We start from the raw sequence: 72089 nt of genomic DNA, 5'->3' as shown, positions 1-72089 counted from the left end.
CACATCTTAAAAGTTTGAAAGCCGATGTAGCAATGCTGCAGGAGACTCACTTGAGGGTGAAGGACCAGGTGAGACTTAAAAGGGCTGGGTTAGTCAAGTGTTTCACTCTGGATTTGATGGAAGGTTTCGAGGGGTAGCGGTGCTGGTCAGCAAAAGGGTACGCTTCCAGATGGAGAAGGTGGTGGCAGATCAGGGGGGTAGATATGTGATTGTGACAGGGGCATTGGAGGGGAGATTAGTGGCGCTGTTAAGTGTATACGGTCCCAATTGGGATGATGTGGGATTCGCGAGGAAGGTGGTTGGGACTATTCCCGACTTAGACACGCATGAGCTGATTGTGGGGGGGGACTGGAACCTGGTGCAGGAGCCAAGGTTGGACAGATCACGGCCGCGCTCGCTGGTCCCATCAGGGGGGGGCGAAGGCGCTGGCTGGGCTAATGGTGGAAATGGGAGGGGTGGACCCTTGGAGGTTCCTGCACCCAAGGGAACGGGAGTATTCGTTTTTCTCAGCGGTCCATAAGGTATACTCGCGGATCGACATTTTTGTGGTGGGGAAGGCTTTGCTGGCTGGAGTCAAGGGGTCGGAATACTCTGCAATTGCAGTGTCAGATCACGCTCCGCATTGGGTGGATATGGTGCTAGAGAAGGGGACAGCGCAGAGACCGGGGTGGAAACTGGAAGTGGGGCTTTTGGGGAACCAAGTATTCTGTGAGAAAATTGTAAAGGTAATTAAGGAATATGTAGGCTTCAATTGTACGGGTGAGGTGTCGAAGGCAGTCATCTGGGAGGCTCTAAAGGCGGTGGTGAGAGGTGAGGTAATTTTGTTTAAGGCCAGGGTGGACAAAGAGGAGAGGTTGGAGCGGCAGAGGGTAATAGATGAGATGTTGGAGGTAGATAGGAGGTATGCAGAGGATGGGGACCCGGCAAAGCTGGAAAAGAGGAAGGAACTACAGGCGAGCTTCGACAGACTGTCCACCAGGAAGGCGGTGCGCCAACTGAGACGAGCAAGGGGTGCAGTTTATGAACATGGAGATAAGGCGTATGTTAGCAGGTCAGCTCCGGAGGGAGGCAGCGGCAAGGGAAATTCTTCAGGTGAAGGATAGGGCAGGGAAGTTGGTGGTGGCCCCAGTGCTGATTAACAAGGTTTTTGAGGAGTTTTATGAGAGGTTGTACAAGTCAGAGCCACTCGGAGGAGACCGTGAGATGCAGGAATTTCTCGGTGGGTTGGAGTACCCGAGGCTAGGGGAGGGGGACAGGGCTACATTAGAAGGAGCAATAGTGGAGCAGGAGATAAAGGATGCGATTGGGAGGATGCAGTCGGGGAAGGTGGCAGGGCCGGATGGGTTTCCGGTGGAATATTATAAAAAATTTAAGGCTAGGTTGGCACCCCTGATGGCGGGGATGTTTGAGGAGGCGATAGGGAAGGGGGTGTTGCCGCAAACCTTGGGGCAGGCATCGATTTCCCTGTTACTAAAAAAAGATAAGGATCCGACGGAGTGTGGGTCGTATCGGCCCACATCACTTCTGAATGTGGATGTAAAAGTGTTGGCGAAGGTACTGGTGGGTAGGCTGGAGGAGTGCCTCCCGAAGGTGATAGGGGAGGATCAGACGGGGTTCGTGAGAGGGAGGCAGCTGTTTTCGAACATTAGGAGGGTTTTGAACATTGTTATGGCACCGGCGGAAAGAAAGGAAACAGAGGTAGTTGTGGCATTGGACGCAGAGAAGGCGTTTGATCGGGTAGAATGGGGGTACCTGATGGCAGTGCTGGAGCGGTTTGGGATTGGACCAAGGTTTGTGAACTGGGTAAAACTATTATATAAGGAGCCGAAGGAGAGTGTCCGCACAAATAATATCAGTTTGAGATATTTCTCTCTCCACCGTGGGACTAGACAGGGATGTCCTATGTCCCCCCTGCTGTTTGCACTTGCGATTGAGCCGTTGGCCATCGCATTGAGAAGTTCGGGAGCATGGAAGGGAATAGTGCGGGGGGGGGGGGGGGATAGAGCATAGGGTGTCCTTATATGCCGACGACTTGCTGCTGTATGTGTCGGAGCCGAGTGCGTCGATAGGAGGAATATTGGAGCTACTGCGGGTATTTGGGTCTTTCTCGGGGTACAAGTTGAACCTGGACAAGAGTGAGTACTTTGTGGTGTCTCGGCCAGGGGTGGGGGCACGGGTGGGGGGGCTGCCATTCCGTAGAGCAGGGACTCATTTTAGGTATCTGGGGGTGCAGGTTGCCCAGGAGTGGGGGAGGCTTCGCAGGTACAACATTTCTAGTTTGGTGGGGAGAGTGAAAGCCGATCTGGCAAGGTGGGACGGCCTTCCTCTGTCACTGGCAGGTCGGGTACAGGTGGTTAAAATGAATGTGTTGCCGTGATTCCTGTTTATTTTTCAATGCCTACCGATTTTCCTGCCAAAGACTTTTTTCAGGGAGATTGAGGGAAGGATTACCTCATTCATATGGGGAGGGAAGGTGGCCAGAGTGAGAAAGGTGTTGCTACAGAGGGGAAGGCAGGCAGGGGGTTTGGGTCTCCCGAACTTGTTGTACTACTACATATCATTACATTCTCCTCACCAGGTTATATCCCTTACAGTTTCATTAAAACTTTTTGTCATTCACCCTTTTCCCACCCACTCACATCCCCATCCCCAACTCCAGATTCTTCCCCAAGGTCTCTCGCATCCTCTCCTCATTTTGTCCCTTAATTCTTCTTCGTAATTTCATTTGTTACCTCGACTGTTTTAGCCAGTTCTGCTTTGAATTCACCCTCACCCTGATCTTGCTTAATCTCAACCTTTGTGTTCTTGGGCATTGCATTACTGATGGCTTCTTTTCATCCCTGATCCCAAAGTCTGTTGAGGCTGCCTCTGTGCACATATGATGCTCCAAGTCTAATTGCTGCTCTTTAATCCCGTGCCTGGAGATGCACAAGGCAGGCGAAGCACATGTTTACATCTGTTTCTCAAGCTAGGTTTTCCTGGAACAGGTTATAGGTTGAGAGGTCGGGAGGTAGGTTTAGCTCAGTTGGCTGGGCTGCTGATTCATGATGCAGAGCGAGGCCAGCAATGCAGGGTTCAATTCCCACACCGACTGAGGTTATTCATGAAGGTCCCGCCTTCTCAACCTTGCCCCTCGCCTGAGGTGAGGCGCAGCTTATGGTCCAGCACCAGGGACCCGGGGTTGGATTCCTGCCTGGGGTGACGGTCCGTGTGGAGTTTGGATTTACTCCCAGTGTCGGTGTGGGTTTCCTCCGGGTGCTCCAGTTTCCTCCCAATGTCTAAAGATGTGCAGGTTAGGTAGATTTGCGATGCTAAATTGCCCGTTAGTGTCCAAAAGGTTAGGTGGGGTAACTGGGATAGGGTGGAGGCGTGGCTTAAGTAGGGCCGGTGCAGACTCGATGGGCCAAATGGCCTCCTTTTGCACTGTAAATTCTATTATGTCTATGAACTGGACTAGCAATATTATTAATGTGGCTACCAGAGCCGGTCAAAGGCGAAGTATCCTGCGGTGAGTAACTCACCTCCTGACCCCCGCAAAGCCTGTCCACCATCTACAAGGCACAAGTCAGGAGTGTAATGGAATACTCTCCACTTGCCTGGATGAGTGCAGCTCCTACAACACTCAAGAAGCTCAACACCATCCAGAACAAAGCAGCCCGCTTGATTGCTCCCCCTTCCACAAACATTCAATCCCTCCACCACCGATGAACAGTAGCAGCCATGTGTACCATCTACAAGATGCACTACAGTAACTCACCAAGGTTCCTTAGGCAGCACCTTCCATATCCGCGACAACTACCATCTAGAAGGACAAAAGTAGTAGATACCTGGGAACCCCACCATCTGGAGGTTCCCCTCCAAGTCACTCACCACTCTGACTTGGAAATATATCACCGTTCCTTCACTGTCGCTGAGGCAACATCCTGGAACTCCCTCCCTAACAGCACTGTGAGTGTACCTACACCTCAAGAACTGCAGTAGTTCAAGAAGGCAACTCACCACCACCTTCAGATGGACAATTAGGGATGGGCAATAATAATAATAATTTTTGTTGTCACAAGTGGGCTTACATTAACACTGCAATTAAGTTACTGTGAAAGTCCCCTAGCCGCCACACTCCGGTGCCTGTTCTGGTACAAGGAGGGAGAATTCAGAATGTCCAAATTACCTAACAAGCACGGGCGGGATTCTCTGATCCTGGGGCTAAGTGTTGACGGCGTCGTAAACGCCGGAGCGTTTTACGAGGGCATCAACTGGCCCCTAGGATCAGCGATCCTGCGCCGCACAAGGGGTCAGCACGGCACTGGAGAGCCTCACGCTGCTCCAGCTGCCGATACGGGCGTCAGAACAGGCGAGTTCGCGCATGCACGTGTGTTGCCTTCTCCCCGCCGGCCCCGATGCAACATAGCGGAGAGCTACAGGGGCCAGGCGCGGAGGAACATAGGCCCCCACCGGGATAAGCCCGCCCGTCGATCGGTAGGCCCCGATTGTGGGCCAGCCACCATGGAGGTCCCGCCGGGGTCGGAGCCCCCCCCCCCCCCCCCCCCACCAGGCCACCCCCCCCCCCCCCCACGACATGAACGGCGAGGTCTCGTAGGACCATACGATAACAGCGCCAGCGGGACTCGGCCCAACTCGGCGGGCTTCGGCCCATCGTGCGGGGAGAATCGCCGGGGGGGGGCCGCGTTGACCGGCATTGGAGCGGTGTCGCGTGAATCGCGACCCCCCCCACCAGCGATTCTCCGACCCGGCGCGGGGTCGGAGAATCCCGCCCCATGTCTTTCGGGATTGGTGGGAGCAACCTGGAGCACCCGGAGGAAACCCACGCAGACTCAGGCAGTGACCCAAGCCGGGAATCCAACCTGGGACCCTGAAGCTGTGAAGCCACAGTGTTAACCACTGTAAAATACTTACCTAACCAGCGACGCCCATATCCCATTAATGAATAAATAAAAACTATCCCTACTGACCTCCTTTCCTGGAGGCCCTGGCTTGTACAAATCTCTGACACATGCTTCTCTGTTGCTCAATGTCCCTCTTGTCATGGACTTGCACTAGACTCCTTGGCTTCCAACATATTAACATGAAAATCCTTACCCTCGTCTTTCATTACTTATATATCGTGCAATCCCCCGAACCTCTGACCCCCCCTATTCTGTGTGTTGATCCTCCCATCATCCTGCATCTGTGCCTTCAAACATTGGATCCTCCTCTGAAATTTTTCTAATACAGGTAGCTGGAGGAAACCTGAGCTGCAAACAATGGTTCGTTTGAGGTTGCGCGGTTGTTTGAAGGCAAGTAGTGGGGGTGTGGGGATGACCTTGGCAAGATGTTCATCGTCATCAATGACGTGTTGAAGGCTGTGAAGAAGATGACGTAGTTTCTCCGCTCCGGGGAAGTACTGGACGACGAAGGGTATTCTGTCGGTTGTGTCCCATGTTTGTCTTCTGAGGAGGTCGGTGTGGTTTTTCGCTGTGGCGCGTTGGAACTGTCGATCGATGAGTCGAGTGCCATATCCCGTTCGTACGAGGGCATCTTTCAACGTCAGTAGATTTCTGTTACGCTCCTCCTCGTCTGAGCAGATCCTGTGTATACGGAGCGCTTGTCCATAGGGGATGGCTTCTTTAATGTGTTTAGGGTGGAAACTGGAGAAGTGGAGCATCATGAGGTTATCCGTGGGTTTGAGGTAAAGCGAAGTGCTGAGGTGACCGTCCTTGATGGAGACGAGTGTGTCCAAGAATGCAACTGATTTTGGAGAGTAGTCCATGGTGAGTCTGATGGTTGGATGGAACTTATTGATGTCATCGTGTAGTCGTTGCAGTGATTCTTCGCCGTGGGTCCAAAGGAAAAAAATGTCATCGATGTATCTGGTGTATAACGTCGGTTGAAGGTCCTGTGCGGTGAGTAGGTCCTGTTCAAACTTGTGCATGAAGATGTTGGCATATTGGGGTGCGAATTTGGTCCCCATGGCTGTTCCGTGCGTCTGGATGAAGAACTTGTTGTCGAAGGTGAAGACGTTGTGATCCAGAATGAAGCGGATGAGTTGCAGAATTGCGTCTGGAGATTGGCAGTTGTCGGTGTTGAGTACTGAGGCTGTTGCAGCAATGCCGTCGTCATGGGGGATGCTGGTGTAGAGTGCCGAGACGTCCATTGTGACGAGGAATGTTCCTGGTTCAACTGGTCCATGGGTGCTGAGTTTCTGTAGGAAGTCCGTCGTGTCGTGACAGAAGCTGGGCGTACCTTGTACGATGGGTTTCAAGATGCCCTCGATGTAGCCAGAGAGGTTCTCACACAGGGTCCCATTGCCTGAAACGATAGGGCGGCCTGGTGTGTTGGCCTTATGTATTTTCGGGAGGCAGTAGAGATCTCCAATGCGGGGAGTACGTGGGATGAGAGCACGTAGAGTACTCTGAAGATCTGGATCCAAGGTCTTGATCAGTCTGTTAAGTTGGCGGATGTGTTCCTTGGTCGGATCTGCGGGTAACTATCTGTAGTGTGGACAGGATCTCCAGGAAGATCGCGCATATAGACACTGACATTAAGTTTCTACAAAGATGCAAGAAAGCAGACAAGATCCCGAAAGGGCTACAGATCACAAACCCACTCAAGTCGACCTACAACACAGACTACGCTGAGAGACTCTGCCGTCGCACCTCTCTCACACTCCTCAACCACCTCGTACGCCAGCTCTACAGCAGACGACGCAACCTGGAAACCAAGATAGAGGCCATATTCTCGACTTGCGCTCAGGACGCAGCAGACCAGCTGCGGAACGCCGCCAAACAGATGAGACAACAATACTATGCCACCTATATGCACACCAAGAACAGAAAGCTTGAGAAACTTGGCATCACCACCGGCAGCAACCAAGCCACCCCCGGTGTCACAGTAGAAAACAATACAGGGAAATCTATTGTCAACTTGACAGACTACACCCTTCAACCAGACAAAATCGAAGTCCTCAGCAGAGGGCTTAATTTCTGCACCACCACCAAAATGGACCCCATCAGTCTCGCGGCAGACACGGAGGAATTCATCAGGCGAATGAGGCTCCGGGAATTCTTCCACAGACCCCAAGAGGCCAACAGCGAACTCAAGCAGACTATCAATGAACCGGAACAGCAGACCGAGAGATCTGCGGTGCGGCAACCGAAGAGGAAAGAGTCGAATTGGACCCCTCCGGAAGGCCGCTGCCTTAGACTCGACATGTATGCTCAAGCCGTCAGGAGTCGCGTCAATGCTAGATTCATCAGTCGCATTCACAAGACAGCCCCGAACGTCACCCAAGCACAACGCAATGCCATCCGCGCTCTCAAGACCAACCGCAGCATCGTCATCAAACCAGCAGACAAAGGAGGGGCCACTGTCATACTGAACAGAACGGTCTACTGCAAAGAGGTATACCGACAACTGAACAACCAAGAACAGTACAGACAGTTACCCGCAGATCCGACCAAGGAACACATCCGCCAACTTAACAGACTGATCAAGGCCTTGGATCCAGATCTTCAGAGCACCCTACGTGCTCTCATCCCACGTACTCCCCGCATTGGAGATCTCTACTGCCTCCCGAAAATACATAAGGCCAACACACCAGGCCGCCCTATCGTTTCAGGCAATGGGACCCTGTGTGAGAACCTCTCTGGCTACATCGAGGGCATCTTGAAACCCATCGTACAAGGTACGCCCAGCTTCTGTCACGACACGACGGACTTCCTACAGAAACTCAGCACCCATGGACCAGTTGAACCAGGAACATTCCTCGTCACAATGGACGTCTCGGCACTCTACACCAGCATCCCCCATGACGACGGCATTGCTGCAACAGCCTCAGTACTCAACACCGACAACTGCCAATCTCCAGACGCAATTCTGCAACTCATCCGCTTCATTCTGGATCACAACGTCTTCACTTTCGACAACAAGTTCTTCATCCAGACGCACGGAACAGCCATGGGGACCAAATTCGCACCCCAATACGCCAACATCTTCATGCACAAGTTTGAACAGGACCTACTCACCGCACAGGACCTTCAACCAACGTTATACACCAGATACATCGATGACATTTTTTTCCTTTGGACCCACGGCGAAGAAGCACTGAAACGACTACACGATGACATCAATAAGTTCCATCCAACCATCAGACTCACCTTGGACTACTCTCCAAAATCAGTTGCATTCTTGGACACACTCGTCTCCATCAAGGACGGTCACCTCAGCACTTCGCTTTACCGCAATCCCACGGATAACCTCATGATGCTCCACTTCTCCAGCTTCCACCCTAAACACATTAAAGAAGCCATCCCCTATGGACAAGCGCTCCGTATACACAGGATCTGCTCAGACGAGGAGGAGCATAACAGACATCTACAGACGTTGAAAGATGCCCTCGTACGAACGGGATATGGCGCTCGACTCATCGATCGACAGTTCCAACGCGCCACAGCAAAAGACCGCACCGACCTCCTCAGAAGACAAACATGGGACACAACCGACAGAATACCCTTCGTCGTCCAGTACTTCCCCGGAGCGGAGAAACTACGTCATCTTCTTCACAGCCTTCAACACGTCATTGATGATGATGAACATCTTGCCAAGGTCATCCCCACACCCCCACTACTTGCCTTCAAACAACCGCGCAACCTCAAACGAACCATTGTTTGCAGCAAACTACCCAGTCTTCAGAACAGTGACCACGACACCACACAACCCTGCCATGGCAATCTCTGCAAGACGTGCCAGATCATCGACATGGATACCACTATTACACGTGAGAACACCACCCACCAGGTACGCGGTCCATACTCGTGCGACTCGGCCAACCTTGTCTACCTCATACGCTGCAGGAAAGGATGTCCCGAAGCGTGGTACATTGGCGAGACCATGCAGACGCTGCGACAACGAATGAACGGGCATCGCGCAACAATCACCAGGCAGGAATGTTCCCTTCCAGTAGGGGAACACTTCAGCAGTCAAGGGCATTCAGCCTCTGATCTCCGGGTAAGCGTTCTCCAAGGCGGCCTTCAGGACCCGCGACAACGCAGAATCGCCGAGCAGAAACTTATAGCCAAGTTCCGCACACATGAGTGTGGCCTCAACCGGGACCTGGGATTCATGTCACATTACATTCATCCCCCACCATCTGGCCTGCGAAATCCTACCAACTGTCCTGGCTTGATACAATTCACACCTCTTTAACCTGGGGTTACCCCATCTCTGGATCTGTAAAGATTTAATCACCTGCTAATGGTCGCATTCCTAGCATTGTTTGGCATCTTTGAATTCGTCTATATATGTGTTTCTGGAACATACCTCTTCATTCACCTGAGGAAGGAGCAGCGCTCCGAAAGCTAGTGACATCGAAACAAACCTGTTGGACTTTAACCTGGTGTTGTAAGACTTCGTACTGAGTTAGAATTATATTCATTGGAGTTTAGAAGAGTGAGAGGGGATCTCATAGGAATTTATCAAATTCTAGCAGCATTAGACAGGGTAGATTAAGAATATTCCCAGTGATGGGGAAGTCCAGAACTAGGGGTCATAGTTTGAGGATAAGGGGTAAACCTTTTAGGACTGAGGTGAGGAGAAATCTATTCACCCAGAGAGTGGTGAATCTGTGGAATTCACTATCACAGAAAGTAGTTGAGGCCAAATCATTGTATCATTTCAAGAATGGGCTAAAGGGATCAAGGGACATGGGTATTGAACTTGATGATCAACCATAAACATAATGAATGGCAGAGTAGGCTCGAAGGGCCGAATTGCCTCCTCCTGCTTCTATTTTCTATGTATGTATGTGTTTATTCTTATGCTTGAACCATGAGGTATGGGTTTAAGAGGTTTTCCCACATACTTATACTACTAGGGCAGTACGGTAGCACAAGTGGATAGCACTGTGGTTTCACAGTGCCAGGGCCCCAGGTTCGATTCCCCGCTGGGTCACTGTCTGTGCGGAGTCTGCACGTTCTCCCCGTGTCTGCGTGGGTTTCCTCCGGGTGATCTGGTTTCCTCCCACAGTCCAAAGACGTGCAGGTCAGGTGAAATTGGCCATGATAAATTGCCCTTAGTGAAAAAAAAGGTTAGGAGGGGTTATTGGGTTACGCGGATAGGGTGGAAGTGAGGGCTTAAGTGGGTCAGTGCAGACTCGATGGGCCGAATAGCCTCCTTCTGCACTGTATGTTCTATACCCCTGAGTGACATCCAGTTAAAACATTGGAAACAAAACATAAACTGGATTGCTGGATTGCTGGATTTCGATGGAAGAGAGTGTAGTCTGGATTATTCTGTGGCAAAGCAGAAAATAACCAAATTTGAAGAAGAAGTAGAATGTTTGAAAGGAGAGAAAGAGATAAATAAGAGTATGTGGATTGAGAAGAAACATAGAATTCCTACAGTGCAGAAGGAGGACATTTGGTCCATTGAGTCTGCGCCGGCCCTCAAAAAGCACCTTACTTAGGCCCACACCCCATAACCCCACCTAATCTGCACATCTTTGGACATTAAGGGACAATTTAGCATAGCCAATCCACCAAACCTGCACATCGTTGGACTGTGGTAGGAAACCTGAGCACCCGGAGGAAACCCACGCGGACACGGGGAGAACATGCAAACTCCATCCAGACAGTGACCCAAGCGGAATTGAACCCAGGTTTCTGGTGCTGTGAGGCCGCAGTGCTAACCACTGCACCATCCGCTGCCCTTATCCTATCGGTAGACATTCTCCCGCTGCCAGCAAACGGCACACCGCCTTGCCCTGCTGAGAAACATGAGGCTGGAGAATCCCGCCCATTATCATTCATCTACACATTATGGAAATCCAGTTGGAGCTGGTTCTCCAGGAGGAAGGTCAGTGGTCCACTTTGTCCTCCCAAGTCCCCCACTCCCCCTATAATCTGAAGTTAATCCTTCAATGTAATGTACAGCTACCTCACAAGAACATCCAGTTCATAACAATAGGATAATAAAGATATGAAGAAAAGAATCTAATCCTATGGAAGTGATATATAATGTGGGAGATTCAATCTGGGCTCTTATGCTGTCATGTGTTTCCTTGTTCAATTTGTGTCCATCAGATTATTACCTGGTGTTCTCAAGGTTCATTTGATGTCTCACTAAGAGGTCTGCACACTTGCATGTTTCAAAATAAACTATTTATTGTTAACCCATAACCGTGTGCATATCCTACATGCTGCTATGCATGGTTGCTGCCTCCACGAAGGCTCCTCCATACTCTATTCCACAGTCTACTATCACGTGACTCCGTTAGTTTCCCTAGTGTGACATTATGATAAATGTACAGAACTGTAAGGGTTAATGTTATGTCCAAATCAACCACTAGAGGGAGCTGAATGCAGAACTGTATGAGGCATTGATGCTGTTCGGGGAGGCTGTTACGGGAATTAAACCATGCTGCTGGCCTGCGTTGGTCTGCTTTCAAAGCCAGCGGGCCAGCACAACCTTTCTGGGAGAAAGGTTGAGGAGAAGGCCAGAAGACAGACTGTAGGAAAGTTAGTGTGAATGAGAGCAGATCATAGTTATTGTATTAGTGTAGAGATTAGTAGTAGATGACTGTAGATTGTATGTTTATTATCAACTGTTTATTATATAGGAGTAAGTGTCAAATCCAATTAAGTCATGTAAATAAATCTTTAGCTTTGTTTAATATAAAAGATAGTTGTGGTCTTTGTGAACACTACGCCACCCATCTTCGGATTAGAACCACAAAGAACACCACACCTAGTACTTTTTTTCTCTAATGATTATCGTACTGACTGGATTGCTTGCAGGAGAGCTGGCAAAGAGTCAATAGACCAAATGGTTCCTTATACGTTGTAAATGACTCTATGGCTGATTCTGTTCTGATCCCATTACCTCAAATAATAAAACCACATAATTCCGCCTCCAGAATAAAGTAAAGTCGCCACAGTCCCAGATGACCATCGGCTACTTTCCCCTTTGACAGAGGGAGCTGACTGGTGGTGATTTAAACTGAGGATCACCACAGTGATCTGGTGGGGCTGGTTTAGCACACTGGGTTAAATCGCTGGCTTTTAAAGCAGACCAAGGCAGGCCAGCAGCATGGTTCAATTCCCGTACCAGCCTCCCCAAACAGGCGCCGGAATGTGGTGACTAGGGGCTTTTCACAGTAACTTCATTTGAAGCCTACTTGTGACAATAAGCAATTTCCTTTCCATTCCATTTCCACACCTCAGGCGAGGAGCCAGGTTGAGAAGTCTTCATGGATAACCTCGGCTGTTACGGGAAGTGAAACTGCGCTGTTGGTCTCACTCTGCATCACCAATCAGCCATCCAGCCAACCTCCAGAATATCATCCGCCTCATCAGGTCTGTTTCTGAAAGTTTCGAAGATCAAAAAAAGAGATATAAACTTGGCTGAAAGTACAAGGGGTGACGTGATCAAGAATTAAAGATATGAGGAACATAAAATAATTAGCGGGGAGTTGAAAAGGAAAGTTAGAGTGACAGTGTAGCAAGAATATAGAAGGAAAGCGTACAAACATTTTATAAGCATGTTAAAAAAACAAAAGATCAAAAGTCTGTCCAGTGATAAAACAAGAGATTCTTCATTGGAGCTGAGGATATGACAGGGAAATTAATAATTACTTTGAAACAGTGCTTTAAAGGAACAACATTTAGTTTACTGAAGCAAGATATGAAAACCTTATCAGCAGCAGTAAAGGAATTGGTTCCAAAGGGTTTAGCAGAACTCAACGGGAGAGCAGACAGTGTAACATTTGTTTTCAAAGATGAGAAAAGATGGTAACACAGGTGAGGTACCCTCAATAACGAAGCTTAGAGATTAAACTGTAAAGAAGGCTTTATTAGGTTAAGAACTATGTTAGAGCTGAGACAAGTGCTGATTGCTACACAGCCCATGAGGCAGCCCTTTATATATGGCTCACAATGGGCGGAGCCAGAGGCGGAGTCCCCAGGGTTTCAAGCCCGGTCTTGAAGGGGACATCGCCTTACATGATGATAAGGCAGTAACCGTTCATCACATTCACCCCCTGTTTAAAAAGAGTCCGGCGGGGGTGAAGTGCCATCATAGGTCCATCCGTCTCGGTGGCCGGATCGTCCTCAGTGACCTCCTCAATTCGGGCGGTGGTGCGGAGGGTACGGACGTCCCAGTTGAGGGCACATCCGGGAGCACAGCGGTCGGAGCTTCGGTCCGGGTCGGGGCAGGGGGACTAGGCAGGGCCGGGGGTAGCGGTGCCGGCGCCGGCGGGGTGTGTACAGGGGGAGCATGGTAGGTGCTCATTAACGGGGGGTAGGGCCGGAAGGGGGGGTGTTGTAGGGGGCGCAGGGTCCTGCAGAAGAGCGGTGCTGGAAGGGGCGTCTGTGGTGGGGGATCCAGTGGGTGCCAGATCTCGGAGGGAAACCGCATCTTGCCTGCCGTCGGGGTACTCAACGTAGGCGTAACTGGGGTTGGCGTGGAGCAGCCAGACCCTTTCGACCAGGGGTCCGTTTTATGGCTCCTCGCGTGCCTCCGGAGAAGAACAGGTCCCGGAGCCGTCAGCCAAGGTGGAAGCGAGACCCCGGAGGTAGACTTCCTGGGGAAGACAAACCATCGGTTGTGAGGGGTCTCATTCGTGGCCGTGCAGAGGAGTGACCTAATGGAGTGTAGGGCATCGGGTAGGACCTCCTGCCAGCGGGTGGTTGGGAGACTTCTCGACCGCAGGGCCAGAAGGACAGCCTTCCACACTGTTGCGTTCTCCCTCTCCACCTGCCCGTTTCCCCGCGGGTTATAACTGGTCGTCCGGCTCGAGACAATGCCTTTGCTGAGCAGATATTGACGCAGTTCATCGCTCATGAACGATGTACCCCGGTCGCTGTGGATATAAGCAGGGAAATCAAACAGGGTGAAGATGCCGTGCAGTGCCTTAATCACAGTGGCTGAGGTCATGTCGGGGCAGGGAATGGCGAATGGGAAACGGGAGAACTCATCGATCACGGTGAGGAAATAGGCATGACGATTGGTGGACGGGAGGGGCCCCTTGAAGTCCACGCTCCGTCGCTCAAAGGGGCCCGAGGCCTTCACGAGCCGAACCTTGTCTGGCCGATAGAAGTGCGGTTTGCACTCCGCACAGACCTGGCAGGCCCTGACCATGGCCTTGACCTCCTTGGTTGAGTAAGGTAGGTTGCGGGACTTGATAAAATGGACAAACCGGGTAACCCCCGGGTGGCAGAGGTCATTGTGGATGGCTTGCAGGTGGTCGTCCTGCGCGTTGGCGCATGTGCCGCGGGACAGGGCATCTGGGGGCTCGTTGAGCTCCCCTGGACGATACTTGATATCGTACGAGTAGGTGGAGAGTTCGATCCTCCACCTCAAAATTTTATCGTTTTTTATTTTGCCCCGTTGCGTGTTATTGAACATATAGGCGACCGACCGTTGGTCGGTGATGAGGGTAAACCTCCTACCGGCGAGGTAGTGTCTCCAGCGCCGCACAGCCTCCAAAATGGCTTGTGCCTCCTTCTCGACTGCAGAGTGTCGAACCTCAGAGGCGGTGAGGGTCCGGGAGAAGAACGCTACTGGTCTGCCTTCCTGATCCATTCACTTGAGGAAGGAACAGCGCTCCGAAAGCTAGTGACATCGAAACAAACCTGTTGGACTTTAACCTGGTGTTGTAAGACTTCGTACTGTGCTCACCCCAGTCCAACGCCGGCATCTCCACATCATGCCTGATTGAGGGTAGCAGCCAGGGCGATATCTGATGCATCGCTCTCTACCTGGAAAGGGATGGTTTCGTCCACCTCGCGCATAGCGGCCTTGATGATGTCGGCCTTGATGCGGTTGAAGGTCAATTGAGCCTCAGCCGAGAAGGGAAAAATGGTGGTCTTTCGGAGTGGGCGGGCTTTGTCCGCATACTTGGGGACCCACTGGGCTTAATAGGAGAAAAGCCCCAAGCACCGTTTGAGGGCCTTGAGGCTGCGGGGGAGAGGGAGTTCCTTAAGGGGGCGCATGCGGTCGGGTCGGGACCTAGGACCCCGTTTTCCATGACATAGCTGAGGATGGCCAGCCGGGTGGTGTGGAAAACGCATTTGCCCTCGTTATAGGTCAGGTTAAGGGCTCGGGCGGTCTGGAGGAACTTTTTGAGGTTAGCGTCATGGTCCTGCTGGTCATGGCCGCAGATGGTGACATTGTCCAAGTACGGGTATGTAGCCCGCAAACCGTACTGGTCCACCATTTGGTCCATTGCCCTTTGAAAGACGGAGACCCCATTTGTGACACCGAAGGGGACCCTGAGGAAGTGGAAGAGCCGGCCGGCTGCTTCAAAGGCAGTATAGGGGCGGTCTTTTGGTTGGATGGGGAGCTGGTGGTAGGCGGATTTGAGGTTGACCGTGGAAAAGACTCGGTATTGGGCGATCCGATTTACTATTTCCGCGATGCGAGGAAAGGGGTACGCATCAAGCTGCGTGAATCGGTTTATGGTCTGGCTCTAATCCACGACCATCCGTTTCTTCTCCCCGGACCGGACTACCACCATTTGCGCTCTCCAAAGGCTGTTGCTAGCCTCGATGACCCGCTCTCCCAGTAAACGCTGGACCTCTGACTTGATAAAAGCCATATCTTGGACACTGTAGCGCCGGCTCCTGGTGGCGACGGGCTTACAGTCGGGAGTGAGGTTCGCGAATAGCGAGGGGGGTGCGACTTTCAGTGTCGCAAGGCAGCATACCGTGAGGGGGGCAAGGGTCCGCCGAACTTCAGTGTCAGGCTTCGGTGGCTGCACTGGAAACCCAGTCCGAGCAGCAGGGGGGCACAGAGGTGAGGGAGGATATAAAATTTGAAACGGGTGTATTTGGCGCCCTGGATCGAGAGATCCGCAATACAGTACCCCTTGATTTGCACCGAGTGGGACCCAGATGCGAGGGCTATAGTTTGGGATGCGGGATGGGTACGTAGGGAGCAGCGCCTTACCGTTTCAGGGTGGATAAAGCTCTCCGTGCTCCCAGAGTCGAAGAGGCATGCAGTGTCGCGCCCGTTGACCTGGACCTGCATCATGGGGTTCTGCAGGTGTTTTGGCCGAGTTTGGTCGAGGTTGATCGCACCCACTCGCGGGTAGTCGGAGTCCTCAGCCGAGTCGGACTCATAAAATGGCCGCCGCCGTCAGTTGCACGTGTCGGGTCGAGAAGGTGGCCGCCGACAAGATGGCCGCTCCCATGATTCGCACGAGGCTGATGACGCGTCAGAAGGGGCGTGTCGGGTCGGTGCGCAGCAGCATTGCGAGGCCTGCGGGCCTGAGAGCCTGATTTTCATGCCAGCTGTTCTTTGTTTTTCTGGCCCCTGGGTCTGGCCAGGCAGACCCTCGCAAAATGCCCTTTCTTCCTGCAGTCGCTGCAGATCGCAGAGCGGGCTGGGCAGCGTGGGCGTGGGTGCTGGCCCTGTCCGCAGAAGTACCACGGTGTGCCCCCCATGGTGAGCGGGTCGCCGCGTGGCGCAGGCCTGTAATACGGCTGAGTCGGAGGAAGTCCGGGGGGGGCTCGCAGAGTCCGCGGGGTACATACCCAAGTTATGTTGGGCCACCTCCAGCGAGGAGGCGAGTGTTAGCATGTCCTGGAGGTCTTTTGCCCCGTTTTCGAGCAGCCGCTGCCGGATGTAGGTCGAGCGGATGCCGGACACGAAAGCGTCTCTGATGTGCAGGTTCATATGGACTTCCCCTGTCACATCCTGATGGTCACAGACCCTGGCAAGCGCGGGGAGTTTTTCAACAAACTCGTCTAGCGATTCCCCCGAGCGCTGCCGGCAGGTAGAGAGCAGATGCCGGGCGTGCACCTCATTGATGGGTTTGACAAACCGCTTGCGGATAACACGACCACCTCATCATAAGTCGTCGCCTTTTCGAACGTGGCGGAGATTCAGTGACTCACCCGGGCGTGGAGTAGACTCAGCTTGCGTGGCCCCAGGATGGGAGTCTCTGCGGAGTCCAGGTAGGCCTCGAAGCACCGCAGCCAGTATTTAAACATTTCCTTAGCCTCCGGTGTTCGTGCTTCCAGATTGAGCTTCTCTGGTTTTAGGCCTGCGTCCATCCTGAATCTAGTTTAGTCTAATAAATTGAGGTACCCTCAAGAACGAAGCTTAGAGATTAAATTTAAAGAAGGCTTTATTAGACTAAGAACTATGTTAGAGCTGAGACAAGTGCTGACTGCTACACAGCCCATGAGGCAGCCCTTTATATATGGCTCACAGATGGGCGGAGCCAGAGGCGGAGTCCCCAGGGTTCCAAGCCCAGTCTTAAAGGGGACATCACCTTACATGATGATAAGGCAGTAACCGTTCATCACACCAGGTAATTGAGGACTTGTTAGTCTGTCAGTTAACAAGAAAACAAATGCTGCATGCACGGTAGCACAGTGGGTAGGAGATTGACAAGAATGTTGCCTGGATTGGAAAGCTGCAGCGATGAGGAGAGATTGGATCAACTGGGCTTGTTTTCCTCAGCGAAGAGAAGGCAGAGGGGTGACTTTTTAAAAATAAATTTAGAGTACCCAATTAATTTTTTCCAATTAAGGGGCAATTTAGCGTGGCCAATCCACCTACCCTACACATCTTTGGGTTGTGGGGGCGAAACCCACGCAAACACGGGGAGAATGTGCAAACTCCACACGGACAGTGACCCAGAGCCGGGATTGAACCTGGGACCTCGACGCCGTGAGGCAGCAGTGCTAACCACTGTGCCACCGTGCTGCCCGGCAGAGGGGTGACTTAATTGAAGTGTACAAAATTATGAGAGGCCTAGACAGGGTAGACAGGGATGCCCTGGACGCTATTATCCGGCCGCTGGGATTCTCTATTCCCATCGGCAGTGCATCCCTGCCAATGGGTTTCCTGGCTACGTGGAGTACGTTCAATGGGAAAACCCATTGACAAGTGACAGAAGTAGAGAATCCGGCAGCCAACTAACAGCGCACCGTCGGAAACATGCAGGGGCGGGGGGGGGGGGGGGAGAATCACGTACCTGTTTCTGCTAGCAGAGAGGTCAATTACCAGGGGCCAATAGATTTAAGGTGATTGGTAGAAGGATTAGAGGGGACATGAGGAAAGATTTCTTTGACAAAAAAGTGATCGTTGTTTGGAACTCACTGCCCAGTATGGTACTGGAGGAAGAAACCCTCAACTCATTTAAAACGTAGCTGGATCTACACCCAAAGTGTAGCAACCTGCAAGGCTACAGAGCAGGAGCTGAAAGGTGGGTTTAGATTGAGCAGCTAGTTTTTAATTTCTCATCTGATGCCAGCACGGTGACCTCTCTCCATTCCGTTAGTTTTTGATGGTTCGAATGAAAAACAGCACAAATTTTTTTAAGGCAATTTTTGTTTATAATGATCACAAGATATTTTTGAAGAATTGGCGGCTTCGATCGATAAAGGGAATGCAGCTGCATATGTGGGTGGGCAAAAGTGATTGAATAAAATAACTCGCAAGATGTTTGACTGAAGATTTTAAACACCTGAGACAAAAGGAAAAGGAGCAGCAAGGATTAAGAAGATGTTCGACAGACAGACAAACCGAGTTAGTGGAAATGAGTGTTGCTAAGTCTGGAGAAGATTGGGATGTGGTCTAAGTGTCGGGCCCATTTTTGATCCCTTTAATAGAAAGATGATTTGGACTTGGGAGGACAAAGCATCATCTCAGAACTAGTTGCTCAGAAGGAAGTTGGAGCATTTGGCAAACAGCGAGCTTAATTGAATTGGATTGGATTAGATTTGTTTATTGTCACGTGTACCGAGGTACAGTGAAAAGTATTTTTCTGCGAGCAGCTCAACAGATCATTAAGTACATGGGAAGAAAAGGAAATAAAAGAAAATACATAATAGGGCAACACAACATATACAATGTAACTACATAAGCACTGGCATCGGATGAAGCATACAGGGTGCAGTGTTAATGAGGTCAGTCCATAAGAGGGTCATTTAGGAGTCTGGTGACAGTGGGGAAGAAGCTGTTTTTGAGTCTGTTTGTGCGTGTTCTCAGACTTTTGTATCTCCTGCCCGATGGAAGAAGTTGGAAGAGTGAGTGAGCCGGGTGGGAGGGATCTTTGATTATACTGCCCGCTTTCCCCAGGCAGCGGGAGGTGTAGATGGAGTCAATGGATGGGAGGCAGGTTTGTGTGATGGACTGGGCGGTGTTCACGACTCTCTGAAGTTTCTTGCGGTCCTGGGCTGAGCAGTTGCCATACCAGGCTGTGATGCAGCCCGATAGGATGCTTTCTATGGTGCATCTGTAAAAGTTGGTAAGAGTCAATGTGGACATGCCGAATTTCCTTAGTTTCCTGAGGAAGTATAGGCACTGTTGTGCTTTCTTGGTGGTAGCGTCAACGTGGGTAGACCAGGACAGATTTTTGGAGATGTGCACCCCTAGGAATTTGAAACTGCTAACCATCTCCACCTCGGCCCCGTTGATGCTGACAGGGGTGTGTACAGTACTTTGCTTCCTGAAGTCAATTAACAGCTCTTTAGTTTTGCTGCCATTGAGGGAGAGATTGTTGTCGCTACACCACTCCACTAGGTTCTCTATCTCCCTCCTGTATTTGGACTCATCGTTATTCGAGATCCGGCCCACTATGGTCGTATCGTCAGCAAACCTGTAGATGGAGTTGGAACCAAGTTTTGCCATGCAGTCGTGTGCGTACAGGGAGTAGAGTAAGGGGCTAAGTACGCAGCCTTGCGGGCCCCCGGTGTTGAGGACTATTGTGGAGGAGGTGTTGTTGTTCATTCTTACTGATTGTGGTCTGTTGGTCAGAAAATCGAGGATCCAGTTGCAGAGTGGGGAGCCAAGTCCTGGGTTTTGGAGCTTTGATATGAGCTTGGCTGGGATTATGGTGTTGAAGGCGGAGCTGTAGTCAATAAATAGGAGTATAATGTAGGAATCCTTGTTTATGAGATGCTCTAGGGATGAGTGTAGGGCCAGGGAAATGGTGTCTGATGTGGACAATAGAGACAGGTTTTATACAATAGGCAGACAGGTGACAAGAACTATTTATTGTGAATAATTAAAGGGAAAAAAAGGAATGGAAGTGCCAAAGGGTGTGCGTGAACTTAGAAATTTCACAATTCAAATAAATAACTCCTTGAAAATTCCATAGAAGGCCGACTTCCATTTGCGGTTTGTCGGAGGAAGTCGCACATTGGAGGGCTCCTGCTCGAGGCTTGATTTTTTTAGAATTTAATGCCCGTTCCCCGGGGTAATTTTTGGTTAAATAAGTGCAGGAAGACATCAGGAAGAAAGATGTCCAAAACCCAAAGGAAACCTGTCGTGAAGAAGGGGGCTAATGAAGTTTCGCCGTCGAATGGAAGGTTCGGCTTGGCAACTGGAAGGAAGGCAGAGGCTGGGTCGCTGGGTGAGGCCGCACTGCTCACGGCAGAAAAGATGACCGAGGTGATGGTTGTGGAATTTGAAAAGCAGTTCACAAACCACATGGAGGTGATGAAGAAGGAGGTGATGGCGGCACTGAAGGTGCTGGTGGAGAAGGCGATTGCCCCGGTGAGGGTGGCGGTATCGAGAGCATCGGCCGAGGTGCGGGAGCAGGGTGGGAAACTGAAGGGAGTGGAAGAGGCCTTGTCGCAACATAGTGATCAGCTCACCTAGATGGGTAAGGAGCTGCAGAAGGTGGTCTAGGCCAACAAGGGTCTGTGAGCCAAAGCGGACGACTTGGAAAACAGATCTGGGCGGCAAAATCTGAGGATCGTGGGTCTGCCCGAAGGGGTGGAGGGCCCGAGGCCGACGGAGTATTGTGCCAAGATGTTGGCGGAGTTGTTAGGGGAGGGGGAAGATCCCTCTCGGTACGAACTGGATCGGGCTCATAGGACGTGGAGGCCTAAACCAAAGGCGAATGAGCCGCCAAGAGCAGTGATTATTTGTTTCCGTCGGTACCGCGTGAAGGAGAAAGTCCAGAGTTCGGCAAAGCAGAAGGGGGAGGTGCAGTGAGCTGGAGCTGGGATACGTACAGACCAGGACTTTACTGTAGATTTGGCGAGGAGGCGGGCGGCCTTCGGCCAAGTGAAGACGGCACTGTATAACAGCGGTGTGGGGTTCGGCACAGTGTACCCAGCTAAGTTGAGGGTGACCTGCAACTCCAAAGATTTTTATTTTTAAACGGTGGAAGCAGCGGAGGCGTTTGTGAAGGCAGAAGGACTGGAGCAGAAGTGAGAAATGGGACTGAGGTTTGATCTTGGACTGAGGGTTGGGGGGGGGGTGGAGGATTTTATGTAGCTTTATTTTTTCACTGCTCATTGGTATATGTGCTAAATGAGAAGACGTTGCCTATTTGGACATAGAGTTGGGATTTTCTTTTGCAATGATGGCTCTTTGGGGTTTGTGTGCTTACACTGAGGTTGTGTGTTGAAGTGGGTTTCTTTGTTTTCCTGGGACCGGGCAGGGGAGAGGGGAGTGAGGCCGGAGCAGGGGCCTCCACACTGGCTAGCTCAAGCTGGCCAGTGAACGGGAGTGTGGTGGGGGAGGGGCTTCGGCCATCAGTGCCTGGTAGAACAGGTTTCGATGGGCCTAGGAGGTGTGAAAGGTTGGAGGAGGGGACTGATACTGGGTGAGGGGTTTTCCGAGAGGAATTGGATGGGAGGATTCTGGGAGGGGGTGAAGCTCGATGGTAACAATGGGTCGGGGCAGGTGAAGACCAGTGGGCAGGCCTGGAGTTATGATGATGGCAGATAGGAGGGGAGGGGGAGGGGGGGGGGTGGTGAAACCCTGGGTTAGGATATTTAAGGGGATGTGAGGGATTTGTTGGAAGGAGGTTTTCAGAGTCATCTCGGGGGTAGTGCTTGTGAACTTGGAACCAGGGCCCCGAGAAGGCATTTTTGGGGGGTCGGATTGGCTCGGGCGGCAGGCGGGTGCGGGGGCAGATGCTGTTAACCTTCGTCTCGCTGATTGCCCGGAGGTAGGTCCTGTTGGGGTGGAGGTCAGCTTCTCTACTCTGTGACACCTCTCCACTCAGGTGACACTTAGGGGCTGGTTTAGCACAGTGGGCTAAACAGCTGGCTTGTAATGCAGAACAAGGCCAGCAGCGCGGGTTCAATTCCCGTACTAGCCTCCCTGAAGAGGTGCCGGAATGTGGCGACTAGGGGCTTTTCACAGTAACTTAATTGAAGCCTACTTGTGACAAGAAGCGATTATTATTATTATTACACGGCTTGGCGAGGGGGCTACTTGAATTTCTTTGACTCTCGGGAAGGTGAAATCTCAGCTGAAGAGGATGAAGGAAGTTTCCACAATTTATGGGGGCTGTTTATTATACACTCCCGAGAATTGGTTGCCATTGATCATTAGGGGGGGAAGGGGGGTCGGCGGTATTGTTGTCATTGGTTACACTGTTTATGGATTGATTGTTAATTTGTGTTTTTTACCTGGAATGGTCGGGTGGATGTTTTGATCTGTCTATTGAGTGGGGTGTGGTTTGGGTGGGGGGGGGGGGGCGGAGATTGGTATTGTTTTTGTTTGTCTTTTCTTTGGGTGTTTATTGATGAAAATCAGGAAAATGAGGAGAATGAAACAATTTTTAAAAACATTCCATAGAAGGCCAACTGAATTGTGGGCTTTATAAATGGCGGCAGAAAGTACAAGAAGCAGGGGTAACTTCTCATTTTGCCAGTCTGCAGGGCAGGTTGCACACCTTGGGAAGAACCTGGCACAGGTTCACTCCATGAGTTTCAATGTAATCTGATTTGTCCCATCCCCATGCTGGGGATGAAGGCTACCTTGTAATGGTCCATGTGCACACAACATTGGGTTGTGCCAATTGTGGTTCAATAGTAGTACTACAACAGTAGCCTTACCATTGAGAAGACGGTTGTGGGTATAAGCTATATCCCACATATCTGAGCACACGATGAAGCTTGGCACTCCAGTGCACTACTGAGGAACTGCTGCACTGTCCAAAGTGATATTCTAACAATGGGTGGGATTTTGCGACCCTCCCCCACACCTGTTTACCTGTGATGGAGGCGGCTTGGTAATGGCTGCTGGCGGGATCCTCTGGTCCCGCTGGCGTCTGTAGCATTTTGCGTGGTTTGCCCCTCCCGCCGCAGCAAGGTGGGGGCGGGGGGGGGGAGTCCTTTGGCGGGACGCAAGATCCCACTGGCATGAGGAGCAGTTGCCATTTTGAAAATTTTGGCGCCAAAATGCATGTTTGGAAATTTTACAGCAGAGTTTGTTAGGATCGGTTGGTTTGGGGAATAAATAGTGATGCGGTCTAAAAACAATTACTGTGACAAAATGATTTAATATTACAGTCTGCAAAGGAAGTGTGCACGCTCAACAAACAGTCTGAGCACAGAATACAGGAAGGAGATAGAGAACTTAGTGGAGTGGTATAATGACAACAATCTCTCCCTCATTGTCAGAAAACGAAAGAGTTGGTCATTGAATTCAAGAAGCAAAGTACCGTATATTTCATTTTAACTGTCTTTTACCATTTATTTATTTCTTGAATTTCTTTATATATTTTCCACCCCACCCCATCATATCCCCCCTTTCCTTACCTTTTCTCCCCTTCCCCTCCCCTTCCCCTACCCAACATCTACATCTGTCACAGCTTACTTTCTGATGTTAGTTTCTCTCCTGTTTGGCCTTTCACATCTTTTGTTCTCTCTGGGGACTGCCATTAACACTCTTTTCCTTGATTTCTGTGGCTATTAGCACTCTGTTCCCTTGGTTTCTGTGGCTATGACTCATCTTTCATTCACTCACCCCACAGTATAAATATTCCCCATTTTCTAAACCTTTTAGCTTTGACAAAGGGTCAACTGGACTCGAAACATAGAACAGCACAGCACAGTACAGGTCCTTCGGCCCACGATGTTGTGCCGGCCACTTATCCTAATCCAATATCAACCTAACCTACACCCCTTCAATTTATTGCTGTTCATGTGCCTGTCCAAGAGTCGCTTAAATATCCCTAATGACTCTGACTCCATCACCTCCGCTGGCAGTGCATTCCACACACCCACCACTCTCTGTGTAAAGAACCGACCTCTGACATCTCCCCGATACCTCCTCCAATCACCTTAAAATTATGTCCCCTCATGACAGCCATTTCCGCCCTGGGGGAAAGTCTCTGGCTATCCACTCTATCCATACCTCTCATCATCTGGTACACCTCTATCAAGTCACCTGTCTTCCTTCTTCACTCCAGTGAGAAAAGCCCTAGCTCCCTCAACCTTTCTTCATTAAACATGCCCTCCAGTCCTGGCAACATCCTGGTAAATCTCCTCTGCACCCTCTCCAAAGCATCCACATCCTTTCTATAATGAGTCCACCCAGGGTTTTATAAAGCTGCAGCAAAACCCCACGGCTCTTAAACTCAATTTTAATGAAAGCCAACACACCATACGCCTTCTTAACAACCCTATCAACCTGGGTGGCAACTTTGAGGGATCTATGTACGTGAACTCCAAGATCCCTCTATTCCTCCACACTTCCAAGAATCCTGCCTTTAACCCTGTATTCAGCATTCAAATTCGACCTTCCAAAATGAATCACTCCACATTTATCTAGGTTGAACTCCATCTGCCACTTCTCAGCCCAGCTCTGCATCCTATCAATGTCCTGTTGTAACCTGCAACAGCCCTCAACACTATCTACAACTCCCCCAACCTTCGTGTCATCGGCAAACTTACTAACCCACCCTTCCACTTCCTCATCCAAGTCAGGACCCAGAACAGATCCTTGCGGGACACCACTGGTCACCGACCTCCAGGCGGAATACTTTCCATCCATTACCACTCACTGTCTCCTTTCGGCTAGTCAATTCTGTACCCAGACAGCCAAATTTCCCTGTATTCCATTCCCCCTGACTTTCTGAATGAACCTACCATGGGGGACCTTATCAAATGCCTTACTGAAATCCATATACACCACATCCACTACCCAACCTTCATCAATGTGTCTCAGCACATCCTCAAAGAATTCAATGAGGCTTGTGAGGCATGACCTGCCCCTCACAAAGCTATGCTGACTATCTTTATTCAAACTATGTTTTTCTAAATAATCATAAATCCTATCTCTCAGAATCCTTTCCAGTATTTTTCTCACCACAGACTGATGGGTCTGTAATTCCCAGAGATTTCCCTATTCCCTTTCTTGAACAGGGGAACAACATTCGCCTCCCTCCAATCATCTGGTACTATTCCAGTGGAGAGAGGACGTAAAGATCATCGCCAACGGCGCAGCAATCTCCTCCCTCGCTTCCCGTAGTAACCTTGGGTATATCCCGTCTGGCCCAGGGGACTATCCTGGTGCTTTTCAAAATTTCCAGCACATCCTCCTTCTTAATATCAACCTGTCCAAGCCTATTAACCTGGTTCATGCTGTTCTAATGAGCAACAAGGTCCCTCTCTCTAGTGAATACTGAAGCAAAGTATTCATTTTGGGCCTCCCCTACGTCCTCAGACTCTAGGCACAAGTTCCTTCCACTATCCCTGATCGGCCCTACTCTCACTCTGATCATCCTCTTATTTGTCACATAAGTGTAGCACGCTTTGGGGTTTTCCCTAATCCTTCCCGCCAGGGCTTTTTCATCCCCCCTTCTAGCTCTCCTAAGTCCATTTTTTTGAGTTCCTTCCCGGCTACCTTGTAACCCTCTAGAGCTGTGCCAGATCCTTGCTTCCTCAACCTTACGTAAGCTTCCTTCTTCCTCTTGAGTAGGAGCGCCACTTCTCTTGACATCCAAGACTCCTTCATTTTACCATTCCATTAAAGAGAAACGTCAGCTCTTTTCTCTCCCTACAGATGCTGCCAGACCTGCTGAGACTTTCCAGCATTTTCTCTTTGGCTTCAGTAATTTGTGTTTATCGTATACCCCTGTCTGCATCAATGGGGCTGAGGTGGAGATCGTTGACAGCTTCCAATTCCTAGCTGTGCACATCACCAACAATCTGTCCTGGTCGACCCACGCCGATGCTACAACCAAGAAAGCACAACAGCACCTATACTTCCTCAGGAAACTAAGGAAATTCGGCATGTCTATATTGCCTCTTACCAATTTTTCCAGAAGCACCATAGAAAGCATCCTATCGGGCTGCATCACAGCCTGGTATGGCAACTGCTCGGCCCAAGGCCGTAAGAAACTTCAGAGAGTCGTGAACACAGCCCGGTCCATCACATGAACCTGCCTCCCCATCCATTGACTCTATCTACACCTTCCGCTGCCTGGGGAAAGAGGGCAGCATTATCAAAAACCTCACCCTGCCCACCCCCCTACCCCTTCCCACCCCACCCCCGGGCAGCACGGTGGCGCAGTGGGTTAACCCTGCTGCCTCACAGCGCCGACGTTCCAGGTTCGATCCTGGCCCTGGGTCACTGTCCGTGTGGAATTTGCACATTCTCCTGTGTCTGCTTGGGTTTCGCTCCCACAGCCCAAAGATCTGCAGGGTAGGTGGATTGGCCACGTTAAATTACCCCTTAATTGGAAAAAATGAATTGGGTACTCAAAATTTTTTTTTTTAAAAGACCCCTCCCACCCGGGTTAGTCTCTCTTCCAATTTCTTCCATCGGGCAGGAGATACAGAAGTCTGAGAATACCCACTACCAATAGATTCAAAAACAGCTTCTTCCCCGCTGTTGCCAGAGTCCTGAATGACCCTCTTATGGACTGAACTGGTCTCTTCGCACATCTTCTCTACTGAGTTGTACTACACTTCACCCAACACCTGTGTCTATGTATTCATTGTGGGCTGGATTCTCCGAATAAGTGGAGTTTCACGGCGGCGTGTTCGGGTCCCCAGCTGCAGCGATTCAACTGGGCCCAAGGGGCTAGCACAGGCGGATCGGGAAACTCATCATGATATCAATGGACCGGCGGCTGATTCGCCGGTCCCGTGATAGACGTGACACCGCGGCTGCACATAATGGCTCCTCCCCTCCCACATACTTTAAAAAAAAAAAATTTAGAGTACCCAATTAATTTTTTCCAATTAAGGGGCAATTTATCGTGGCCAATCCACCTACCCTGCACAGCTTTTGGGTTGTAGGGGTGAAACCCACGCAAACACGGGGAGAATGTGCAAACTCCACACGGACAGTGACCCAGAGCCGGGATCGAACCTGGGACCTCGGCGCCGTGAGACAGCAGTGCTAACCACTACACCACCGTGCTGCCCCCCCCCACCCTGACACACAAGCGTCGCAGCCAACATGGCCACAAGGAGAGCATTGCCACTCTTCCGGGACTCCGAACCCGGGGACCTCTTTGACTCCGTGGAGGAGAGGAGGCTGGTGTTGTAACCCGGGCCAGGATGGAGGTCAGCAGGCGCTATTGTTTGCCGCGCCTGGGTAGAGGTCGGATTGCAGACCCGCGCAGAAAGAAACTGCACAACCTCCTCAGGGCGGTCAGGGTGAGTACCCAGTGCTGTGCCCCTGGCACGAACTACCGTACCCCCCACACAAATGGGCCCCCCCAGGGGGACGGTCGGATCCCCACCCTGACCCACATGGCTGCACCCACACACCCATGCCAGCCGCAATGGCCGTGTGCCCTGGCCACTGATGCCATCAGATACCCAACCCCTGGGCTGTATGCATTAGACCAGTTGCTGTTGGTGTTTGCTCTCCCAGACAAGGCTGCACACAACTGCCGGCAGCGGGAGAAGACCAGAGAGGGAACACCAGACCTGCGGCTCCTCGCTGTGCCGGGCAGAGGGCAGTAGACATTATCGGCAGCCCTCTGGAGAGGGAGGTCGCCGACGCGGAGGTCGGCAGCGCACCACGAAGTGAGACCCCCCTGCCTGGTTGTGGCTACTCACGACAAATGTGTGGCCCCACCAAACCCCAACCTTCCACAACCCCCTCACCACACACCCCAATCCCCCTCACCCCAACCCCCACATCCCATACCCCCCTCACCCCACACTCCCCTCACCCCACACCCCCCTCATCCTCCACCCCACATCCCCCTCAGTCCCCACTCCACACCCCACACACCCCTCACCTTAGCCCTCCCCACCTCACCTCCGTCTGCCTGTCTAACCATACATGCTATCTTGTGTCTTAGAGGACCGGCCGGGGATGGTCCCAGCCCAGCCAGAGCCGGTGCCCCCCAGAAATCCGAGCACCGACGGGGGGAGCAGCCGGAACATCAGCCCTCTGCCCGAGACGACACAGGACATCACGACCCAGGACACCACGACCCAGGACACCACGGAGTTCGGGTCGGAGGAGGACACTGACGTTCCGTCACTGCTGTCTCCAACACCCTCCACCATCTCAGAGACTATCACCTCGGTTGGGCAAATTAGTGAAGAGGCTTCTGGGACACTCACTGATGCGCACCACACAGTCGGTCCGGTACAGCAGGTGGAGGTAGGAGCAACCGAGGGGCCGGACGGTTGGAGGGAAGCCCGGACCCAGCACCCAGCTGCCGGGTCCTGGGCTCCTGGAACACCCAGTCCCACCCATAGTGCTGGTGCAGTCAGAGACGCAGGTGGAGGAGTCCATCTGCATGCAGGAACAGGGGGTGATGCTGGTCATGCGTGCCACACAGGCCAAAACCGCACGGGTGGCATCTGCGGTGGAGGCAATGGGGGTGACGGTGTCGGATATGGGTCAGCGTGTGCAAGGCCTGGCCATTCTGTGCATGTAGGGGCCGAGGCCCAGGACAGGGCTGCCACTCACAGGCAACCATGTGCCGGAGCCAGCTGGAGGTTGCAGCGGCGCTCCTCAGGGTGGCCCAGTCACAAGAGGCCATTGCTGAGAGCATCGGCGGCATTGCCCAGGCGCAGGTCGGCGTTGCACAGACTCAGAGGGAGGTGGCCCAGTCCCAGGGGGAGGTTGCCCAGTCCCAGGGGGAGGTTGCCCAGTCCCAGGGGGAGGTGGCCCAGTCCCAGGGGGAGGTGGCCCAGTCCCAGGGGGAGGTGGCCCAGTCCCAGGGGGAGGTGGCCCAGTCCCAGAGGGAGGTGGCCCAGTCCCAGGGGGAGGTTGCCCAGTCTCAGAGGGAGGTGGCCCAGTCCCAGGGGGAGGTGGCCCAGTCCCAGAGGGAGGTGGCCCAGTCCCAGGGGGAGGTGGTCCAGTCTCAGAGGGAGGTGGTCCAGTCCCAGAGGGAGGTGGTCCAGACCCAGAGGGAGGTGGCTCAGACCCAGAGGGAGGTGGCCCAGACCCAGAGGGAGGTGGTCCAGTCCCAGAGGGAGGTGGTCCAGACCCAGAGGGAGGTGGCTCAGACCCAGAGGGAGGTGGCCCAGACCCAGAGGGAGGTGGTCCAGTCACTGGGTGATGCAGCACAGACCCTCAGTGTGGTGGCACAGTCGCAGTGGGATGTGGTGCTGCCCCAGACGGAGATGGTCCACTCCCTGTGCTCCATGGCCGCGAGCATGCAGCCCTGGTTGAAACCAGAGCGGGCCTCCAGGACTGGCAGTGCCAGGTGGCGGGGGAGCCTCGGGGGTTGGCTCCGTTCGCACCCCCGTCCCATGGAGAAGCCTGGGGGCCATCGGGCACCCCGAGGGAGGAGGAGGTGTTGGGGCCTGTGCTGGTGACTCCTGCAGGGGAGGTCCTGGAACACTGCAGCACCTCGGACTTCCCTTCCCTCCTGTCTCTGGGGCATCTGGTGGGCAGCGGGCACATCACGCCACCCGGAACGTCCGAGGAGCAGTCGGGCACATCCAGGGCGGGCCATCCAGGGGACGCGCGCCAACGGGGACCCTCGTCGCAGGGCACGAGTCACAGCGGTCCGCCTCCACTCCTGCTGTACCGTCTGGGGAACCACAAAGGCGTAGTGGTAGGGCCTGTAAGGCCAGAAGGTTAGACACCAGTTAAGTTGGCACGGGTGCAGGGCACAGTTGAGTTATAGGGGCTAGGGCACAGACTGTATATACCTCTTCACAATAAACACATGTCAACACCGTTGAAACCTGCCTCTGTGCTCTGTCTGATGGGTGTGAGGGTGGGGCGGCGAGTGATGGCCACTGGGAGTGAGGGGTGGTGGACGAGTGAGGCCCAGTGGGTGGACCGTGTGACCCCCCCTCCCCCCCCGAACGTCCCCATCACTCTGTTCCCAGCTATTCGACAGGACTGTGTGATGGACGGGCCAGGTCGCATGCAGGGATCACCCAGGTGGAAGGTACTATTGTGGGCATGAGTCAGACATTGTCTGACAATGTGGAGCTCAGAGCTCATCGCAGAGCGGCCTGTCATCATCCTCCATCCCATGGACCAGACACGCTGTCACCGCCAACTCAGTGTCCCTAGCTCGTAGTGCCGCAGGTATATATAACGGAGGGGTGTGTGTATACGGGTGGTTTGGTGGTGTGGGAGGTGAGGGTGGTCGGTGGTGAAGGGGTGTGATATTGTGGTGTCCGTGCCCCTGCCGAGCAACCCCCCCCCCCCCGAGTTGGTGGAACGTGTGTCAACTAATGTGTCCATGCGCGCTGGCCCTGGCGGTTCCGTTGTGCAGCCTCCCGTGCCTGGCCAGCCGCCATGTCCCACTCACCCTCACACTCATCCTCCTCGTCTGACCAGACCGGCCCTTGATCTTCATCGTCCTCCAGCACATCGGCCCTCTGCTGGGCTATATGGACTTCAGTAAGGCCTTGGACAAGGCCCCTCATGGCAGACTAGTACAAAAGGTGAAGTCACACGGGATCAGGGGTGAGCTGGCAAGGTGGATACAGACCTGGCTAGGTCATAGAAGGCAGAGAGTAACAATGGAAGGGTGCTTTTCTAATTGGAGGGCTGTGACCAGTGGTGTTCCGCAGGGATCAGTGCTGGGGCCTTTGCTGTTTGTAGTATATATAAATGATTTGGAGGAAAATGTAACTGCTCTGATTAGTAAGTTTGCAGATGTAGCCATGTAAAATGGCTGCATTCCGATTAATCTGGCCAAAACCCAGTTTGAAATGGCTAACCCGAAAGACTGCTGGGAAAAGCAGCCAAGAAGACACAAGCAGGCAGCTGCAGACAGTATTGCATATTCGGCTCTGGGAAGGTAGCCCAGATCGATACTCAGGGCTATCAACAGCCCATCAACCCAGGTATTTGCAGTTACATTCAGGACTGTTTGCAGCCCATCTATCCAGGCATCTGCAGTTAAATCGGCTATCCCTGGGAACAATTGCAACATATTAGCAATTGAATACCGGGCCAGACCTGTCGGCGCCTGCAGTGGCCGAAACAAAGACAGGTGAGCGACCACCCCCCGATCGAGGAATCGCCTCACCATTGGACACATCGACCCCAGAGATTGGGGACAGAATCCAATCATTTGGGACTCAGGGTCAAGGGCCGCCCCGAGAGGCGGGAAACCCCTGGGCCCTATAAAAGTGAAGGTCCAAGTTCAGATCGCTCTCTCTCTCATCTTCGCCTGCTCGGGACCTTCGCAAGACCAGCCACCGGCCACCGTAAGTTTGAATCCAACGATCGCTATCCGGTAGAGACACCTAGCCACCAACCTGTAGCAGCCTTTTGAATCCCGCGGGCCAGATTTGATTGGACAAGCCATTCGTTTCCCTGACCTGGTGGGCTCTTCCTAAGTTAAGTATTGGCCAGTAGTGATAGGTTTATTATATAGATAGTAGTATTAGTGTATTAATATTGCTTGTTGTATATAATAAATGACCGTTGTTTTAATCCTTACTAAGCGGTGTGCTGTATTATTAATCATAACCTGAACTTGAACCACGTGGCGGCATCATAAAGATACCTGGCGACTCATGAGCAAAGGTGACGTAAAAGAGCAAATAGACTAAGGTTAAAAAGAGCAACACAGATGACACAAAGGTTGGTGGAATTGCGGATAGCGATGAGGACTGTCAGAGGATACAGCAGGATTTAGATCGTTTGGAGACTTGGGCGGAGAGATGGCAGATGGAGTTTACTCCGGACAAATGTGAGGTAATGCATTTTGGAAGGTCTAATGCAGATAGGGAATATATAGTGAATGGTAGAACCCTCAAGAGTATTGAAAGTCAGAGAGATCTAGGAGTACAGGTCCACAGGTCACTGAAAGGGGCAACACAGGTGGAGATGGTAGTCAAGAAGGCATACGGCATGCTTACCTTCATTGGCCGGGGCATTGAGTATAAGAATTGGCAAGTCATGTTGCAGCTGTGTAAAACCTTAGTTAGGCCACACTTGGAGTATAGTGTTCAATTCGGGTCGCCACACTACCAGAAGGATGTGGAGGCTTTAGAGAGGGTGCAGAAGAGATTTACCCGAATGTTGCCTGGTATGGAGGGCATTAGCTATGAGGAGCGGTTGAATAAACTCGGTTTATTCTCACTGGAACGAAGGAGGTTGAGGGGCGACCTGATAGAGGTCTACAAAATTATGAGGGGCATAGACAGAGTGGATAGTCAGAGGCTTTTCTCCAGGGTAGAGGGGTCAATTGCTAGGGGGCATAGGTTTAAGGTGAGAGGGGCAAGGTTTAGAGTAGATGTACGAGGCAAGTTTTTTACACAGAGGGTAGTGGGTGCCTGGAACTCGCTACCAGAGGAGGTGGTGGAAGCAGGGACGATAGTGACATTTAAGGGGCAGCTTGACAAATACATGAATAGGATGGAAATAGAGGGATACAGACCCAGGAAATGTAGAAGATTTTAGTTTAGACGGGCAGCATGGTCGGCACGGGCTTGGAGGGCCGAAGGGCCTGTTCCTGTTCTGTACTTTTCTTTGTTCTTTATATTGTGGAGGACGCAGCAGACCACAACGATGCAGCCGACCCTCCTGGTCTTGTACTGGAGGGCTACTCCAGAGTGGTTCAGGCACCGGAAACGCATCTTCAGGACCCCAAAGCACTTCACCACCACACCCCTGGTCGCACAATAGGCATAATTGTAATGGGTCTCCGCGTCGGCCTGTGGCCTCCGTATAGTCATTACCAGCCAAGACCGCAACGGGTAACCCCTGTCACCCAGCAACCAGCCCCGCAGCCGAGGGGGGGTGCCCCTCGAACATGATCACAGATTGTGCCATCACAAACGAGTCATGCACACTGCCCGGGTACCGGGCACAGACGTGCAGGATCCTCATCTGGTGGTCACAGTCCACCTGCACGTTCATGGAGTGGTACCCCTTCCTGTTCGTTGCCTTGTCCACCACCCCTCAATCCCAGTAGCCATCACTGACCACCTCACCCTCACACCCATCAGACAGAGAACAAAGTCAGGTTTCATCGATGTTAACATGTGTTTAATGTGAAGAGGTATATACAGCCTGTTGTCCGCCGGTGGCCATAGGGCAACATGCCTCCCATCGATTACCTCCTGGACCCGGGGCATCCCGGTGATGGCAGTGAACCCCACTGCCTGGGCATCCTGGTGGGTGGAGTCCACTGGGTACTGGATGTACCGGTCCGCAAGGGCGTACAGGGGGTCGGTGAAGGGGCATCTGTGCGCCGATGTCGGGGAGATGCCAGACAGGTCTCCACTCGGTGACTGAAAAGACTCCGTTGCGTAAACGTTCAGGGCCACCGTCACCTTGATGGCCATCGGTAGCAGGTGTCCTCCCCCATTCCCCTGCGGTGCCAGGTGTGCCAGCGTGTGGCAGATGTGCCCGACGGTTTCCCAGCTCATCCGCAGTCTCCTCCTGCATGCTCGGTCCAGAAGGTCCTCAAAGGACATGCGGTCGCGGTAGACGCGTGGCTGCATCCGGCGCCTCCTTGGCACCGCCACCTCCTCGTCCTGCTGGGCGAGCGGCCCTCCAGAATGAGCGGCTGCCACCTGCCCCTCTGCAGCCCGCTCCTCTGCTGCAGCCTCCGCCTCCTCTCTGAGCCGCCTCCGCTGCCACAGGGCTGCATGCAGGGCAACGGCCGTCACCACTGCGGAAAACATCGCTGGTTGATGACCAAATATGATACTCTGCAGGGGGTGAGGGGAAAACATGTCATCATGGCGCATGCACCCTGCACAACCAGGTACCATGAGCTACATGGTGGCCCTGGTTGTCACCACGAACGCCATCACACATGTCCCCCACTCCTGCACCCCGGCCCCGTCAGTGCACCCGGTCCTGGCGCCCGTCCCTGCTGCCAGGGCCACACTTCCATGGCACTACCCTCACTGGGGGCTGCCGTCGGTGTGGCCCTGGGTGGTTCCCCCGGTGGGTGTTGCCGGTTGAGCGCGGTGGGCGGGAAGGGGGGCGGCACCCACCCATACGGCAGTTTTCTCGGCGTCCACCCAGGGGCCGGGGTTGGTGGCCAACGAGATGGCCGCCGTAATGGGGCTCGGTGCGTGGGCACTGCCCTGACATGTCGGTGCTCCTCGGCTGCTCGGCCTGTCCCGTCCCCACCCCTCTCCCAGCCCTGGCAGGGCCCCTCCACCCCCCCCCCTGCCCCGCCTGCAGTTAGCACGGCCGATGTCCGATCCGGGAGCCCACAGTGCCCCCACGCCACCTCCTACCTCCTCTCACAGCTGCCTCGGCCAACACGCCAGCTTGACGATTTTTTATAGGACATTAGAAACACTCTGTCGGGAAATCGGCCCATCCGGGCCCCAGAATGGCTGAGGCACCGGAGAATCGGTCGTCAGGGCAGATAATGAGATGCGTGCTGTACTTCCGTGCCGCGCAATTTCGTCGAGTGGGGGATCCGGAGAATTCCAAATCGGCTCGAAACCGTCAAGCTGGATTTTGGCGTCGGAGCCGATTTTCCAGCCGATCGCGTTTCGCGATTTCGCTGCAATGTCACGGAGAATCCAGCCCTGTGTATTTATGTATGCCCTATGTTCTTTTTCATGTGTGGAATAATCTGTCTGGACTGTGTGCAGAACAATAATTTCACTGTACCTCAGTACACGTGACAACAAATCCAATCCAACCCAATAGTCTGAGACATCAAGCAGAGAATTTAGGTGGGAATCGGCACAGTTTGGGTGGGACAATGACGTTTTTGCAGTTCAGGGGGCGTCCTGCACCAGGTACGTTGCCAGCACTCCCCCAAATAGTACTATGCTTGCATATGGAAAAAAATGCAAAAATGTGACACTTCGCCAAATAATAATAATAATTTTTATCAGTGTCACAAGTAGGCTTACATTATCACTGCAATGAAGTTACTGTGAAAAGCCCCTAGTCGCCACATTCCGGCTGGCGCCTGTTCGGGTACACAGGGAGAATTCAGAAAGTCCAAATTACCTAACAGCACGTCTTTCAGAACTTGTGGGAGGAAACCGGAGCCCCCGGAGGAAACCCACGCACACACGGGGGGAATATGCAGACTCCACACAGACAGTGACCCAAGCCGGAATCGAACCTGGGACCCTGGCACTGTGAAGCAACAGTGCTAACCACTGTGCTACCGTGTCGCCCATTTGGAGGAAGCAAAAGGGATATGTGAATGGGGAAGGCACATTTTTAGTAATAACTTTTGTTTGTAGGACAAACATGGACTTTTGGACCCAAATGGCCCATTTCCTTGCTGTAATTTCTACAGAGATGTAGATTTCAGCACAGTTGGCACCTAGATTACTTCCAACTATATTTCATTGTTCTTTATTAAACTTCTATTAGTCACCTGTTTCCTCATTCTTGATCTTACTGCAGGTGCAAGCAACAACAGCCGTTTTCTGTTCACAGAGGCATGGCTGCTAATCAATCTCTAAGGGCTCGGCGCGTTAGTCAGGTCAATAAATTACAGTTCACCCCAAGTAGTAGGGTCACGGAAGCAGCAGCAACAACATTAACACCAACATCGACATATTGTGAAAGTGTGGATTCTACAACAGAAAAGGGCGAGCTCTTCACTACACGACATGTATTCTCGAGTAACGTCAGGTTTAGAGTTAGGATCGGTATCAGGGCAAAGTGCCATGTACTGTCTAGCCACAAGGGACAGACTCAGATGTCATATCGGATCCCGACCAGCAGTCTGACCTCTGGGCTTATGGTGGACAGACAATCACGATTCTTTGTCATGCACAAGTAGACTTTGATTTCCACATTGTGAATCAGGTTGTAAAACCACTGTTAGGGCTTCGAGATAACATCACGCTAGTGCTCATTCGACCCGGCCCAGAAGTGCAGGCCCCCCAACTTCAAGCCCCAGAGGTGACATTGTACAGTGACATTTTCAACCACCTGGTTATTGGTAAATTACTTGTCGTGTATCACACATAATTAAATGACTCAGTTCCATTGACAGTTTGTGCTCCAAGAAGTGTACCCATGACCATGAGGCAAACATCAATGAGCTGCAGCAGCACTGGAGGTAATCACCCCGGTAAAGGAGGTCACAGAATGGGCCTCAGCAATGGTAGCCACAGTGAATAGGGATGGCACGGTCAGTATGTGGTTCGACCCAGTGCATCTGAACCAAGTGTTGCTCAGATCACATCACCCCATGAAGACAGTGCAGCAGTGATATCAGACATGCCACAAGTGAAGGTATTCAGGATGAACCTGCTGCCAAGGTTCTTCTTCCTGTTCAGATTCCTACTGATCATCATCTCCAAGGCCTTTTTCCAGGGGATAGACAAAACGATCATGGCGTTTGTGTGTGTGGGGGGAACCCAAGGATCCCAAGGCTACACTACAGAGAAGAAGAAAAATGGGCAGCCTGGCCCTTCCGAACCTGCAAAACTACCACTGGGCTGCCACAGCCGTGAGGGTGAGGGGATGGATACGAGAACCGAATGCGAAACAGGCGAGGCTGGAGGAGTCCTCTGACAAGGGAACAACCCTCCGAGCCCTCGCCACTGCAGCGCTCCCATCCCCCACGGCAAAATACACATCCTGCCCAGTGGTGGTAGTCACATTGAGGATATGGAATCAAATGAGGCAGCATTTCTGTTTAACCGAGATGTCCCACATGGCCCCCATCTGTGGCAACCACAAATTCCCGCCAGCCTTGCTAGACGCCACCTTTAAGAAGTGGAGACAGGACTGGGGGATGTTAGCAGTCAGGGGCTTTTACCTGGGGGACAGACTCGCAACCCTAGACGAACTAACGGAAGAACTGAAACTACCAAAAGGACAGGATCTCCGGGACTACAAATCAAACACTTTCTCCGCAAGGAGACGACGAAGTACCCTCGCCCCGAGAGACACTTTACTGAAGGAACTACGGGGCATGGGCAGTGGGGAGAAGGGGAACTGTGGGGACATTTACGGACAACGTCTGGAGAGGGCAAGAACACCATTGGAAGGAGCTGGCAGAAATGGGAAGACAAACACGGGGCGGCAGTAGGGAAGGGACTCTGGGGTGAAACACTAAGTAGGGCCAGCTCACCTCCTTCAGTGCAAGGCTCAGCCTTATGCAGTTTAAAGTTGGTGCAGAGAGTGCACCTAACCGGAACCCAAATGAGCAGGTTCTTCCCGGAGTTGGAGGACAAATTTGATCGGTGTCAGGGAGGCCAACCAAACCCATATGTTCTGGGCCTGCCCCAGACTTGTCGGGTTTTGGACAGCCTTCTTCAAGGCAATGTCCAAGTTGTGGGGGTGAGGGTGGAGCTGTGCCCGAGAGTGGCAGTGTCCGGTGTTTCAGACCAGCCAGAACTACATATGGGGAAGAGGGCCGACACCCTGGCTTTCGCTTCCCTAATCACACGCCAGAGAATCCTGCTCGGCTGGCGATCGGCAGCACCACCCACAGCTGCAGACTGGCTCGCTGACCTGTCAGAATTTCTCTATCTGGAGAAGATCACACCATCTGAGGGTCGGACGAGGGCTTCCACAAAGCGTGGGAGCCATTCATCAGCCTGTTCCAAGGCCTGTTCAAAGCCAATAGCAATTGGGAAGAAAGGAGGGAGGGGGACCGATGAGGACAGACGAGAATGCACAGAGCAGAGAGAAACAAGGGGGGGGGACAGGCAAGGAAAGAACCTTGGGGGGTTTCAGGGAGAGACATGGATAAAGAGTAAGCAGGGAAGGGGGCAGAGAGCAACCCCCCCCCCCCCAAGCAAACCCAAAAGGATAACTGCAAGAAACGCATAAGGAAGGAAAGAAGTACAACAATACAACACCCAGGGCGAGAGGTGGCGCCAGGAGAGAACCCGACTATTAACAGGGAAGGAGGGATGGAGGGGGGAAGAGAGGGGGAGGGGGAGCAGGGAGGGGGTAGGGCCGACAGATGGAGTGCGTGTAAAATTGTACATAAGAAACAATATATTCTGTAAATAGTATGTGCTTTATATGTCAAATTGTCAAACTGTTAAAGTTGGAAATGCCAATAAAAATATTTTTTAAAAGGTGAATGTATTCAGTGTGCTTGATGCAAAATGCGGATTTTGGCAGATTCCATTAGACTTGGCATCTTCAAAACTGACCACATTCATGTCTCCGGTCATCAGATCCTATTTTCTGTGTAAGTTGTACGGTATCTCCACCGGCAACGATATCTTCCAGCGGCACATGGAGAAACTCTTCGCGGATCAACCGTGCAAGATCATAGTCAATGATTTCCTGGTTTGGGATCGTGCTGTGCAAGAAAATGATGCGCGACTTAGCCGTGCCCTGGACAATGTCAGGGATCTCCAATTGAAGTTCAACCCTGTGAAATGCTAATTCAGGGAAAATCAAGTTCCAAATACCGGCCACTTACTCATGGGTTGATGGTGTGAAACCCGATCCAGACAAGACTGCGGCCATATGACGAATGGCTATTCCTGTTGTCCTCTCATTGTGTCCAGGAGCTTAAGTAGGTTCTGCAAGCAGACATCATGGCTACATGACACGATAATTGAAAGGTTGGCCAGAATCCTTCAGGGAACTTCCTCACACACTCTGGGTATTCTGTGCCTTCAGAGAAGAACGAATCATACAAGATCTCCACATCCTGCACGGGCAACGATTTGTTATTCAGCCTGCCGCCCAACTGCACCCAACAGCTGCAACAAGTACACCCTGGAAACTAATGCTAGGGCCAGAGAATCACTATCCTTGTCCTCTATGTCGACTGATATGTACAGGGAAGTCTTGAGATGCTCACTGTGGTACCCTCAATAACGAAGCTTAGAGTGTAAACAGTAAAGAAGGCTTTAATAAACTAAGAACTAGACTAGTGCTGAGATGTGTGCTAAAAGCTGCACTGCCCACAAGGCGGTACCTTATATACAGCTCACAGATGGGCGGAGCCGGAGGCGGAGTTCCCCAGGGTTCCAAGCCCGGTCTTAAAGGGGACATCACCTTACATGATGACAAGGGTACAGTGTTACAGTAACCGTTCATCACACTCACCTTGCAATGCAATAAAGCCACACCATGCAAAGGAATCACTACATCATCATGAGGTGCCAGACCTCCCAAGGACAATCACAGCGGCTGATATTTTTCACTGGAATGATAAATAGCACTTGGTCCTTGTTGACTCATGTTCAGGTGGTTCAAACTCGACTACCTTCCGGACACAACCAGCAGTTCGGTGATCATTAAGCTGAAGAAACACTTTGGTGCACACGGCATCCTGCAGAGAATCATGACAGACGATGCTCGCCAACCCGTCTCTGTGGAGTTTTGCAATTTCACACGCACCTGGGACTTTGAGCACATTACGAGCAGCCCCTCCTCCCACAGTCCAATGGGCTAGAAGGAGCGGCACGCTCAACCAATCTCCTCTGGACATGGGACCACACTGAGTATTGTGCTGCGCTACTTAGTCTGCGCTATCTTCCGTGACAGGGTCTGCCCTCGTCCGCACAGCAACCTTTTCCTGCCTCTCTAGGACCATGATTCCCACTGTCAAGGCTCTGTTGCAGCCAAACTCAAATCTAATGTACTCGGTGCACTGTTGCAATGCCGACTGCACAACAAGGCACATTACAATCGACATTCTCACAGCCCTAACACCAGGCAAAATGGTCCGGAAACAGACCACATGTGACCATGACCAGTTGCCGATGGTCAGCAGCGAGAGCCTGCAATCCAACAGCTACATGGTAGCTTCAAACGGCAATCAGTACGTACACAATCAGTGTCACATCTTGCGAGTGGCAGAGGCAACACCGACAGCTGGCGCTGCGACCCAACCGCCTTGCCTTGACCGCAGACCTTCCACACCCATGTTCATGCAGACCCCATCAGAGACCGTCCGGTGGGCCCCACATCTGTACAACACACACGCACGTGTCTTGTGAGTGCAGAAAAATGGGCATGGGCCCAAGAGCATTCTCCCATCTATCTTTTGGTGTTATCGCACGCCCTAGGCGCCTGAACAGGCCCACAACAATAACGGGATTTCATCACCGCATAGACTGTTTGGGTGCCGAAGTTTATTTTGTTTTATTTTCCCTGTTATCCCCTCCCACCACACGCTGAAAGAATGGGGAGGGGTACACACAGGTCACTGCTATGCATCGAGAGCCCAATCTGTGTTTCATTCCTCACTCAAACCATTGTACACTGTGGTATAACTAATGGCTTCTGTACACAATTGTCTGTATACAGTTTCACTGCATACACTGTTACACTTCATACCACTGGGGACCCAAACTAATCAGGGAGGATGTAGATCGGGTTGTCACGTGACTACGTGATGATGTGGTCACGACTAGCGTCACATGTTGGGAGCGTATAAGATTTCCCCAGGTCCTCGGGCAGAGCGCACATGTTTCTTACAGCAGCAGAGTTGGTTAATACACTTTCTGTTGTTACAGTCCGTGATGCAGTGAACCACAGGAGAATAAACTATACAACCGTGACCAAAATCTAAAAGTATGTCATTGACCCCTGCAAAACAGCACTATGCTTTATAGAACAAAGAAAAGTACAGCACAGGATCAGGCCCTTTGGCACTTCAAGGCTGTGCCGATGATAATGTCCTAACTAAAAAAAAACCTTCTGCCCTTACACAGTCCATATCCTTCTATTTCCTCTCTATTCATGTATCCATCCAGATGCCTCTTAAATGTTGCTAATGTGATTGCTTCCACCACATCCTGCGGCAGCGCATTCCAGACTCCCACCTTGCGTGAAAAACTTACCCTGCACATCTCCCTTAGACTTTCCCCCTCTCACCTTGACCCTGTGCACCCTTGTAATTGACACTTCCACTCTTGGAAAAGCCTCTGACTGTCCACCCTGTCTATGCCTCTCATAATTTTGCAGACTCTATCAGGTCTTCCCTCAGCCTCCGTCTTTCCAGTGAAAACAATCCTAGTTTATTCAACCTCTCCTCATAGCCAACTCCCGCAAGACCAGGCAACATCTTAGGGAACCTTCTTTGCACTCTCTCCGAAGCTTCCACGTCCTTCTGATAATGTGGTGGCCAGAACTGCACGCAATACTCCAAATGCAGCCGTACCGAGGTTTTATACAGCTGCAACATGATTTCCCAGCTGCAACATGACTTTCCAGCTCCTGTACTTAATGCCCCGGCATCCCTTGGCCACCTGTGTTGCCACATTTAGGGAACTGTGGACCTGCACGCCCAGATCCCTCTGTATGTTAATGTTCCTAAGGGTTCTGCCATTTACAGTATAATTCATGCCTAGATATGATCCTCCAAAATGCATCACCTCGCATTTATCCGGATTAAACTCCATCTGCCATTTCTGTGCCCTAGTCTCCAATCTATCTATATCCTGTTGCATCCTCTGACAATCCTCGGCACTATCAGAAACTCTGCCAATCTTCATGTCATCCGCTAACTTACTGATCAGACCACCCACATTTTCCTCTAGATCATTTATATATACTACAAACAACAGAGGTCCCAGCACTAATCCCTGTGGAACACCACTGGGTACAGATCTCCATTCGGAAAAACACCCTTCTACCACTACTCTGCCTTCTATAACCAAGCCAGTTTTGTATTCATCTAGCCAGCCCACCATGAGTCTCATGTGAATTTAGTTTTTGTACCAGTCTGCCATGTGGGACCTTGTCAAACGCCTTACTCAAGTCCATATAAACTACATCCACAGCCCTTCCCTCATCAATTTTCTTTGTCATCTCTTCAAAACCTCAAGCAAGTTGGTGAGACATGGCCGTCCCTGTGTCGTGTTAATCACCCAGGGGTAACACGGACTGCAACTGGATGCAGTTCTACTTGAAAGTAGACTCCAAACTTTGGTGTTGGTTCAATACGCTTTATTGAACTTGCTCAGCAGTGCACACAGTTCACTCTACTAATCTAAGCGTGCTTACTATAACTAACTAGACCAGACTAGCTCTGAGCCACGTGTATAAGGTGCTAACCGATATATACACCCTGACTGTAACTACAGTTGTCACCAGTGGAAAGAGGCAGAGTGTTGATGCCTCGTGTGTTTTATAGTGGGAGACCATCCTCTAGTATTCTGCCTGGTGATTGGTTGTGTTCGGTCCTGTGTGTTGATTGGCTGTACTGGGTGTCTGTCACTGCCTGTCTGTATCTCATTATGTACATGAGTGCATATCATGACACGCTGTACAAAACCATGCTGCCTGTCACTAACTAGTCCATTTTCCTCCAAATCTGCATAAATTTTGTCCCTCAGTTTGTTTTCCAAAAGCTTCCTCACCACTGATGTCAGACTCACCAGCCTATAATTTGCTGGATTGTCCCTGCTACCTTTCTTAAATAAGGGAATAACATTGGCTATTCTCCATCCTCTGGCATCTCGTCTGTGGTCAAAGGGGATGTGAAGATATCTGTTAAGGCCCCAGCTACTTCTCCCCTTGCCTCCCTCAGTAACTTGGGATATAAACCAGCCGGCCACGTGGACTTGTCTACCTTGATGCAATTTAGGATACTCAACACCATCCTCCTTTGATATATTGACGTTCTCAAGAGAGTTCCCACACCCTGACATGGTGGGCTAAATTTTGGATCTTCCTGTCCCACCCATGGCAACCCCGCACAGCGGTTCCCCCGCAGCTGGCAAACAGCACAAAATGGTGTGGACATTGATTGTGAAGTGCTTTGGGACAAGCTTGAAATAGTTGCTGTAAATTGCAAGTCTGCACTTTAAATTATTCATACAGTACCACCACACTGCAGATTTCTCAGGTGAAGGGACTTCCTGTTTCTACTGCCAAAATGTTAAGCAGGAACTGCCAATGTAGAAATGTTGTGACATTCTTCACAGTGTCAGGGTATTATTTTCTTTGGTGCACTATTTAAGAGTGGGAACATGTGATTACTTGGTGCATCAAGTAAGATAGTAATCTCAAGGTGAATTATTTGATTTGTGCAATATTTGGCTCAGAGACAATAATACTTGGACTGTTAATCACTTGAATTGCAGCGTAAAATTCTGAGACATCTATCAGTAATGTGAAAGTTACATGTTAAAATTTGTCTCAAATCGCATAATTACTTCACATATACTGCACGGCCACAGAAAGATCGGTACAAATGTCCTGTGCCATCTTTCTGCTCCCCACAAGCCTCCTCCCTCCAGTTTCACCTCAACCTATCAGCCTAATCATCGCGTATTTATCTAAATTCCCTTTAAATGTATCTGTGCCATTTTTGAGGGAGTGGTGTGAGCGATGGTATGCCAAATTTGCCTAAAAGAACAGGATGTACTGTGGTTTAAGTAGCATAAAGGCCTTTGGTTTATGACACAATTAACCCCTCAAGTGCAAACACATGAAACAACTCATCGAATACAATAATGCAAACACATTAAAATGTTCCGATTTTACCAACTCGCCACTGAGTCAAATAGCTTGCTAATCGATCATTTCCAAATGGGTGGCGGCCTCGTGATTTCAGTGCCCGCTCACCTTCCATTATTACTGAAACTGGAGTGATGATGCCGTATTACCGACCCAACATCATCACACCGAATCTCACGGTTATGCAGCGATGGGCGTGGCTGTAAAATCCAACCAATGATGTAATTACAGCCCTTCTTTGTGAAGTCAATGTAGATCGTAAGTTAACATCTGTCCACACCATCTTAAACAGGGTCATACTTATATCGCAAGTCAGTATTTGCTTGGTTATACAGCACAATTTATTAATAGAAATGTATTGGGCGGGATTCTCCGGTCTTCCAGCTGCGTGTTTCTTGCCGTTCGCTGGTGGTAGGATTCTCTGCTCCCAGCACTGTCAATGGGAATTCCATTGAAGCTACCCAAACCTGCTGGAAAACCCACGGGTCGGGTCCACTGCCAGCGGTACCACAGAATCTCGCCGTCAGCGAGCAGCTGGAGAGTCCAGCCATCATCTGTCCTAAAACAACAAACAAGAGCCTCTGTGTGTAACAATATGTGTATTGTAAGGAACACAAAGGGTTAACAATAAGATAATAATACTTTGCACCACCAGATGGTGATAAGGAACAGTGATATAAATATGATGTGACTTCTGGGATTCTGGGAGAAGGTTGTAAAGTGTTAGAGAGATTAGCTGTATAGTATAGAGTTCTCTTGTAAGAGATATCGTATTGTTTTATTTAATAACTTATTCCTTGTTGACTGGTTAGAATCTTTAATTTAGTAGTGTAAAATAAATCAGCTTTGCTCAATAACTCAGCTTGATGTTCTTTGTTAACACTATATTCTCTGAGCATCCTGATAGACCCAACAGAGAACATCACACTGTGTGTAGGTTGAAGTAGCATCAGCAGTCGGGGGGCCGGGGGGGAGATATTCTGCTCATGTTTCCAGGCTCGGAATCGGCGGTGCGAGCAGGAAATCCAGCAGGAGGCTCAAAACGTGAATTACAACGTTGTGATTTCCCGTACTGATTGTCCCCTCTCCTGTCAATGACCCAATGGGAATCCTGACGTTGCCCCATTTAAATTTATACATTTAAATGTTATTATTAGGTCTTTATGCCTGATAGACATGGTCCCAACCCCTGCTTACTTGTCTATTAGTGTCAGTGTGAGGGCCACCGAACAGGAGTCATCTGCTTCGTCACACAGTGTGGCCTGCTGGGATGGTCCCAATCCCAAAGCTGAACAGCTCCATCTGTATTTGTGCTGACTTGACACAGCTCAATAAGGCCCCGGCCGGAGGAGTGCATCCCATGTCCTCAGTGGTTGAAAACCTGACTAAACTCTGGAAGAACAGGGCATTTTAAAAGCTGGATGCCAACAATCTTTTCTGCCAACTACCCCTTGACAAAGAGTTGAGGCCGCTGACCACATTCACAACCCACTATATCACCAACCTCAATGTCTCACCCGAAAGAGTCAATAAGTCACTAATCTCATTACTGGATGAGAGGGAGCAAGCAAAGGTGCCTCCCAAAATCTAGAGTTTCTTCCTACACCTCATAAGACCATAAGAAATAGGAGCAGGAGCAGGCCATTCAGCCCTTCCAGCCTGCTCCGCCATTTAATACGATAATGGCTGATCTAACACTCAGTAAGTCAGCTTTCCAGCTTTATCTCCATAACCCTTAATTCTCCCACTGATTAAAAACCTACCGATCGGACTTCCGGTTGCGGCTATGCTGAGCGAAGTCGCACGTTCGGCAGCTCCCGCCAGAAATGGGCTTTTGGGCTCTTTTGAGGGGCCACAACGGCAATTGTTCGACGGTTCCCAGGGTGGGAAGGTGACAGTGCGGCTCCCCCGGCACTGTATGGATTGGACCAGGAGTGGAGCGGCCAAGAAAGTGATTTTAGTGCAGCGAAAAGTGTGAGGGAGGAGAAGCAAGATGGCGGCGGGTGGAGACCAAGCAGCGTGGGCGCTATGGTCGCAGGAGCAGCAGGAGTTCCTCAAACGCTGCTTTGCGGAGCTGAAGGCAGAACTGCTGGAGCCGATGAAGGCATCGATCGACAAGCTGGTGGAGACCCAGAAGGCCCAAGGGGCGGTGATCCGGGAGGTGCGGCAAAAAGCCTCGGAGAACGAGGACGAGATCTTGGGCCTGGGGGTGAAGGTGCAGGCGCACGAGGCGCTGCACAAAGAAGTGGGCAGAAAAATTTGAGGACCTGGAGAATCGGTCGAGGAGGAAGAATCTCCGGATTCTGGGTCTCCCGGAGGGAGTGGAAGGGTCTGATGCCGGGGCGTATGTGGTCACGATACTCGACGCGCTGATGTGCGCGGGAGCTCTCCCGAGGCCCCTGGAATTGGACGGGGCTCAACGAGTCCTGGCGAGGAGGCCCAAGGCCAACGATCCGCCAAGGGCGGTAATGGTGCGGTTTCACCGCTTTATGGACAGAGAGTGTGTCCTGAGATGGGCCAAAAAAGAACGGAGCAGCAGGTGGGAGAACACAGAGATCCGAATGTACCAGGACTGGAGCGCGGAGGTGGCCAAGAAGAGGGCAGGCTTCAACCGGGCTAAGGCGGTCCTACATCGGAAGGGGGTGAAGTTCGGGATGCTGCAGCCAGCGCGATTGTGGGTCACATTTCAGGATTGGCACCACTACTTCAGACGCCGGAGGAGGCGTGGACCTTTATCCAAACTGAAAAGTTGGACTCGAACTGAGGGATTGATGCGAGGGGGAGGGGGAGGGGGGTAGTCGGCAGGGGGTGGGGGGGGGGGTTGGGGGGTGGGGGGTTGTGGGGGGGGTGGGGTAGGGGGGGAGCCGCCTGACCCGGCTGATAACTTGGAATGTGAGGGGCCTGAACAGGCCGGTCAAGAGGGCCCAGGTGTTCGCGCACCTAAAGGGACTGAAGGCAGATGTGGTTATGCTCCAGGAGATGCATTTGAAGGTGGCAGGTCAGGTTAGGCTGAGAAAGGGTTGGGTAGGGCAGGTCTTTCACTCGGGGTTGGACGTGAAGGATAGAGGGGTGACGATTCTGGTGGGGAAGCGGGTGTCGTTTGAGCTGAACATTGTGGCAGATAATGGAGGTGGGTACGTGATGGTGAGCGGTAGGTTGCAGGGGGTGCGGGTGGTACTGGTGAATATATATGACACGAATTGGGATGATGCCGGATTTATGAAGCGCATGCTGGGTCGGATTCCGGATTTGGAGGTGGGAAGCCTGATAATGGCGGGGGGGGGGACACTTCAACATGGTACTGGATCCAACATTGGACCATTCTAGGTCAAGGACGGGTAAGAGGCCGGCTGCGGCCAAGGTGCTTAGGGGGTTTATGGACCAGATGGGGGGAATGGATCCATGGAGGTTTGCCAGGCCGGTGGCCAGGGAATTTTCCTTTTTTCCCCACGTCCATAAAGCCTATTCCCGGATAGATTTTTTCATCGTGAGTAGGGCACTAATCCGAAGAGTGGAGGGCACAGAATATTCGGCCATAGCCATTTCGGACCACGCCCCGCATTGGGTGGAGCTGGAGCTGGGGGAGGAGAGGGACCAGCGCCCGCTGTGGCGCCTCGATGTGGGACTGCTGGCGGATGAGGAGGTGTACAGGCGGATTCGGGGGTGCATCGAAAGATACTTAGAGGCCAATGACAATGGGGAGGTGCAGGTGGGGGGAGTCTGGGAGGCGTCGAAGGCAGTGGTCAGGGGAGAGCTAATCTCCATTAGGGCCCATAGGGAGAAGAGAGAGAGGAGAGAGAGGGAGAGACTGGTGGGGGATATATTAAGGATGGACAGGAGGTATGCAGAGGCCCCCGAGGAGGGACTACTAAGGGAGCAGCGGAACCTCCAGACGGAGTTCGACCTGTTGACCACAGGGAAAGCAGAGGCACAGTGGAGGAAAACGCAGGGGGTGGCGTATGAGCATGGGGAGAAGGCGAGTCGGATGCTGGCACACCAGCTTCGTAAGAGGGAGGCAGCAAGGGAGATTGGTGGAGTTGGGGATAAAGGGGGGAACACGGTGCGGAGTGCGGGGGGGAATAAACGAGGCATTGAGGGACCTCTATGAGGAGCTGTATAGGTCTGAGCTCCCGACGGGGAGGGGGGGATGCGCCAATTTCTAGATCGGCTGAGGTTCCCGAGGGTGGAGGTGGTTGGGCTGGGGGCACCGATTGGGCTGGAGGAGCTGGCTAAGGGACTGGGGAGCATGCAGGCAGGGAAGGCCCCGGGGCCGCTGGCTTCCCCGTAGAATTTTATAGGAAGTACGTGGACCTGCTGGGCCCGCTGCTAGTGAGGACTTTCAATGAGGCGAGGGAGGGGGGGACCTTGCCCCAGACAATGTCCAGGGCGTTGATCTCTTTGATCTTGAAGCGGGACAAGGACCCATTACAGTGTGGATCGTACAGGCCGATCTCGCTCCTCAATGTCGACGCGAAGTTGCTGGCGAAGTTTGCACTGAGTGCTGAATTTGGTGCATTTGAGTGCTATAGTAAGAGTTTGGTGACCGAGGGAGTATAAGGCTTCATTTTTATCGAAAGTTTGGTCTTAATTAACTTAAAAGTTGCTGCTTGGTTTAGAAGAAGGTGAATTTTCAATCAGCTGAAAACAAGCTTCTACTTGTAGGCACTTGCAGCTGGAGCTTGTTAATTAGTTAATTGGATTAGGCCAGTTTTCAGAGGCTAGATTCACAGGGGAAAAGTGATCCCCTACAGTGCAGACTTTGTTTGCACTGAGTGCTGAATTTGGTGCATTTGAGTGCTATAGTAAGAGTTTGGTGACCGAGGGAGTATAAGGCTTCATTTTTATCTAAAGTTTAGTCTTTCTTTTATTTAGTTAATTAACTTAAAAGTTGCTGTTTGGTTTAGAAGAAGGTGAATTTTCAATCAGCTTTAAACAAGCTTCTACTTGTAGGCACTTGCAGCTGGAGCTTGTTAATTTGTTAACAGGAGAAAAGTGATCCCCTACAGTGCAGACTTTGTTTGCACTGAGTGCTGAATTTGGTACATTTGAGTGCTATAGTAAGAATTTGGTGACCAAGGGAGTGCTGAATTTGGTGCATTTGAGTGCTATAGTAAGAGTTTGGTGACCGAGGGAGTTAGGTGAGGAGGGAGTAAGGTGCTCCTTTCATTTTGTTTCCGACATTTCCGCAAAGAGTGAGAAGAGAGCCAGGAGTTTACAGAAAGTGTAGCTGACTGGGAGCAGAGTCGGAGGGCGGAGATCTAGTTAGTCCACAGGGCAGCTATATTCTGTCAGGTAAGAGGGGATGGAAGCTAGGCCAGTTGCATGCTCCTCCTGTAGGATGTGGGTGGTGAGGGATATCACGGGTGTCCCCGCTGACTATATCTGCGGGAAGTGCGCCCAACTTCAGCTCCTCAAAGAACGTGTTAGGGAAATGGAGCTGAAGCTGGATGAACTTCGGATCATCCGGGAGGCAGAGGGGGTGATTGAGAAGAGTTACAGGGAGGTAACCACACCCAAGGTACAGGACAAGAATAGCTGGGTTACAGTCAGGGGGAAAAAAACAAACAGGCAGACAGTGCAGGGATCCCTCGTGGCCGTTCCCCTTCAAAACAAGTATACCGTTTTGGATGCTGTGGGGGGGATGACCTACCGGGGGAAGTCCCTAGCGGCCAGGTCTCTGGCACTGAGTCTGGCTCTGGGGCTCAGAACGGAAGGGGGGAGAATAGAAAAGCAATAGTTGTAGGAGATTCAATGGTTAGGGGAATAGATAGGAGATTCTGTGGTCGCGAGCGAGACTCCCGGAAGGTATGTTGCCTCCCGGGTGCCAGGGCCAGGGATGTCTCGGATCGTGTCTTCAGGATCCTTAAGGGAAGGGTGAGCAGCCAGAAGTCGTGGTGCACATTGGTACCAACGACATAGGTAGGAAAAGGGGTGTGGAGGTAACAAACAAGTTTAGGGAGTTAGGCTGGAAGTTAAAAGCCAGGACAGACAGAGTTGTCATCTCTGGTTTGTTGCCGGTGCCACGTGATAGCGAGGCTAGGAATAGGGAGAGAGTGCAGCTGAACACGTGGCTGCAGGAATGGTGTAGGAGGGAGGGCTTCAGGTATTTGGATAATTGGAGCGCATTCTGGGGAAGGTGGGACCTGTACAAGCAGGACGGGTTGCATCTGAACCAGAGGGGCACCAATATCCTGGGAGGGAGGTTTTCTAGTACTCTTCGGGAGGGTTTAAACTAATTTGGCAGGGGAATGGGAACCGGATTTGTAGTCCAGCAACTAAGGTAGCCGATATTCAGGACGCCAAAGCGTGTAATGAGGCAGTGGGGAAGGGAACACTGACAAAGGAGAGTACTTGCAGGCACGGAGATGGGTTGAAGTGTGTATACTTCAACGCAAGAAGCATCAGGAATAAGGTGGGTGAACTTAAGGCATGGATCGGTACTTGGGACTACGATGTGGTGGCCATCACGGAAACTTGGATAGAAGAGGGGCAGAAATGGTTGTTGGAGGTCCCTGGTTATAGATGTTTCAATAAGATTAGGGAGGGTGGTAAAAGAGGTGGGGGGGGGGGTGGCATTGTTAATTAGAGATAGTATAACAGCTGCAGAAAGGCAGTTCGAGGATTTTCACCCTACTGAGGTAGTATGGGTTGCAGTCAAAAATAGGAAAGGAGCAGTCACCTTGTTAGGAGTTTTCTATAGGCCTCCCAATAGTAGCAGAGATGTGGAGGAACAGATTGGGAAACAGATTTTGGAAAGGTGCAGAAGTCTCAAGGTAGTAGTCATGGGTGTCTTTAAGTTCCCAAATATTGAGTGGAAACTCTTTAGATCAAATAGCTTGGATGGGGTGGTGTTTGTGCAGTGTGTCCAGGAAGCTTTTCTAACACAGTATGTAGATTGTCTGACCAGAGGAGGGGCAATATTGGATTTAGTACTTGGTAATGAACCAGGGCAAGTGATAGATTTGTTAGTGGGGGAGCATTTTGGAGATAGTGACCACAATTCTGTGACTTTCACTTTAGTAATGGAGAGGGATAGGTGCGTGCAACAGGGCAAGATTTACAATTGGGGGAAGGGTAAATACGATGTTGTCAGACAAGAATTGAAGTGCATAAGTTGGGAACATAGGCTGTCAGGGAAGGACACAAGTGAAATGTTGAACTTGTTCAAGGAACAGGTACCTCGTGTCCTTGATATGTATGTCCCTGTCAGGCAGGGAAGAGATGGTCGAGTGAGGGAACCATGGTTGACAAGAGAGGTTGAATGTCTTGTTAAGAGGAAAAAGGAGACTTATGTAAGGCTGAGGAAACAAGGTTCAGACAGGGCGCTGGAGGGATACAAGATAGCCAGGAGGGAACTGAAGAAAGGGATTAGGAGAGCTAAGAGAGGGCTTGAACAATCTTTGGCGGGTAGGATCAAGGAAAACCCCAAGGCCTTTTACACATATGTGAGAAATATGAGAATGACTAGAGCGAGGGTAGGTCCGATCAAGGACAGTAGCGGGAGATTGTGTATTGAGTCTGAAGAGATAGGAGAGGTCTTGAACGAGTACTTTTCTTCTGTATTTACAAATGAGAGGGGCGATATTGTTGGAGAGGACAGTGTGAAACAGATTGGTAAGCTCGAGGAAATACTTGTTAGGAAGGAAGATGTGTTGGGCATTTTGAAAAACTTGAGGATAGACAAGTCTCCCGGGCCTGAAGGGATATATCCAAGGATTCTATGGGAAGCAAGAGATGAAATTGCAGAGCCGTTGGCAATGATCTTTTCGTCCTCACTGTCAACAGGGGTGGTACCAGGGGATTGGAGAGTGGCGAATGTCATTCCCCTGTTCAAAAAAGGGAATAGGGATAACCCTGGGAATTACAGCAAAGTAATGGAAAGGGTACTGAAGGATAGGATTTCTGAGCATCTGGAAAGACGCTGCTTGATAAGGGATAGTCAGCACGGATTTGTGAGGGGTAGGTCTTGCCTTACAAGTCTTATTGAATTCTTTGAGGAGGTGACCAAGCATGTGGATGAAGGTAAAGCAGTGGATGTAGTGTACATGGATTTTAGTAAGGCATTTGATAAGGTTCCCCATGGTAGGCTTATGCAGAAAGTAAGGAGGCATGGGATAGTGGGAAATTTGGCCAGTTGGATAACGAACTGGCCAACCGATAGAAGTCAGAGAGTGGTGGTGGATGCAAATATTCAGCCTGGATCCCAGTTATCAGTGGCATACCGCAGGGATCAGTTCTGGGTCCTCTGCTGTTTGTGATTTTCATTAATGACTTGGATGAGGGAGTTGAAGGGTGGGTCAATAAATTTGCAGACGATACGAAGATTGGTGGAGTTGTGGATAGTAAGGAGGGCTGTTGTCGGCTGCAAAGAGACATAGATAGGATGCAGAGCTGGGCTGAGAAGTGGCAGATGGAGTTTAACCCTGAAAAGTGTGAGGTTGTCCATTTTGGAAGGACAAATATGAATGCGGAATACAGGGTTAACGGTAGAGTTCTTGGCATTGTGGAGGAGCAGAGAGATCTTGGGGTCTATGTTCATACATCTTTGAAAGTTGCCACTCAAGTGGATAGAGCTGTGAAGAAGGCCTATGGTGTGCTCGCGTTCATTAACAGTGGGATTGAATTTAAGAGCCGTGAATTGATGATGCAGCTGCACAAAACTTTGGTAAGGCCACATTTGGAGTACTGTGTACAGTTCTGATCGCCTCATTTTAGGAAGGATGTGGAAGCTTTGGAAAAGGTGCAAAGGAGATTTACCAGGATGTTGCCTGGAATGGAGAGTAGGTCTTACGAGGAAAGGTTGAGGGTGCTAGGCCTTTTCTCATTAGAACGGAGAAGGATGAGGGGCGACTTGATAGAGGTTTATAAGGTGATCAGGGGAATAGATAGAGTAGACAGTCAGAGACTTTTTCCCCGGGTGGAACAAACCATTACAAGGGGACATAAATTTAAGGTGAAAGGTGGAAGATATAGGAGGGATATCAGAGGTAGGTTCTTTATCCAGAGAGTAGTGGGGGCATGGAATGCACTGCCTGTGGAAGTAGTTGAGTCGGAAACATTAGGGACCTTCAAGCAGCTATTGGATAGGTACATGGATTATGGTAAAATGATACTGTGTAGATTTATTGTGTTTAGCACAATTGCTTCACAGCTCCAGGGTCCCAGGTTCGATTCCGGCTTGGATCACTGTCTGTGAGGAGTCTGCACATCCTCCCCGTGTCTGCATGGGTTTCCTCCGGGTGCTCCGGTTTCCTCCCACAGTCCAAAGATGTGCAGGTTAGGTGGATTGGCCATGATAAATTGCCCTTAGTGTCCAGAATTGCCCTTGGTGTTGGGTGGAGGTGTTGAGTTTGGGTAGGGTGCTCTTTCCAAGAGCCGGTGCAGACTCAAAGGGCCGAATGGCCTCCTTCTGCACTGTAAATTCAATGATAATCTATGATTAATCTAGGACAAAGGTTCGGCACAACATCGTGGGCCGAAGGGCCTGTTCTGTGCTGTATTTTCCATGTTCCATGTTGTATGTTCTGGCCACGAGAATTGAGGACCGTGTCCCGGGGGTGATTCATGAGGACCAGATGGGATTTGTGAAGGGTAGGCAGCTGAACACCAATGTGCGGGAGCTCCTTCATGTAATTATGATGCCTTCGGTGGAGGAGGAAGCGGAGATAGTGGCGGGTATGGACGCGGAGAAGGCCTTCGATAGGGTGGAGTCCGAGTATCTTTGGGAGGTGCTGTGGAGGTTTGGGTTCGGGGAGGGGTTGATCAATTGGGGTTAGGCTACTATATAAAGCCCCGGTGGCAAGTGTGGCTACGAACCGGCGGAGGTCGGAGTACTTTCGGCAGTACCGGGGGACGAGGCAGTGGTGTCCCCTGTCCCCATTGTTGTTTGCACTGGCAATTCAACCGCTGGCCATGGCATTGAGGGAGTCCAGGAACTGGAGGGGATTGGTTCGGGGGGGGGGGGGGGGGGGGGGGGGGGGGGGGGGGGGGAGGTGGGAGCGGAACACCGGGTGTCGCTGTATGCCGATGACCTGTTATTATTGTATGTTGCGGACCCAGTGGAGGGGATGGCAGAGGTCATGCGGATCCTTAGGGAGTTTGAGGACTTTTTGGTGTATAAACTTAACATGGGGAAGAGTGAGCTCTTTGTGGTGCACCCAGGAAACCAGGGAAGGGGGATAGACGAGTTACCGCTGAAGAGGGCGGAAAGGAGCTTTCGGTACCTGGGGATCCTAGTAGCTAGGAGTTGGGGGGCCCTGCACAAGCTCAATTTGACGCGGTTGGTGGAGCAGATGGAGGAGGATTTTAAAAGATGGGATGTGCTGCCACTCTCACTAGCGGGTAGGGTGCAGTCGGTCAAAATGGCGGTCCTTCCGAGGTTTCTCTTTGTATTTCAGTGCCTCCCATTCTGATCCCCAAGGCCTTTTTCAAACGGGTAAGCAGGAGCATCATGGGTTTTGTGTGGGCGAATAAGACCCCGAGGGTGAAGAGGGTGTTTCTGGAGCGTAGCAGGGACAGGGGGGGCTGGCGTTGACGAATCTATGTGGCTACTACTGGGCAGCCAATGTGGCGATGATCCGTAAGTGGGTAATGGAAGGGGAGAGGGTGGCGTGGAAGAGGCTAGAGATGGCGTCCTGTGTGGGCACGAGTCTGAGGGTGCTGGTGACGGCACCGTTGCCGCTCCCGCCGACAAGGTACACCATGAGTCCGGGGGTGGCGGCGACTCTGAAGATTTGGGGGCAGTGGAGGCGTCATAGGGGTGAGGTGGGGGCCTCTGTTTGGTCCCCGATTCGAGAGAACCATCAGTTCGTCCCGGGAAGGATGGATGGGGGGTTTCTGAGCTGGCATCGGGCAGGGATTAAAAGAATGGGGGACCTGTTCATTGATGGGACGTTTGCGAGCCGAGGGGCGCTGGAGGAGAAGTTTGGGCTACCCCCGGGAAACGCTTTCAGGTACATGCAAGTGAGGGCGTTTGTGAGGCGGCAGGTGAGGGAATTCCCGCTGCATCCAGCACGCAGGATTCAGGACAGGGTGATCTCGGGGGTATGGCTTGGAGAGGGCAAGGTCTCGGCGATTTACCAGGAGCTGCAAGAAGAGGAGGAGACCTCGGTGGAGGAGCTAAAGGGCAACTGGGAGGAGGAGCTCGGGGAGGAGATAGATGAGGGCCTGTGGGCTGATGCCTTGAGTAGGGTTAATTCTTCCTCCTCTTGTGCCAGGCTCAGCCTGATACAGTTTAAAGTTGTTCACAGAGCGCATATGACAGGGGGGAGGTTGAGTAGGTTCTTTGGGGTGGAGGACAGATGTGTGAAGTGCTCGGGGAGCCCAGCAAATCATTCCCATATGTTCTGGATGTGCCCGGCGCTGGATGGGTTTTGGAGGGGCTTTTGGGGTGGCATTTGGGTTATTTGTGTTTCCCTATTTGTGTTTGTATTGTTATATGGGGGGTTATGGTTGTTTGGGGAAATTCTATGTATAATTCTTGCGGGTTGTGTTCTTATGTTCTTGTTTCTTTTTTCTGTAGGGGGGGTGGTTTGTTGAAAATCTGTTGAAAATTTGAATAAAGATATGGGGCGTCATTCTCCGACCCCCCGCCGGGTCGGAGAATGGCCGTTGGCCGCCGTGAATCCCGCCCCTGCCCCCGCCGAAGTCTCCGGTACCGGAGATTGGGCGGGGGCGGGAATCGGGCCGCGCCGGTTGGCGGGACCCCCCGCTCAATTCTCCGGCCCGGATGGGCCGAAGTCCTGCCCAGAAATTGCCTGTCCCGCCGGCGTAAATCAAAGCTGGTATTTACCGGCGGAACCAGGCCGCGTGGGTGGGCTCCTGGGGGGGGCGCGGGGCGATATGACCCCGGGGGGTGCCCCCACGGTGGCCTGGCCCGCGATCGGGGCCCACCGATCCGCGGGCGGGCCTGTGCCGTGGGGGCACTCTTTCCCTTCCGCCTCCGCCACGGCCTCCACCATGGCGGAGGCGGAAGAGACTCTCCCCACTGCGCATGCGCGGGAAACTGTCGGCGGCCGCTGACGCTCCCGCGCATGCGCCGCATTTCCGCGCCAGCTGGCGGGGCACCAAACGCCATTTCCGCGCCAGCTGGTGGGGCAACAAACGCCATTTCCGCCAGCTGGCGGGGCGGAAATCCCTCCGGCGCCGGCCTAACCCCTCAATGTTGGGGCTCGGCCCCCAAAGATGCGGCGCATTCCGCACCTTTGGGCCGGCACGATGCCCGTCTGATTGGTGCAGTTTTTGGCGCCAGTCGGCGGACATCGCGCCGTTGGGGGAGAATTTCGCCCATTATTTTTTTTAAAAACCTACCGATCTCAGCCTTGAAAATGTTCACGGACTCGCCCTTCACAGCTTCCGGGGGTAAAGAATTCCAACGATTCACCACTCTGAGAGAATAAATCCTTCCTCAAATCAGTCTTAAATGAGCACCCCCGGTATTCTATGGCTATGCCCTTTGGTCCTACACTCTCCCATGAGTGGAAACAAAGTCCTAACATTTACCCTGTCTGACTCCCGAAGAATCTTATATGTTTCAATCGTATAGCCTCTCATTCTTCTGAATTCCAAGGATTACAGACCCAACCTGTTTAATCTTTCCTCATATGGCAATCCCTCTCCATACCCGGGATCATTCTAGTAAACCTCCTCTGTACTGCCTCCAATGTCAATATATCTTTCCTTAAATAAGGGGACCAAAACTGTACACCGTATTCTAAAGGTGCCCCTTATACCTTGTACAGTTGCAGCAATACCTCTTTCCTGCCTGGCACATGAGGGGCAGGATTCTTCGGAAATCGGCGGGGCGGGCAACTCCGGTGGGAAGGAGTGGTGTGAACCACTCCGGCGTCGGGCCGCCCCAAAGGTGCGGAATCCTCCGCACCTTCAGGGGCTAGGCCGGCGCCGGACAGCACGGAAGGGGCTTGGCGCCACGCCAACTGGTGCCGGCGAGTTGGCACATGCGCGGGTGTGCCAGTGTGTGCTGGCATCATCCCAGCGTATGCGCAGGGGGGGGTTCATTTCCGCGCCAGCCATCGCGGACCAATACACCAGCCGGCGCGGAGGAATAGAGTGCCCTCACGGCACAGGCCCGCCCGCGGATCGGTGGGCTCCAATCGCGGGCCAGGCCACCATGGGGGCACCCCCCCCGGGGCCAGATCCACCCGCGCCCCCCCCCGAAAACCCTGGAGGCCGCCTGCGGAGCCAGGTCCCGCCAGTAAGTACCTGTCGTAACATAGGCCGGCGGGACCCGCCGAAGATGGGGGGCCACTCGGCCCATCGCGGGCCGAAGAATCGCCGGGGGGGGGCCGATGGCGCGGCGTGTTTCCCGCCCCCGCCAAATCCCCGGCACCAGAGAATTCGGCAGCCGGCGGGGGCGGGATTCAGCCGCCCCCGGCGATTCTCCGACCCGGTGGGGGCTCGGAGAATCCCGCCCAAGGATCTTGGTGTCAGCATTGTTGCGTCTGTAAAATTACAGACACGTTGACCAGTTTATTATTCAAAAGTTTTACCCGAGTGCCTTTATTTGCGAGATGAACAAAGCACAAAACAGGTTCATGGTTTAACGCAATTTTCTTTACAAATCTCTCACACAAAGTATGACTCAGACTCCCAGATGAGTTTCAGGTTTTACCCGCACTTAGTGAAGGAGGCTGGCAGGCTACGGTCACTCAATGTGGATGTCTCCTCTGGGGTCGAAACCCAGGGTCCCTTCTTATTGTGATGGTTGTGCCTGGGGGACTCCCAGGTTATCGCTGAGGATTCGTTCGATGTTCCTTCCTTTATACCGGGCTGCTAGGATTGAGTCATAGATATAGACCCACAACTGGCCAGAGTTCCATTCCCCCATCCAAACCCCAACTCTTCAATGGAAAGACAGGATATTCCTGTTTATCCAGGGTGATTCAATCAAGATCCATTATCTCCTGAAACACCCTCGTCTGACCAGCCATCAGCTCATTATGGAGTCTGATGGCTCCTCTTGTCTGTTCTTCGTCCTGCTGCAAAGTTGATCACCTGTGTCTGGAAGTTTGTTACATATTCATAGTATGGTTTTATTCTTTTGTGTAAACAAGAGTGGGTAATCGCAAAGTCCATATAGCGATAATGAGTTTATGTGTTCAGCTGAGTGCTCTTGCAGACAGCCAGTATCAATTCAGCCAGGGCCTCATGTGGCAGTTCCTGTTCCTGGCCAATGTCAGCCCGTTTTCAGCACCACAGCATGGGTGTCGTGGTCATCAAAGTACGAAGTCTTACAACACCAGGTTAAAGTCCAACAGGTTTGTTTCGATGTCACTAGCTTTCGGAGTGCTGCTCCTTCCTCAGGTGAATGAAGAGGTATGTTCCAGAAACACATATATAGACAAATTCAAAGATGCCAAACAATGCTTGGAATGCGTGCATTAGCAGGTGATTAAATCTTTACAGATCCAGAGATGGGGTAACCCCAGGTTAAAGAGGTGTGAATTGTCTCAAGCCAGGACAGTTGGTAGGATTTCGCAGGCCAGATGGTGGGGGATGAATGTAATGTGACATGAATCCCAGGTCCCGGTTGAGGCCGTCGTGTCGCGACAGAAGCTGGGTGTACCTTGCACGATTGGTAGGACAGTTGGTAGGACATCGCGCAACAATCACCAGGCAGGAATGTTCCCTTCCAGTCGGGGAACACTTCAGCAGTCAAGGGCATTCAGCCTCTGATCTCCGGGTAAGCGTTCTCCAAGGCGGCCTTCAGGACACGTGACAACGCAGAATCGCCGAGCAGAAACTTATAGCCAAGTTCCGCACACATGAGTGCGGCCTCAACCGGGACCTGGGATTCATGTCGCATTACATTCATCCCCCACCATCTGGGCTGCGAAATCCTACAAACTGTCCTGGCTTGACACAATTCACACCTCTTTAACCTGGGGTTACCCCATTTCTGGATCTGTAAAGATTTAATCACCTGCTAATGCTCGCATTCCAAGCATTGTTTGGCATCTTTGAATTTGTCTATATATGTGTTTCTGGAACATACCTCTTCATTCACCTGAGGAAGGAGCAGCGCTCCGAAAGCTAGTGACATCGAAACAAACCTGTTGGACTTTAACCTGGTGTTGTAAGACTTCGTACTGTGCTCACCCCAGTCCAACGCCGGCATCTCCACATCGTGGTCATCAAAGTATCTCGTCCTTCGATGTCCGAACCAGGCACTCACGGATTGGATACAACGTTGGATCTCCGCATTGATGTCAGCCTTGGAGGAGAGGTGGCTCGCCAGGTAGGGGAAACATTCCAATTTTGGTAGGATTTCTCCATTGATGTTGATGGAGGGAGAGACAGGATATTGCCCTCTGGCTGGTTGGTAAAGGACACGAGTCTTCTTGAGGTTGAGGCTTAACTGATTCTTTGCAATGCTTCTGTGAAGGTGTCAAGCATGGCTTGGGGATTCTCTTCTGAGAAAGCGGACATTGTGATGTCATCCGCACACTGAAGTCCCACAAGTGATGCCAATGCCGTTTTCTTCTTGGATTTCAACCGGTTGAGGTTGAAAAGTTTTCCGTCTACACTGTAAACAATGTCCACTCCACTGGGAAGCTAGATCTTGACAAGGTGAAGGATGGTGGCGATGAAAGTGGAGAAACGGGTGCAGACGATGACACAACCCTGCTTGATTCCAGTCTTCATCTTGAAGGTTTCTATCTGATTTCCGTCGATAAGGTTGACATCTTGTGGTGGAGGAGTCGGAGGATGGTGACGAATTTCTTTAGAAGCCTGTTTTAGCAAGGATCTTCCATAGCACTTCCTGATTGACTGAGTCAAAAGCCTTGGTCAGATCGATGAAGGCCATGTACAGTGGTTGATGTTGCTCCTGGCATTACAACAATGTTTAAGCATCACAGCCGATTATCCTTACAAAGATTTCAATATAAAGATGATAACAACGTGTAGTACAACAAAGATAACTCATTATTCACAAATGCAAAATCTAGACCATTACTGTCTCTGAATTAGAATAGAATGTACATTGTATGCAGTATGTTACAATATAAAGCATGGATTGTGTGTGATAACATACGCTATTGTATCTGATATTGGAACTCTCTGGGTTCAAGTTGTGTTCGAACTGGTTGTTCTTGACAATACCTGTTCACATTTCTAGTCTTGCAGTTGCCCCAGGGTATTTTTTCAGGACATGTAGCGGTTAACTCTGATGGGTCTGGGTTAAGTCTTGTTGCCTTCTCACTTTCCCTTTCAAGCTTGAGTTTCTGGCTGAGGAGGTTAGCTTCAATGTCGCAAGTTGTCAGTTCAACTGGCGGTCCAGCCTCCGGATTAACCCAAGCAACCCGGCTTGGTTAACTGCTCTCCGCTTGGTACGTTGTCAAGGGCCCCACCTCACAAAAGTATTTTGAAAGCAATCAGTGTTCCCTCTAATGAGCATCATCCCGTCAATCTAGTGCATCTGCGGAGACACTGTGGGCTATAACTTCTGGGCTCCCGAGTGTCGAAGTTTTGGGGGGTACCCCAAAGATGCGCTGGGGAATCCCTCAAGGAACTTCCCAGGTAACTATCTGCAAGGCAATTGTCCAGAAGCAATAATTTAACCCGAGCAACTGCGGTGGAAACCATCCAACAAAGTGATTTAAATAGCAAGAAATAAAGCCTTTTCTAACTTCAGCATAACTATTTTAAACATCCAGACCGATCACCACACTTCCCCCACCCCTCCAACACATCTGAGTAACCACCCTATGCAATGGTATTCACCACTCCCCACCACCCATGGGATTTCCCCCAAAACCCCATCCCCCCGCCCACCCCAACATGCACGGGACTACCCCCCCCAACCCCAACATGCACGGACTCCCCCCCCCCACCCCAACATGCACGGGACCCCCCCACCACCACAACATGCACGGGACTCCCCCCCCCCCACCCCAACATGCACGGGACCCCCCCCCACCCCCAACATGCACGGGACTCCCCCCACCCCAACATGCACCGGACTCCCCCACCCCCCCACCACAACATGCACGGGACTACCCCCCCACCCCAACATGCACGGGACTCCTCCCCACCCCAACATGCACGGGACTACCCCCCCACCCAAACATGCACGGGACTCTCCCCCCCACCCCAACATGCATGGGACTGCCCCCCCCACCCCAACATGCACGGGACTCCCCCCACCCCAACATGCACAGGACCCTCCCCCACCCCAACATGCACGGGACTCCCCCCCCACCCCAACATGGACGGGTCTCCCCCCCCACCCCAACATGTACAGGACTCCCCCCCCCACCCCAACATGCACGGCACTCCCCCCCCCCCCCCCACCCAACATGCACGGCACTCCCCCCCCCCCCCCCACCCCCACCCCACCATTGGCACAGATAAGCAGGTACCAAGTGGCAATCCAATACTGATTACCACGCTGAGGAAACTACAGCCCCTGGAACCTCAGTTATGGTGCCCCCCAAAATTTAATGAGATACCCTGGAATTCTACTGTAGCTACAGAAGCTGGAGGAATTCCAAATAAGAGTGGGACCAGGTTGACATAGAGCAGCTTGCCTTGCACAACCATTTCACTTGAGCATTTTCTGCTCATCTTATGTTACCAAATCAGAACACACCAAAAAAAAGCTAAATGACAAGGACAGGTCACACAGGATTGCATTCCTTTGAATATAGAAGAGTGACCTAATTGGGGTGGTCTGATTGAAGGATTTAGGCTACTTCAGAAAATTAGTTTTGAATGGTTTGTAATGATGTGGTCAGGCTATCTCCCATAAAAGTCACCATGGTCCCAGATGACCATAGGCTGATTTCCCCTTGAATGGAAGAGCTGACTGGTGGTGGCTTAACCTGAGGATTGCTACAGCTCAAGCAAGGGGCCAGGTTGAGAAGGCGGAGCCTTCATGAATAACCTCAGTCGATACAGGAATTGAACCTGTGCTGATAGCCTTGCTTTGCATCAAAAACCAGCTATCTAGCCAATCGAGCTAAACCAGTTTCCGTGTTCCTATAGCAGCTTCTGCACTATGTTTTAGTAGTCACCTTTGTGTACCCCTCCAAGATCTCTCCTTTTCCTCCCATCAGGCTGTTCACACCATTGGTAACCAAGCAAGTTGTTGACACCCAGAATTATCTCTTCAATCTCACCCTGGATCCCACCATGCTGTCCAACTACCCAATAGACACAAAGGGCTGGATTTTCATAGAATCATAGAATTTACCAGAAGGAGGCTATTCGGCCCATCGAGTCTGCACCCGCCCTTGGAAAGAGCACCCTACCTAAGCCCACACCTCCACTCCATCCCCATAACCCAGTAACCCCACCTAGCCTTTTGGACATGAAGGGGCAATTTATCATGGCCAATCCATCTAACCCGCACATCTTTAGACTGTGGGAGGAAACCGGAGCACCCGGCGGAAACCCACGCAGACACCAGGAGACCGTGCAGACTCCGCACAGACAGTCACCCGAGGTCGGAATTCAACCTGGGACCCTGGAGCTGTGAGGCAGCAGTGCTAACCACTGTGCCACTGGTGCCTGTACCCATGTTGGGATGGAATTGGGCATGCTTTAACAATGCTGTGCGTGATTGGATGCCAGGATTCTCACCCCCGTTTCCGTTGTATAAGGGATTCCTGCATGAGTCTCCATGCAGCAGCCGACTCAATCGCAGAGGGCGGGCATTTCAGACCCCCCGCAGTTTTGATCGGTCAGATTCTGAAGGAGATGTGGTTCATAGCTTCTCAGAGGAATTGTGAGGGAAACCTCGTCTGGAGTCAGGAACCTTTTGATGGGTAAGTTCAAAAAGTATTGCCAACTTCACATGTCATAATGAACTGGCATAAATTAAGGTTTTCTTTTATAGATTTAGAGTACACAACTATGTTTTTTTCTAATTAAGGGGCAATTTATCTACCTAACTTGCACATCTTTGGGTTGTGGGGGTGAAACCCACGCAGACAATGTGGAAAATCCACATGGATAGTGACCCGGGGCCAGGGTCGAATCCTGGTCCTCGGAGCTGTGAGGCAGCAGTTCTAACCACTGTTCCACCGTGTTGCCGACTAAAATAAGCTAAATATGTTTTTAATACAGGAATTGATGACAAACTTGTGTTCTTAAAAGGGAAGTAACTGTTAAATAAACCAGTATTATGAAGTGGAGTATGGCGATAGTCTGGCTCAATCGGCTAAACGTCTAGATTGTGGCACAGAATCACAATAATGACCCAAATTCACTCCCTGTACTGCTGTTGTAGTTCATGGAGGCTAGCTGGCCTCATTGTCTTGCTTCGATTGACGTGGAGCGGTTGCAAGGGATGTGACCAGCTGTCTCTCTCTCTCTCCCTCTAAGGGAGGGTGATGCTCATGGTCCTGCATGGACTGCAGCTATTAACTGTTATCATTTGAGAGGGGAAACTGTTCAGATACATTAGAATACATTATCCAATGGATAAAGTGCTCTTCTACTTTAAACATTAACGATATTCAGAATTGATTGAGTCAATGGTCCTTTGCGATTTAATCTTTTCATTGACAGCTCAGACATCTGTTCCCCTGCTTTTGAGATTGACCAGATGGTTGAACTCTTTGAAGGTCTGCTCAGACATTTGTTCCACATTTCAAAGGTTGAGCAGATGGCTGAGCCCTTTCAATGAGTTCAAATATTTTAATGTATTCACTTCTGGAGATATTGTACAATGGTGCAATGGGATCCCATTATGAGTGTCAGGCTGAGCTCCAAACTCTACCAGTGGATTCAACTCAACAGGGTATTTGGCACAGCTGTCAAGGGGACTGTAAGTTTATTTATTTTGACAGTTTTATGACCAATTAGGATTCGCTCTTTCAGAAGTGATTTTTGAATGACATTGATTATTTTCACAGATTTGGGAGCACATCAAAGACTTCCCAAAATTATTATAGTGCTCAAGAGTTCTGCACACTGTCGATACTGGGTGAGTGGATATGGGGGTGGGGGGGTGGGAGTGAGTAAGTATGGGGGTGTGGACATATGGAAGCAGCCTGAGGGTTTGGAGGAGTGAAGTGATATGGAGGCTATTGAAGGGTGAGGTGGACATGGGGTGAGGGGGAGGAGGCTCAGACTGATCCATAGAACTGGATTAATGTCCCAGGGAATACGCCTTTAACCTTCCACCCCAGCATCCACCTGCCTCTGGTACCTCCTTCAACTTGCTTCTCGAGTTGGTGGCCCCAACTGAAGTGAAATGAAAATGAAAATCGCTTATTGTCACAAGTAGGCTTCAAATGAAGTTACTGTGAAAAGCCCCTAGTCGCCACATTCCTGCGCCTGTTCGGGGAGGCTGCTGCGGGAATCTCCAGGCCATCCTGCCACTCCATAATGAAAACAGAGTGAGTGGGCACTGCTGCTAGGCAGGAGGCAGGGTCGCAACGCTTGGAAGTGGCCCGACTTCTGATTCCCACCTGGGTCCTGTATGAATCAAAAGCTTTGCTGGTGCATTTATGACAGGCTGTTGTGTTTGACTTTCAATCAGAATTTCACACATTAGGCACTGTTCCACCTCTCATCCCTGCTGAGGTTTAACCTTTGTGTACTATTCATGCCAAGCGGGAACTCAAGCTTCACCAAGCCTTGACCACTGACGTTCAACTGTGGAATATTAGCCCCCTACTTCACTGGTTCAGCTTTGCAGGGCTGTTATCTTCATGACAGCAACCTTCAGTTCGGCCTTTTTGGCTGTAGTTGTTTCTTTCCACAAACCAGGCATTATGTGACATTGGGCTCAGACGTGTTCTGTCTGAGCTCGTTCTCTGAGTTCTGGCACACACACACACACACAGGCTTTGTTTCACCAGTTATGAGCAGACGGAGTTTATTGATTCTCAAGATTGTCGTTTTGCCACGACGAAATCAGATCGTTCCTTTGGGCTTGCAGGGCCTTTTCTGTGTACAGCTAGTGTCTTTGGACATCGATTTCTCGCAGGATCTTTTTCCTTCTGACGGTGCACCATCACAGGATCGACAACCGTGCACCAGTCCAGAATACTCACACTCCACTGCATCCACGTAGGCACTTTATTAATCATTCACACCTCACAAATCAACACTGACAGGCATTCCCCCCACACACGACACAGCAACAGAGCAGTTGGAGGAGACCAACTCAAGCAAGGGTGGATTGTTGATGCAGAGAATCATGAGGCAGAGAATGGTTCACTCCATGGAGCTTCAAGCAAGTTTCCTGTTGGGTTGGGGATCAAGATGGGGTTTCTTTAGGGTTCAGCTGTCACCCTAAGGATGCTACCATAGACTGTTATATGTAAAAAACATTCTTGTTTATTTACAGATCTACACACATCTCAGTAACTCAACACAAGATTGTATTTCTGCTTCCCACCAGATTGCAGATGTTTAACCATGTGACATTGCATCACAGTTACATCAGTGGCAGGTGCTCCCGATGACAACTTTATCTTGGTCTTTATCCAAACTATATACATTGTCTTCCGTTAACTCCCAAAGTCTCCAACTTCACAATGTTATCTCCTGGCTACTCTGGCCAATCCCCCTGATCTGGTCCTATTACAAAACCTTCTTTCTGTGTGCCGGGGAGAAGGGGGGGGAGGTTGGGGAGGGTGCGTGCCGGGGAGGGGGGCGATTGGGGAGGGTGCGTGCCGGGGAGGAGAGGGGGGGGGTGTTGGGGAGGGTGCGTGTCGGGGAGCAACGGGGGGTGGTGGGGGGAAGTTGGGGAGGGTGCGTGCCGGGGAGGAGAGGGGGGGGAGGTTGGGGGGGGGGTGCGTGCCTGGGAGGGGGGGGGAGCTTGGGGAGGGTGCGTGCCGGGGAGGGGGGGGGGGTGTTTGGGGAGGGAGAGTGCCAGGGCGGGTGGGGGTGTTTGGGGAGGGTGCGTTCGGAGAGGAGAGGGGGGGGGGGTTTAGGGACGGTGCATGCCGGGGAGGGGGGGTGCTGTCCGCCTGGCCATGTGCCAGCGCGACCATGCAGCCCATGGCATCTGGCTGCGGGGGGGGTGGTATGGGCAAAGGTGACATGTCGTCTAACCCCCCCACCCCCACCCCCCTCCCCCCACAGACCGTTATGTTTGGGCATCGCCCAGCAATGTTGACCGCCGTGGCGGAGGCCGCCCTTCTACATGTTGCCCTGGGGGAGCTGGAGCAGGAGTGTGCCAGGGAGGCGGCAGAGGCTGCCACAAAGGAGTGTGCCGCAGGGAGGCAGGTGGCAGCCGCCCAGGTAAAGGAATCTTTAATTTATGGGATCTTAACCTGTCGAACCACGCCAAGTTTGGGGGAAGCTTAGTTGATGAATCAAGTCCTGGCGCAATACGACAAGTTATAAGATTTGTACTATTTGTAGACTGTGTTAAGTAGTTCGATTCCTTGTATTATTCGACTGTGTATAGTTGAAGGAATTTATATCATCTCTGCTATTCGGTTATCAGTAGCACTTTGCGAATACTGGAACTCAGCAGAAATTTGCAGTATAAACTCCTCAGGTGCCAAAAAGAATTGTTTTATTTGTAGTCGCTTGATTACAATTTGAAAGTCATTTAAAAGGCAATTCGTAGACAATTCGAAGCTTTCAGAGAATTACAGACATTATCTTTCTTTGCTTAGGCAGACAGCTCGAAAGTAACTTTTAAAAGGTCAAAGTCTGGCAATGAAACATGAAGAGAGAGAGAAAGCTAATCTTCAGCTAAACTCAAACTCAAAGTCAAAAGTGGACTAACATCACTGACACAGACTGGTAGACTGACAGAACCCCCAAAGACATAAAACTAAACTGGAGACTAGAATCAAAGGCAAAAAACACTAAACTAACATAAAGACAACACAGCACAACACCCCCCCAAAGACAATACACCACAGACAACACACTAAAAACTAAACCTAAAAAGACAATACTCACAAAGATAACAAAACCCAACCTAACCTAAAATGGCCGGGAGAAACTTTTCAGTTATACACTTTCATATCTGTCTTAAGTCATCTAATTACACCCCAATATAATCCTAATTGGTTTGGGTTAGACTCAAACACATTTGATTTGATGGCAAGCCGTCCATCTTCAATGTGCAACATCAGCTTTTCTGACCTAGCTGTTATCTGCATTGTGAACAATGGTGCCTTCATGTTGCTGTGTATTCAATCCCTTGGCCTTGACAATTAGCACAAGACCGTGTCAAATTATCTTGCAACTGTGCTTTTTTTAATGTCACACTGTCTTTGAAAATATGCATTTGCCAGAACAACGGACTTCAGTATAAGTGAATTATGCTGTACAAATGGGTATTAAAAGTGGGGCTCAACATTTATGCTTAAACAGCATCTTTTACCTATACTAGTTGTATTCGAAATACCTGGCTTCTACAGTCGGCCCTTTGATAAATCGAAAAATTGAGATATATCAGGAAAGATTAAAATACATCATTAATGCGATAGGATAGGTAAAAGCGCAAAGAATCATTGCAGTTTTAAACAATAAAATGGAATTAACATTGCAACAGGCATTTCAAAATAATTATTATAATTAATAGATTAATCAAATTTGACCCTACTGATTCAGTATTAATAAATTATACAATGTTAATAATACAGTCAAAATAATTATTATAATTAATGAATTAATCAAATTTGATCCTACTGATTCAGTATTAATAAATTATACAATATGTTAATAATAGTCAAATAGTTGATTGATCAGTAATATTTCAATAATAGTATTTCAGCTCAAGTTCATCAATTTCGGGTACCGTTGGGTTAGTTTGAATCATTCTGATAGTTGGTCCCCTGCGTTTAGCGAATAGGTTTTTTATGCACTTAGCACATTGGTATGTTATGTAAATGGTGAATACAGCTACACAGGAGAATGAGATTATTCTTATTGTGGACATTCCAGTGGGTCCAAGCCACCCACAAATTTTATCCCAGAGAGAGACAAATTGGGGTGGATCAAGTTTTTTGATTTCGTTTTGGATATGTAATGCCAAATCTTTAACTTCTTTAGAGTTATTGGGAATGAAAGTGCAACATTCTGCACCAATCAGGGCGCAGGTGCCACCTTTTTCAGCTAGCACATAGTCAAGTGCCATTCGATTTTGTAATACCACGGTTCTAATTGCTCGCATTTCGTCAGAAATTTTATCTAGGGCAGTGGCGGTGTAATCGGCTACGTTTTGTATGATGGTTGTTATTTTATTCAATTTATTCTCCATCCTCATTTCCTGATAGAATGGAATCATTTTATCAAAAATTGCATCTTTTAAGAAAATGGAACGTTTGTTCCTTCGAGCAACTGCTTCTGAAGCATGAGGAAGATTAATCACATGACGAATGGCCGGTACAATGTATCCTAAATAGCAAGATCCTGACCAGGATGTTGGGTGCCAAGGATATGCTTTATTACCACAAATAAAATAAGTTCCATTATAAGCAGAATATAAGTAAATATTTTCTAAGAACCATCGGTCTTCGAATGTTTTATTATTTTTGAGATTAGGTATGCCTGTTATCTTTGAGGACCGCAGAACTCTTTGTAAGAGATCGTTTGTACATTTATAAGCTGTGTTAACATCTACATAATTAGTACAAATACTATTACCCATTTGTATCCCTTTAGGGTTCTTACTCATGAAGCAAATTGATCCGTTTTGTTTACCATTAGTTGGGAGGTTGAGATGTTGAGGTTTTTGGTTAGGGTTATATTTAAGTTGGTGCCATCCTAAAAAGGTATTTAGTGGATAACCTGCAGATTTCCATAGTTTAATATATTTTTGGATGCGAACCTGGAACCTCCCTTTTTCACATGAATATGCTCCAGAACGGATCACCACAGAGTGAGGGACACTTTGATAGATGTACCATTCTGCCGTTTCTGAAGCATTAAAGGGAATAGTTAGAAAGGGAATACCCTCCCCTGAGTTAGTTGGGGTTGCAATGCATACCCAACAATTAGAAATATTAAAGTTTTTAGCATATATCGTAGATGTGTAAAGGAATGTGTTCTTATTCAGTTCTGATACAACGTTCACAAAGCCAATCAAATAACTGAAAATTAAAATTGCGGCAAACATTTTACTTGTACGCGCGCTTCACGTGTGATGCGTGAATCCAACTTTTCTTTCCTTTTAACTTCACAGCGGATTGGGTGGTGAGAAGGATTACGAAAGGACCTTCCCACTTTGATCCTAAGGGTTCCTTTTGCAGCTTTTTAACGTACACTTCTTCACCTGGCACCAGGTCGTGCCCACCTTCTGGAGGATCTCCCCACGCAGCTAACACCTGTTGAGAAGCAGAGCTAACTGCATTTGTTAGATCTTGACAGTAAGACAACAAAGCATCACTCATTAAATGACAGTCTGCTTTCCGCAAGTCAATAGTTCCTGGCAGAGACATTGGTCTGCCTGTGATGATTTCAAATGGACTCAGGCCTGTTGTTCTGTTTGGTGTAGCTCTAATACTGCATAACACTATTGGCAAAGCTTGGACCCAGTTCATGCCTTCCTGGCTGTATTTAGACAGTCTTTCTTTCAAAGTTCGATTCATACGTTCCACTTGTACCTATACTAGTTGTATTCGAAATACCTGGCTTCTACACCAGGCTGGAGGGCCGTCTGCACGACAGGACGAGGAGGAGGAGGAGGTGGTGGTGGTGCCATGGCGACGGAGACGCCCAATAAGGCCCCGTGTGTACCGGCCCTGCTCTTCGTACCAGGATCTCACGGACCGGGCATGCAGGAGGAGACTCCGGATGAGCCGGGAAACCGTGGCATACATCTGCCACCTGATGGCACACCTGGCACCTCTCCCCATGGTCGTCAAGGTTACGGTGGCCCTGAACTATGCCACGGGGTCATTCCAGACGCCAGGTGGGGACCTGTCCGGCATCTCGCAGGCATCGGTGCATCCGGGCAGTGACAGTCGCCCTATATGCCATTGCGGACCGCTACATCCAGTTCCCTGTGGACCGGGCCAGCCAGGATGTCCGGGCAGGGGGCTTCGCTGCCGTGGCTGGGTTCCCCATGGTCCAGGGCGCGATTGATGGGATGCATGTCGCCGTGCGGCCACCTGCAGATAACAGGGCCGTGTTCACCAATAGGAAAGGGACCTATTCCATGAACATTCAGGTGGTCTGCGACCACCGCATGATGATCCTGCACGTCTGCACCCGGTACTCGGGCAGTGTACATGACTCATTCGCATTGGCGCAATCTTTCATCCTCACCATGTTCGAGGGACGCCCCCCCCCCCGGCTGAGGGGCTGGTTGCTGGGCGACAGGGGTTACCTATTGCGGTCGTGGCTGATGACGCCTATACGGAGGCCACAGACTGACGCGGAGATCGGCTACAACGATGCCCATGCAGCGAGCAGGGGTGTGATAGAGAGATCCTTTGGGCTGCTAAAGATGTGTTTCAGGTCCCTGGACCGCTCTGGAGAGGCCCTCCAGTACCCGTAGATAGGGTTGGCCACATCGTTGTGGTCTGCTGCGTCCTGCACAACATAGCCCAGCAGAGAGGCGATGTGCTGCAGGCAGAGGAGGGGGAAGGGGAGGAACAGCAAGACGAGGAGCAGACCTCCCAGATGTGGAGAATGGGGGCAATGGTCAGGACAGACGGGCTGGACATGGACGGGAGGCTGCTCACCCTTATTGGCTGGGCCAGCGGGCACGGGACAGGCTGATAGCCGCCCGCTTCACGGACTAAGGGGGTGTGGGAATCGCCGAGTATGGGCACAGACTGCACACCACGGCACCAGCCTACCACCCTCACCCCCCCACCCACCACCAACCATCCTCACCCCACCCACCCATCACCAACCACCCTCACCCCACCCAACCACCACCAACCTCCCTCACCCCACGCACACACCAGCCTACCCACCCTCACCACACCCACACACCAGCCTACCACCCTCACCCCAACCACCCTCACCCCACCCGCATGCGCACCACCCCTCCATTGCACATCCACCTGCAGCACAACGGGCTGGGCTCACACGGTCGCCGGTGGAGGCGTGTCTATTGCAGGCCGTGGAGGATGATGACAACCCACCCTGCAATGAGCTCTGGGCTCTACATCGTTGGACAATGTCTGACCCATGGCCACAGTACCACCATCCACCCGGACCATCCCTGCTTGCGGCCATGACACTGCAGCGCACGGTTCCGTCGTCCTACCGAGAGGATGGTGATGGCGACCCGGGGGGGAGGGGGGGGCACACTCGCCTGAGGCCGACTTTCTATCACCCCTCACACACACACACTGGCGTTCAACTCGCACCACACCCCCACACGCTTTGGACAGAGCACAAAGGCAGCATCTGCAGGTGTGAAAGTGATTTTAATAACAAACAGTTCATACACGTGCCCAAGCCCCTATAACTAATCTGTGCCCTGCACCTATGCCAACTTACTCAGTGTCTAATTGTTTGGCCTTACGGGCCCTTTGACTACGTCTACGTGGTTCCCCAGACGGTACAGCAGAACTGGAGGTGGACTCCTGTGATTCCTGCCCTCTGACTCGGGACCCCTTTGGCGGCTGTTTCCTGGGGCATCCTGGCCTAGATGGGCCAGGCTGCAGCTCGGGCAACTGGGATGGCGAGCTGCCAGCCTGTCCTGCCCGTTGCCCACCCGATGCACCTGGGACAAAAGGGGGGGGAGTCCGAGGTGTCGCGGTGTTCCGGGACCTCCCCTACAGGGGGACCCGGGACGGGCCCCAGCACCTCCTCCCCCCTCGGGGTGCCCGATGGCCCACGGGCCTCTACATGGGTCGGGGATGCGAATGGACCGTGCATCCGCTGCTCCCCCGACACCTGGCGCTGCCAGTCCTGGAGGCCAACCCTGGTATTAACAAGGGTCTGCAAGTTTGCAGCCATGGAGTTTAGGGTCTTGGCCATCCCTGTCTGTGTCTGAGCAATGCCGGCCAGCACCTGGGCAATGGCGCCGATGCCCTCAGCGATGGCCTGCAGAGACTGGGCCATGGCCTGCAGAGACTGGGCCACGGTGTTGAGCGCCTCTGTGATCTGCTGCTGGCTCTGGCTCATGGCTTCCTGTGAGAGGGCAGCCATGTCCTGGGCCACAGACGCCGCCTGCACGGAAAGCCCCAGGCCTCGCAAACCGTTCCCCATGTCTGACACCGTCACCCCCATTGCCTCCACCGCGGATGCCACCCTTGCGGTTTCGGCCTGGGTGGCACGCATGACCGGCACCACTCCCTGCTCCTGCACGTGGGTGGACTCCGCCACCTGCGTCTGCAGCCGCCGCAAGCCGGCCGTCACCCCCTTCGATCGTCCCTGGGTCCGTGACTGCATCGGGTCTATGGGTGGGATGCGGTAACTCCAGGAACCCGGGATCCGTCTGGGCGGCAGATGGTTGCCTGCGCTGGGCTGCCCTCCGACCGACTGACCCCATGATTGCTCCTACCTCCACCTGCTGTACCGGGACGGCTGTGTTGTGCGCAGCAGTTAGTGTCCCAGATGCCTCATCGAAAAAGTGCCCAACCGAGGTTAGTGTCTCTGCGATGGTGGCGGGTGTAGGAGATAGCAGTGGCGTAGTGTCGTGCTCCTCATCCGACCCGAAGTCCAGGATCTCCTGGAGTGGTGATTCTTGGCCAACCGTC

The sequence above is a fragment of the Scyliorhinus torazame genome, chromosome 1, assembly GCF_047496885.1.
Source record: "Scyliorhinus torazame isolate Kashiwa2021f chromosome 1, sScyTor2.1, whole genome shotgun sequence".
NCBI classification, from domain to species: domain Eukaryota; kingdom Metazoa; phylum Chordata; class Chondrichthyes; order Carcharhiniformes; family Scyliorhinidae; genus Scyliorhinus; species Scyliorhinus torazame.
Note: the sequence above shows the minus strand (reverse complement) of the source record.